Source organism: Populus nigra, chromosome 16 (assembly GCF_951802175.1).
Source record: "Populus nigra chromosome 16, ddPopNigr1.1, whole genome shotgun sequence".
Classification (NCBI taxonomy): Eukaryota; Viridiplantae; Streptophyta; class Magnoliopsida; order Malpighiales; family Salicaceae; genus Populus; species Populus nigra.
The window spans coordinates 10,706,941-10,777,711 of NC_084867.1; the positions used below are offsets into that span (position 1 = coordinate 10,706,941).

Here is a 70,771-nt window from a genome sequence, read left to right on the forward strand (position 1 = left end):
ATGTTTGGTAGTGTCATGAAAAATAGATTGGAAAACACTTTATAGTGTTTGGTTATGTTATGAAAAATAGGTTTGAAAATAACGTATTAATGTTTTATTTTTTTTCAAGTTTATTAAAATAATAAAGAACAAATCTTACAATTAAAAAGTTGAATGAGAATGAAATTGAAAAAAATATAATTTAGTAAAATATCTCAAATAAAATAAATTATAATCAAAATAATAGAAATCAAATCTAACAAATAAAAAAAATTGAAAGATGATAAAATTAAAATAATAATAATTACAATTTCATAAATTATTTTAAATAAAATAAGTAACAATTAAAAGAATGAGAATCAAATTTGATAGATAAAAAAATTCAATTAAAAAAATGATAAGAGAAAAGTAAATAATAGTCATAAAAATAAGGACCAAAGTTAATACAAAAATCAAATCAAATCAAAATTTAAGGGATGAAATTGGAAAAAAAAAGATTCAAACAGAATATATAGCAATTAAAAGTTTGAGGATCAAATTTGACATAATCAACAAATAATATGATATTTCTAAATTTTGCACAACTTCTGAAAAGTGTTTTCCGGCCAAAATAAATGAAAAACACTTTTATGGAAATCAAGCCAAATTTTTCTTTGAGAAGAAAGTATTTTTCGTTGACCAACTTTTCTAATGGCAAACAAATACAGGAAAGTTTAGAAAGTGGTTTCTTGAAAATCAATTTTCAAAGAACAAACACACAAAAAAAACGAGATGTTTCTTCATTTAGAAAGTGTTTATTTCAAAAAATAATATTTTATAAATAAAAAATAATCTTTTATAAAACATTTTACATTGAAAAAAATTTTGTGATGTTAGATGAATAGTAATGTAAAAAATAAAGTGATAATAAAATAATGATGATGTGTATATTTTAGTTGTGGTTAGGATAGTGTTTATAATGGGAGTGGTAGTGGAGAAGGTGGTAGTGTTGACAAAGATAGCAATAATAAGATAATTATTAAAATAATTAGATAGTATTATGAGTGAATTAATGAGTAAAATATTTTATAAAATCCCACTAGCTAGAATTATTTTTCAACTAATAGACTAAATTTAAAATTCAATTATGAAATATTTTATATCGAATAATTTTTATATAAATCTTCTTATAAAAACCAAATGAGTAAAATATCGATTAATTTTCATATAAATATTCTTAAAAAACAATATGTAGAATATTTCAGGTAAAACAAATACCTTCTCAATTAAAATAAAATAAAATTTATAGTTAAAAGCAAGGATTTATTATTATTATTATTGTCCACGGGGTCTAGTATAGCATCAAGTGTTTCTAGCGGTTGTCCAGGAGATTAATTGCTGGCATTCTACTCACCTACCATCAAGATCTATTAGCTTAACAGTTTAACACCTCTGAGTACAGGAGTGAGCAAATAAACAAAAAAATTAAAAAAATTAAAAACAAATAATTAAAAAACCGAACTGTAAAAAAAATTGTTTAAAATTTAAAAAAAAAATCAGTTTGGTTTGATAAGTTTAAAATTAAAAAAATCGAGCCAAACTAAAAAACCAAGCCAAATCAGTTTGAATCAGTTTTTGTCTAAAAAAAATCAAAATCGACCGGTTTAAACAGATTTTGATGTTCTTTTAAAAAATAATTTAATTATTTTTTTTAATTAAAACTAAACCAAACTAAAAGTGATTACCCTACTTGAATATATGCCTTGCCTTTTTTTTGACTGACATCCTTTTTATTTTTTTATTCCGGATTTCAACTTGCAAACCAAAGGGTGTTTTAATTGAAACCCCTTCTATTATATTTCATCCTATTTAACCATTGAATATCACACACAAGTCACGTATTTTGATTTAGAAATGCCAAAAAGTTATGAGATTGTCAAGGGTTATTTTTTTTTATGATAATTGTATCATAACATGAATGATGTTTTTATTGTAATATTAGTGGAAGTTATTTAATTTTTAATTTAAAAAATACACTATTACAAACTATGCTAACCCTGGCTAATATATCAAACCTCTTTAATTGACCTGGGCTAACCGCAGCTAACATATTAAACTTGCGACTCGAGTCATGAATCCAACTAAGATTAATGACATCATTTTTCTAAAATAATTTTTATTTAATTATATGACAATAAAAAAATACACTGTCAAGAAATCAACTAGATAAAATTAAGAAAAATAATGGTTGTAATGTTTTTTTGTTAATATTATAAAAAAGACCATTATACTATTGTTATAAAACATAGTAAAAATTGAATGATATTTAATGAAATGATATCTAAAATATAATTTAAGAACTTGGTCAATTAATATATTTATAACATTTTAAATTAATTAAGTTTGAAAAAATAAATTTGAATTAAAAAAAAACAAAAATAGGTTAGGCCAGCCCACACACCTAGTCTTAGAAAAAAAGCCCAAGGGCGCTTGGACTTGGAAGCTGCGGTTAGACTTAGTTTTGTTTTTTTTGTTTTTTTTTTCTCAAGTGTCGTCCACTTCTTTATTTCTTTTATTTTTTTAAATTGGACGACAAGTCATTTACTTGATATGCTATCTAAAATTCAACAATCATTGCACTGATTGAAAAATCGAGAAGAAGTGTTTGCCCTAAAAATCAAAATTTTTATCTATTTTTATCTAAAAACATCATAAAAATTTGCACAAACCGTGTAATAACCTTAAAATACCAAAAAATTTTAAACAAAAGTCAACAGAATGTAAGAAATCAAAATCAAACACGATCTACTTTTCTTGTCATTTTAGAGGAAAAATCACCTCCATTCAATTCCTATCGAGAAGAAAAACTCACTGACACAAATATTTTTTTTTTGGTTAAATTGTGGCTTAATGACAATCTCATTGTTTTTCAATGAGTTTCTTTCTTTCTTTCTTTTTCTTTTTTCATAGCACAAAGACTAATAATTAAATAAAATAAGTTTTTAAATCAAAATAAAAATTATAAAAACTTCAAAATTAACTATGTATTTTCTTTATACTTTACATCGTGGTCTTCTCTCACTTTAAAAATTATATTTTTATTATAATTTAAAATTTTATCTCGTGAAATTAGGCCATAAAAGGATTGGATCAAAAACAAAATCAAAGGATAAAATTAAAAAAATAAAAATAAAAATAATTTAATTGCTTCATTATTTTTTTTTAGTTTAACGTGGGTGTCCGGGCCAGCTTGCGCGCACCTCGACTAATCCCACGGGCCCTGAAGTTAACGACCATGTAAGCCTCTAGTGGCCATCATATGAGCAACCACAGGGCTCGAACCTGAGACCACAGAAGGAGCAAACTTCTTGGTCCCAAACTCTTACCACTGGGCCACCACCTAGATGGTTCTTCATTATTTATTTATATGGGAAGGGGGGGGGGGGTCGTTTTAGTTTATGTACTAACTTGCACTGACAAGCCTAATCCACTAGATTGAAACAAACCGACATGTCCTAACTCCTAATAGTAAAAAGGATTAAGGACGGAAATTAAATATTAGAGAACACAATTGGACTCCAATGTATTTCAACCAAAACCCGTTACCAAAATTATACTAGTTTAAAAAACAAAAACCACACCTACGGTAAATAAGTTTCTGTTTATTTTTATCTTTCAAGAATATTTTTAAAAAAATTAATTTTTTTTTCTGTTTTTATATATTTTCAATTAATATTTTTTTGTATTTTAAAATTATTTTAATATTAAAAATAATTTTTAAAAAATTAAAAAAATATTTTTTCAAATAAAAAACTTTTTAAAAAATAACTACAATAAATACCCTCAGGGAAAAGGAAGTGGCATTCACACTCTCTCTCTCTCTCCATTACGAACACCAGAATAAAACCCCACTCACATGCCATCTCCACTCTCCTCCCTTTCTCTCACCTTACCCCTCTCCTCTGCCCTCCGTTGGCATTTTCACCTCCCTCTTCCACTCCCTGTAATAAATTATTCCTAACAAAAACAGGCCAAAACCCCAAAATACCAAAAAAGGACAAAAACATATATAAAAAAGAAAGAAAGTAAAAAAACCCATCCCAAAACACAAAAACACCATTAAAACATAGATGAAGCACAGACTGGGAATCTAACCACCACCTCCTCTCCTTCTCTCTCCTTCTCTCTCTCTTTCTCTTCCAAGTCCATACCACAATGGACTTCATTTGAGAGAAGAAGAAAGACCCACAGAAAAAGTTTCGTCTTTTTGTATTTAATGGCAGCTCCAAGTGGGTTAAGTTTAGACCCACCACAACCTCCAACAACTACAGAAGTATGTCAATGGCTAAAGAACTTACCTTTAGCACCTGAATACCGTCCAACACTATCTGAATTCCAAGATCCAATTGCTTACATTTTCAAAATTGAAAAAGAAGCTTCCCAATATGGAATCTGCAAAATTATCCCTCCTGTCTTACCCTCTGCTAAAAAAACCACTCTTTCTAATCTCAACCGCTCTCTCTGCGCCCGTAACGGTGGTTCCTCCGCCCCCACATTCACCACACGACAGCAGCAGATCGGATTTTGCCCCAGGAAACCCCGCCCTGTTCAAAAACCCGTGTGGCAGAGCGGGGAGACCTACACATTTCAAGAATTTGAAACCAAGGCTAGAACCTTTGAGAAGAATTACTTGAAGAAGTTCTCTAAGAAGGGAGCTCTTTCTCCATTAGAAATTGAAACCCTTTATTGGAAAGCTACTTTAGATAAGCCTTTTTCTGTAGAATATGCGAATGATATGCCTGGTTCTGCGTTTTCTCCGAGGAAAAAGGAGGGACAAGGAGGGGTTGCTGGGGAGGGAATGAGTGTGGGGGATACTGAGTGGAATATGAGGGGAGTTTCAAGGGCAAAAGGGTCCTTGTTGAGGTTTATGAAGGAGGAAATACCTGGGGTTACTTCGCCTATGGTTTATGTTGGGATGATGTTTAGTTGGTTTGCTTGGCATGTTGAGGATCATGATTTGCATAGCTTAAATTATATGCATATGGGTGCTGGGAAGACTTGGTATGGTGTGCCTAGAGAGGCTGCTGTTGCATTTGAGGAAGTTGTTAGGGTTCATGGGTATGGCGGAGAGATTAATCCTCTTGGTGAGTTAGTTTTGTTTTTTTTTTTTCTCTCTAGGCATTCAATGTTGGAGCTACTAGTAATTAGATTCCACTGTTTTTGGGATATTTATATCCTTCTTTAATTGCATTGGTAGTTTTGTGTGTTGTTTTTTACATGTCCGTGTGAATTTTGTAGAATCTAGTTAAATGGACGAATATTGGAGGTGTGTGGTAAGGATTAGATGTCATGCTTGTTTATTTGAACAATATGTTTTGACAATTGTTAGTACTGGGAATGTTCTGAGCAACTGATGTAAGTTATAAAGATAGATCATGGAGCTATACACTTTGCAAGAAAGGCAGTGGTGGATTTGTCTGGGATGGTTTTAATTTGTGCATTCTGACTTGCTTTGAGAGCTCTGAGGTTTGATAGTGTCTTTTAGTGATGGTTTTGCTTGTTACTGTACAAGTCCTTGATTGAATCTATAAAGTTTTTATGCTTTACTTAAAGTTTAAGCCGCTGTGATAGATACTGAGTGGGTTGTCTTGCTTTTGCTTTTTCATAGACATTGTGTGATCTAACTAGTTATGAGAAAGTTGTAGTGCATTTCATGTGCCTTTATCTTGGAGTGTTTTTTTTTCAAGTGTTTTTATTTTAGGGTTTAATGACCATTCAGTTAAATTTCTTGGTGATTTCTGTGTTTATTCCTATCAGTTTCTGTATCTATTAGTAATTCTTAGTAGCTATTTTGAGCCACTTGAAATGAATTGGAGGCACAAGCATGAAGGATAAGTGTAGACTAATTCCAAGCAAATATTATGCGATATCTTCATCTGCAAAATGTTTAATTCTGGTTGGAGAGATGATCATGCATGAAATTCTGACATTCTCCATGTAACTGATATGTGATATTTTTTTTCATGTTGATAGTACACAGTGAATGTAGGTCTCCTCTCCCTCCTTCACTGATTCCTGCTTAGTTGCCTTAGAACTTTCCTTAGCTTTCTACCCGTATTATATGCAACTATGTGAGCAACCTCTAGCTCTTCCATCTCCTTATTGTGTCACCTCAATTAATCCTCTCGAGATGAAGAAACAAGCATGTTTTTTCTTCCTTATGAGAATAGGTGCTTTTGTGACTTACATGCACTGCTTTCATTTGTCACTTTGAAGATGTGGGATTCATGTTTGATGGAAAGACACTTTATGTGGGATCCAGTTAATTGATGAGAATATTTCTTTTTATCTTCTTGATTTTCTTGCTCTTAAAAAAATTGTTATGCTGTTTTATTGACTGAATCTGTGCCAAGTAAAAGCAACTTCGTTTAGATTTTAGAATCAATAGATGGCAGTTGTCTTTATTTTTGAGGATTCATTCTAATCAACTGAGTACTGAACTCCACTTTCACCCTTGATCTATCAGTTACATTTGCTGTTCTTGGTGAGAAGACGACAGTAATGTCACCTGAAGTATTTATCAGTGCAGGTGTACCATGCTGCAGGTACCCTCTTAATCCCTGCTCTGTTCTGCTCCTAAGCATTCTCCTTTAGCTTTCCAATAACTCCTTAAATTTCATTATACGGGTCACTCATTTACATATGAACTTTAGAATTTTATGATGCTATTTCCTTGACTTAATTAAATGTGATTGATTAATTAGCAGTTCAGTATGATTGAGAACTGAGTTGAAGTGCAGGGAAAGACGGTCAATCCTTCAAAAGTGATCTCTTAAGGACCAGAATTTCATCTTAACCTTTCCCGTCACCGCCTAAAGAGCAAACCATAATACTTGCATTGAGCCTTTAATGTTTTGCATGTGGCATGACTTTTATCTCTGTATTTCTAATGCTTCCAGTTGCTCCAAATCAGGTTAGTCCAAAATGCTGGGGAATTTGTGGTCACCTTCCCAAGAGCCTATCATTCAGGGTTCAGTCATGGTAAATTGCCTTCATATCTCACTTTAGCATCCTTCTTTGGGACAGTGATTATGCTGTTGTTACTTTTGTTGATGCAAGTACATGCTTCATCCTTTATATTTGACTTCCAGGATTCAATTGTGGGGAGGCAGCCAATATTGCAACGCCTGAATGGTTGATGGTTGCTAAAGATGCTGCTATTCGAAGAGCTTCAATCAATTACCCTCCTATGGTGTCTCATTTCCAGTTACTTTATGATCTTGCACTCGAATTTTGTACAAGGTATCCTGATTGAACATTTGCAACTTTCCTCTTGGTTGTTGAACTGCCAGTACAATTCTTTCAATACCTTGCCTGTGGGCTGTTTCAAAAATTTGATTATTTCAAATTCAAGATAGTTTTTATTAACTTTGTGCTGTTGTACCCATAGCATAGCAAGAGTTTCAATTCATTATTCTATATCTACTAATCTGGAAACTTAGTAGAGTTTGAGATCTTCAGCATCACACTGCTGGGAAGAATTTCATTGGAAATCTATCATATTGTCACCTCATTATTTGGTAATTCGTTATTTAAGTTGATCCAAGCCTATTCTGTATTTTATTCCTAGGTGAGTGTCTCTAGCATGTGAACTGATCTGTTGACATTCAATTTTAGGATGCTACCCTTTATTCCACATGCAATATTCGTTATGATAATAGAATCCTCATAGCCTTTATTTTCTCCCTTCCAGAATACCCGTGAACATCAGTGCTAAACCACGGAGTTCAAGACTGAAAGATAAGCAAAAGGGTGAAGGAGAAATGCTGGTTAAAGAGCAATTTGTGAAAAATATGATACAGAATAATGACCTGCTTCATATTCTTGGAAAAGGATCTTCAGTGGTGCTTCTTCCACGAGGTTCTTCAGACATTTCTGTTTGTTCAAAATTACGAGTTGGATCCCAGTTAAGAGACAACCCCACCCTTGGATTATGCAGCCAGAAGGATGTTATGAAATCCTCAAAAAGCTCAGGTTCTGGTGACATCTTGCAGGACAAGAACCAGGAAATCAATCAAGTGAAAGGCATCTTTTCAGTGAAAGCAAAGTTTGCTTCTTTGTGTGAAAGGAATAGATTTTCCACATTAAATGGAAATGAATGCTCACAGAGTATGAACACAGGCACTGAAAGAGGTCGTTCCATTCATGGTGATAAGTTGTCAGACCAGAGACTGTTTTCATGCGTCACATGTGGGATATTGAGCTTTGATTGCCTTGCCATCATTCAACCAAAGGAAGCAGCTTCTAGATACCTCATGTCAGCTGATTGCAGCTTCTTTAATGATTGGGCCGTTGGTTCTGGAGTAACTAGGGATGTTTTTGCTGTTGCTGGTGGGATTGCAAACATTTCTGAGCAGAATTCCTCAAGTATGTTTGATGGAAAAACTCTACGTCTTTTGTTACTTGCCTCTATATTACACAATAACATAGTAGTCAAAGTCAAGTGGTTCTTAGTTATGATCCAACCATGTGTTTAATTGGACACTGATGTGTTGTCTGGAATTTGGATTGCCTGATACAAACCCTTAACATCAGTATACCAATGTTGAAGCCTCTGGCTAAGACCTGACCTCAGGAGTAGGGAGGATTTGGGCAGGTTGATCTTAATTAAATGATACCTTAATCCCCTCACAAATCATTGATGATGCTTTAAAGATTAAGTTTTATTATTTTTCATTTTATGTGGGCATATATCAGTTGGTAGTCAGAATTGCTGTTCTTGATGCAGTGGTATTTGCTGATATTCATGAACATTAGGAAAGGGATTACTGGGAAAGAGCATACTTGTTCTTTGGAGGAAAATAAATATGAAAGTACTTGGGGCCAATCCATTACAGAACAGTTGCAGTGTGTTAATATGATAAAAAATAAATAAATTATGCTTTTGTGGAATTCATCGGAATAAAAGTGGTCATGTTTACAAGTTATCTGGATCAACAGTGATTTTATTTGTTCAAAACTTTCCCTGATTTGTCTCTTTCTGATTTGAAATGGACTAGGAAAAATCTTTGGATTTGTCATACAATGATGAGTGGATTAAAGTAAAAAATCTGCTGCATGCCATAATAATGTTCTCAGGAAATGTTGGTGTGCTGAACCTGTTTTAGATCAAGCTGCACATTCTGCTGTCTAAATTCTTTGTATATCAACACACTTATCCAACCAGCTACACATTATATTTAACCTGCATATTGTATTTGTCTTTGTTTGCGTTTTCTTTGTGGTTTCATGCTTTCCTTCTTATAGCTGCTAGTTTTCAACATGGATATCTTTGCTCTAAAACAGGGTGGGTGGAAAAGAATACCGCGGCTGGTTTTTATGACGTCCCTGTTCAATCTCCTAATTACCAAATTCAGATGGCAGATCAAGGTGTTGAAGTGGCTTCCAGCTCTGCAAAACAGTTAGAGGCTTCTGCTCTTGGCCTGTTAGCTTTGAATTATGGAAATTCTTCTGACTCTGAGGAAGATCAGGTTGAAGCAGATCTATCTCACCATGATGAAATTAACATGACAAACTGTCCATTAGAAAACAAATATCAGTGTCAGAGTTCTGCCTTCCCTTCTTACAAGCAGAAGGACTATGATGCTGCAACCGGTGGTCTCCCTCAATCTCCATCAAGACTTGATGAGCGGGATGATGTTCCTCTCAAAGCTAATGATATGAATCCAGAACATGGAGATAGACGAGATGATTTCAAGGATAAAACTGATGAGTGTTCTTTTGGCTTCCCAACCGGTAACCTTGCTTCAATTGAATCAAACAGTTTGGATGGTAGATACAGAGATCCGATGTCAATGTCACACGTGTCTTTAAATTGTTCCCCAATTGTCCATGATATTGAAAAAACAAAGTTCAACAGGCCTATTGCACCAATAGAGAATCCAGACATGCCATTTACCCAAAGATCTGACAAAGATTCTTCATGCATGCATGTGTTCTGTCTTGAGCATGCTGTAGAAATAGAACAGCAACTTCGTCAAATTGGTGGAGTACATATATTGCTTCTCTGTCATCCAGGTGTGTTTTTCTTTTTTTACTTCTTTATATGGTTGAGGCCATAGAAGTTTTTCGTAATAGAATAAGCACTACCTTCTCTCCTTTCCGGTTTCCTTCTTTTCTAGTGTTTGTTTGTTTTTCAAAATCAAGTTTCATGTAGAACTTTTCTTTTTGGGTGGTGCATGGCAAAACATGAATGTAGAGATCATGAGATAATTGAGTGTGTCATACCAGCACACTTGCTGTAGGTTGGTTTGTGATTTTCAAGTAGCTAGACTGACCCTAGAACGGGGAATATGCACCTTTTTTGTTTTGCTTTTCTGTTTCAAGTGACCATACATTGTACCTGTTCATGATGGTTTAGACTTTAGAGTGTCATACCATTTTGTTTTGCTGCATGGTTCATGTAGTTCTCGTAGATTGGTCTTGATTAATACTAAGTGAACTCTAATCTCCATAATAAGCAAATTTTTTTGCAAAGAGCACCAAGGGGTGCAATCCATACACAACAAACAAGAAGCTTATTTACAAGACAAGGAATCTGCAAAAGCTTTAGTTGTGGAAAAAATAAACAAAATATTTTGTCCTATATGAAAACCATAAGTGAAGAGCCTTTATCCAGCTTCAAAAAAACAGCACTCCACACTTGCCAAAAAAGTTCACAAGTCAAGAATTTTCCTTTCATCTATGCGCTTTAAACCCCTTGGAGCCTTACCCTCCTTTTCAATTGTCCTGGTTTCTAAGGACAAGATTCCCATTTCTGAAGAGAATTTGATCATGTGGATTGTGTTTTTAAGAGAAAGAATCTGTGTAACATGGATGAAAAAGAGTTGCTGCTCCATGCTATTCCTTTGTCCCTATCAGTGCCACAGCAAGAAAATTGCACTATGCTCCATTATATTACACACATTTACTCTCTACAGGCCTTCAGTTTTTCTGTGAAAGTGCCACTTAAGCTGGAGAAAGTGTAGTCAATGTGTGATGATAAATCAATATGGCAACACTATCCATCATAGTTTTTTCAGAAAAGTTTATTATGCTCAAGTCATCTCTCCAAATTATATCCACTATTATAGCAAGAAGTTGCTTATTATTTATCTGTTTACTTGAATTCATGGATTTTCATTAAACTTTTACAGAGTATCCCAGGATTGAAGGGGAGGCAAAGTTAGTGTCAGAAGAACTGGGGATTGATCATCTATGGAATGACATCACTTTCAGGGATGCTGCCAAAGAGGACGAGGAGAGGATCCAGTCAGCTTTGGATAGTGAGGAAGCCATACCAGGGAGTGGGGACTGGGCTGTAAAGTTGGGGATCAATCTCTTTTTCAGTGCCAACCTCAGCCGATCTCCTTTTTATAGTAAGCAGATGCCATACAATTCTGTTATATACAATGCGTTTGGTCTTGCTTCTTCAGTTAGCTCGACCCCAAAATTCAAGGTGTATGGAAGGAGGTCTGGCAAGCCAAAAAAAGTTGTGGCTGGGAAATGGTGTGGAAAAGTTTGGATGTCAAATCAAGTTCATCCCTTTCTAGTGATAAGTGATCGTGTGGATCAAGATCATGAACAAGAACAAGATAGAAGCTTCCATGCTTCGGCAACACCAGATGAAAAGCTTGAGAAAAAACCACAAACCAGCAACAAAACTGAAACCACTAGAAAATCTGGGAGGAAGAGGAAAATAACAGCAGGGAGTCGATCGATTAAGAAAGTAAAGTTTCTGGAAGCAGAAGAACCGGATTCAGAAGACTCGATGGGGGATAATTGTCATAGGCAGCGTGTGAGGTGCGGGCGCAAATGGGCCAAATCTGTTGAGAGTGATGATGCAGTTTCAGATGATCCATTAGCAGAGCATGTTCGTCAGCAGTATAGGAGAATGCGTAGAAGCAAGCAAGCCAAATCTATCAAGAGGGAAAATACTGTTTCTTATGCGTCAGTGGAGAACAAGTTTCAAAAGCAGCTTAAGAGAGCTCACAGGAGTGACCGAGCCAAATTTTTTGAGAGACAATCTGCAGCTTCTGATAACTCACTGGATGATAATAGTGATCAGTGGCATGAGAGAGCTCCAAGAAGCACACGAGCAAAATATACTGAGAGTGAAGATGCATTTTCAGATGATTCACCAGAGGAGAGTTCTCCTTGGCTACATGGGAGGGTTCCTAAGAGCAAACAATTGAAATATATTGACAAGGAAGGTGCGATTTCAGATGATTCATTGGAGAGTGGCTCTCATCAGCACAACAGGAGGGTATCTAGAGGCAAGCGAGCCCAACTTATTAAAAGGAACGATGTGGTTTCTGATGATTCATTGGATGAAAGTGCATATCAGCGGCTCCCGAGATTTTCTAGAAGCAAGCTAGCCAAATTAATTGAGAGGGAAAATGCAGTTTCAGATGATTCATTGGACGACAATATCCACCAGCATCATGGAAGGGTTCTTAAAAGCAAGCAAGCCAAATTTGTTGAAGGGGAAGATGCAATTTCAGATGATTCTCATGAGGACAATACTGACTGGCAGTGCAAAAGAATTCCTAGAAGCAAAATGGCCAAATTTGTTGAGAGTGAAGATGCAGCTTCAGATGATCTGCAGGAGGATGATACCCATGAGCATCGCAGAAGAATTCCAAAAAGCAAAAAGACGAACTTTATTGAGAGGGAAGTTGTAATTTCTGATGATCTGTGGGAGAATAATACTCATCGGCACCCTAGGAAGGCTCCTAGAAGCAAGCAAGCCAGATTTATTGAGAGGGAAGATCTTGTTTCAGATGACTTGCTGGAGGATAATTCTGATCAGCAGCAGAAGAGGATTCTTCGAAGCAAGCAGAAGAAATCTGCAACACTTTGCCAAATGAAACAAGGGACTCGGAAACCAAAGCACATTGCCCCCAAGATGATAAAAAAAGAAACCCTGAAATTAATAAAACAAGAGAGGCAAATAAAGCAAGAGACTCCTCAGCAACGTATTGGTAAAAGTGAGCTGAATGCTAGGCAGTTTGATTCACATTCTGAAGAGGGGGTAGAAGGTGGACCTAGCACGCGCCTTAGGAAAAGACCCTCAAAGCCTCCAAAACAGTTGGAAACAAAGCTGAAAGAAAAGCAACAAAACAGTAGGAAAAAACTGAAGGATGCTTCAGCAGTGAAGGCTCCAGTTGGCAGAAAGAATGTTAAAATAAAAGATGAGGAAGCAGAATATCAGTGTGACATTGACGGGTGCACAATGAGTTTTGGATCAAAACAAGAGCTTGCAATGCACAAAAGAAACATTTGTCCAGTCAAGGGGTGTGGAAAGAAGTTCTTCTCACACAAATATTTAGTGCAGCATCGCCGAGTCCACATAGATGACCGCCCTCTCAAGTGCCCTTGGAAGGGATGCAAGATGACGTTCAAGTGGGCATGGGCCCGGACAGAACATATCAGGGTTCACACAGGTGCGCGTCCATATGTGTGTGCTGAGGAAGGCTGTGGACAAACATTCAGATTTGTGTCAGATTTCAGTCGTCACAAGCGTAAGACTGGTCATTCGGCAAAGAAAAGCAGGGGGTAATATAAAGAACAAATGTAATTTAACATTGCTAATGAAATTGTTCATTTGACAGGGTAGGGCTAGGTTTAAAAGATAGAGATTAGAGTTTCCCTGTAATTGTCATTGAGAGTAACAATTAATTCTCTTCACCAGGGGTTTAAGTGGCCTTCCATTTACTGCAACCTGAGCAGTTGCTTGGATATTGAAACAGATTAATCTCCAATCATTGCCAAATGCCAATTCTTGTTTCTATTTAAGAGTTCGGGGTTGTTGCTGTTCTGATTAGCTGGGGCGCAGTCACTAGAACAAGGTTAAGGTTAGTATGTGAATCAACTAGCTGAAAAGAATTTCCAAGCCATAATGTTTGTGATATTGTTTCCTATCATCTCACTGCTCTTATCAGCTTTTCCCTATTTTAAGCGGGCAGATGCTGAAATTCTCTAGTGTGCAGCGCCTTGCTCAATGGCTGCATAAAGAAGACTCTTTGTGGAGCTACGTTTCCTTTGAAGTTCTGGGAATGTTTGGATCGATTTTTTGTTCTTTTTTGTTTGCAAGGTTTCTCATTCGTTGTGCTATAACTTCACAGCTGCATAATTATGATGAAAGTTTCTTGGACTGGACTCAGTTGAAAATTTAGGGCTCGAAATTCTGAACTCCCAACCCTCCAAATTCCCCTCACTGGCGGTGATAAAAAGCCTTAGAAAGCAACTAGCTTGCACGCAGAGAACTTGATACACCAAGCTAAGAATCAGCTTTGCTAAGGACCAAAATGCAGTAGAACCATGTGAACAAAATTGCAGCAGTAAAATAAAACAAATTTACACAATGGTTTCGTTTAGAAGTAAAGTTTGCCTTGTACAGCTGGGCCAGTTATGGCAGGGCTCTCTTAGGCCATGTGCTTGAACTCTAATTTCTATGGGCTGAACTTATCTTTTCTATGATGAATTCAATCCCCAAAAAACTTCAAATTTGATCCCAAAAGACCCATATTTTTAAAGTTCAGGCAAGCAGTAATAATGATAAAAAAATATATATAGTAAACCTTGAGAAATATAGCTCAAGTAATAAAGTTCTAAATTTGTTTTCTAAAAATTACCAGTTTAAATATCATAAATTTTAAGGTCACTGAAAGCTTTCATGCTCATTAACTTCAGGACCCATGAAATCAGTAAAGGTATGCACTTGCACCATATAGGTGGGTTCCCATTATGGTAGATCCATTTTTTTTTCTAAAAAAACATATATAAATGATGATAATGTTTTTTAAAATGTAAAACAAAATAAATTAAATGAAAATGTGATAATATTGTAAAGAGAAAAAAAATCAGTAGTGTTTATTTCAAAAAAAAAAATTCACTTATTGCTTTTAAATTGAGTTTTTTTAATAATTAAGTTTCAAAATTTTATTCAACTTGTTATTGATGAGTTTACCTTGATATCACAACCATGTCATATATTTTACTTGCTAATCTAGATGAATTTGGTTCAGATTTTTTTGATCTTTTTTGAATTATATATTTTTTTAATTTCATAGAAATTGAGTTTCATTTTTTTTTCATTTGACTTCTATGAAGTTATCACGTTTTTATTTTATTAATTTTTATTTATTAGATAAGATTCATTAACTTTTTTTTTAAATTAATTTTTTATTTTAATTTCATCATTCAACATTTAATTGATAGAGAATTAATTTTCATATTTTTTTCACTTTCTTTTCTATGAGTTATCACAATCTTAATTTAGGTTTTTTTTACTTGGTTTGATTGAGTTTTTTTTTTTCTGTTTTGTAAAAAAATTTATTTTGTTTAGCTTCACCCTTCTACGTTATATTGTTGATAGTTGAGTTTTATAATTTTATTTAATTTGATTTTGACGAGGTTACTCTAGTGTTACGATCAAGTTGTATATTTGACGTGCTAACCTGTATGGACTCGGTTCAAGTTTTTTTACTTTGTTTTCATATTTATTTTTATTTTTTGTTGTTATATTTTTTTATATTATTAAATTAACCGAGTTTTTTAAATTAAATTGATTCAATAATTTGAGTTTCAATTTGTTGTTTTTTTTTTTTTTATAGAAATGCTTGCATCATTTAGCATTTCTTTTTTAAATTGCGTGGGTTACAACATATCACAATTCATCTATCTAAATATCTAAATCTTTAATCTAGGATATAAATATAATAATTCAGGACCTTTGAACAACAAATTAATTTTAACATCACATACAAATCGTAGGACAGTTTCAATTAATTTTAATTCGTAGAAATACATAGGTGGCAGTAGCGCATTAAAAGCAACATCACTTTTTCCTTCTGCCTTTTTGTCCACTCCTACTCGATTTTCCTCTTCACCAAATTAGGGTTTCAAAAAATTGAAATGTGGAGGCAAAATGGAACAACAAATTGAATTACCAATCCAAATTCAAACCGAAATCCCTCAATTAGGGCTTCAACCTTCTTCTTCACTTCCTCCTTCTCCTCCAGGTACCTCTCCTTCGTCCGAACCTGATCAAACGGCCCAGGATGACGATAACTATCTTCATCAAGAGCTACAGAACCAGCTCGACTTGAGAGAGGAGTTTATAGAGTTGAATGATTTTCATGAAGAAGAGGAGGAGGAGGAGGAATTTAAGAGTAAAGAGAGAGATAAAAAGAGTGAAATTTTTTATGAGAATGACAACGAGAGCAGTGAGAAGGAAGGTGATGATTTAGAGAAGAAGAATGAAAGAAGTGATGAAAATGCTAATAACAATAGAAGGTATCATCAGTATCCGGTGAGACCTGAAGCAGAGGATTGTGCCTTTTATATGAAGACTGGGACTTGCAAATTTGGAGTTAATTGCAAGTTCAATCATCCTGTTAGAAGGAAAAATCAGGTACAACATCTTATAGTTTTTTTTTCCTTGTGTTAATAAATGGGTTTGTGATTTTATGTGTTTAAATTTTGTGGGTTTTGTGTTGTTGGTGTAAATGTAGTGTTTCTAGAGACGTCTGTGGTTATGCTGAGTTTGGTGTGTACTTGAGTGTGGAATTTTGTTGTCATTTGCATCTGTATTTTTATTCATATTGTGGGTTTAGTGTTGTTGGTCTAAAAGGAGCATCTTTGGCTGAAGGGGAGGTCTTTGCTTATGTTTTGTGTGTTTATGGTGTTGATGTTGGTGGGTGCGAGTGTTTTGATTGGTTGGTTTTCTTGTTGTTGTGAATAAGGGATTTGATGAATTTGGGGATAAAGAGGACTTTTGGTGTTTGTTGAAAATGGTAAATGTGGGTGGTTGTGGTATTTTTGTAAATTGTATTAATTTGTGTACATGAAAAATGATTATTGAAAGTCATTCTGTGATTTGATTTTCTTGTCATGTGAAAGTTTGTGGCTTAATGAATCTAGAAACTTTTTTTTTTTTTTCCTGTTGCTTAAGTTAGCTTTTGGAAAGTTGTGGGTTTTTTACTGTTTTAATATCTTATGGTTGGATTTATGTGATTGAATATTGTTAACTAATTATCATTTTTTATCTATTGAAATTTGGTTTGGTACAAGGCTGTCAAGGAGAACATGAAGGAAAGGGAAGAAGCAATAGAGAAGCCTGGCCAGACTGAATGCAAGGTTATTATTGTTCTGTATTGCTAACAATTTGAGGTTATGTTTACTCTTTTTTTTTTTGTTCTGTTCTTTTTGCATGCCATGTTTGCCATGGGTAAGCAATTCTGTGACTCTTCTAAAAGCATCTCCAAGGGGAGATGCTATTTAGAAGAGCCAAATTGGTAATATGGTTTTTTGCTCACATACACTCCAATGGTAAAAAGCAATTTAGAAGAGCCAATTGTATTTTAATATATTTGATACACAACTATTTTAATAACCCGATATGATCTGATTGATTTGGAGGGTCTAAAAATAACCCGAACAATTCTCAATCAACCCAATATTACAATATTAAATGATAAAATTGAAAAAAAATTAATTAAAAAAAAAGAAAAAGAAAAAAAAAACAATCCGAGTCAACATGGGTGAAATCGTCGAACCCATGACATGGGTCATGAGACCAAGATAATCTCATTGAAAGCAAACCGAAAAAACATAGATTTAAAAAAAAATCAAAGGAAAAAAACTACTGAAAAAAAACACTATTGCAATGAATGTGTTTTGGCATCTTTGCAAGATGTGTAGGAATAGCATTTTTGTAAGAGAAATGCTAAAATAGCATTTTGTTTAGCTTTCCCCTTGGAGCATGAAAAACAAGCAAAGAAAAGCAAAAATATTGCTTTTTTATTTTTGGCTATCTATTTAGCACCTGGGTTGGAGTTGCTCTAATGCAGCCTAGGACCCCCTAGGCTCTAGTAACTTTTTTTTTCCAACTATTATGTTTGGTCCAACTATTATGTTGGCAAGATGTGCTAAATCACAGTCTTGGGTTTGCATATAGTCTTATTATAATTTCCTTTAATTTTACAATGGCTTAATTTCTAGACATTTGGAATAGGATGATGTTTCTTGCTTCTTTCTGGATTGCAGATTTGTAGGATTTTACCAGTGAAGATTGCCTATATTTTTGGATTGAATATTTTCTTCCTGTTTTTTTTTCTATTCCTGCAGGGTCATATATCTTATTGTTTTACTTGCTCATCTACATTTTTCTCTTTCGAATGATTTTTGTTATAGAAAATATCTATATGTTGTTTGCTTGCACTCATTACAAAGTAGGTTTCTGTTAATTCTGGTCAAATGTAAGACACTCATTTGATAGTTGGTTAGTCAAGTTGTTTTCAGGTGCACGTTATTTTTTTTATTTTTTTATTTTCATGTATGAGTAAGTTGGTTTTAGTTGATGTTGCAATATTTCTTTGTTGAGTTCTATGCGATATGTTTGGCTAAAGAATGACATTTTGTTTCTGTATTATAATTATTTCTTGAGCTTGCTGCAGTACTACCTGAGGACAGGAGGCTGCAAGTATGGAAAAGCTTGTAGGTTCAACCACACGAGAGAAAAAACTTTTTCAGTGCCCCCGCTGAAGACACCAATGCCATCAATTTTAGAGCTGAACTTTCTGGGCCTGCCAATCCGTCCGGTATCTCTTTGATGCATACTTTAGATCTATTAATACATGTTTGCCAACCATTGCTTAGGTTCGTTATAGTTAAGTGGCTTTGCTGGAAAATTTTGACAGTCATTATCAATCACAGGGAGAGAAACAGTGTGAGTTTTACATGCGTAATGGCTCCTGCAAGTATGGAGCTACCTGCAAGTATAATCATCCAGATCCTATGGCTGTGGGAGGAAGTGACCTGACTTCGGCATTTGTTAATGGGGGAACTGCTTCTCTACCAGCTCCATCACCATCAAGTGTAGGCTCTTGGTCTTCACCGAGGGCATTAAACGATCCTACACCCTTTGTGCCATATGTGTTTTCACCAACTCGACTTCCTTCTCAAAGTTCAGAGTGGAATGGATATCAGGTATTTACATTAGTGCTTTGTTGTCTATCTTTTATCCCTTTTAACCAGGTAACTTAGGAATACTTTGTAAGTTTACTAATTCCTTGGTGGGTGCAATCTGAAACTGGCAATGGTCCCTTTTTTTTTTTTTGCTCATGGTGCCTTTTGAATTACTTTTCTCTTATTATCTTTTAAGATATTATTTTAGATGGTTTTCCAAGTGTTTTTACTTTTAGATGGTCCACAAAATACATGTTTTTCTTTAATTTAATCCCTGCAATTGACCTTTAGACCTGAAGGGGCTGACACTGAGTGGTGAACGTAAGTAATAGAAGATGCAACTGTACAAGAATCCCAAAATGAAGAATTATGTGAAAGGTCTACTCATCTTTAACTCAAAGTATTCTCTACATGACCTAATCCAGCTGTTATTTTAATATACTCTGCCATGGGTCATTTGATTTAGAAAATACAATGATCATGGCGATTATGTCATATGCATGTGCACTTGCTGTTTATTGCATTTATCATGACATATGTATGAATTACTTTTGCTCACACCTGTCCTTGAAATGCTCTGCACAGCCTACCTATGGAGTGTATTTGTTAGATTCAGTCACATCCATTATTTTCTGGTGGTCAACTATGTTTAGAGTTGGTAGAGCACTGGGAACATTGTAACAGAGTTACTGCCGAATAATTATCTCTTGTTCTTATATTGTAAGTTGAAAACTTCTTGCACATCCCTTGCCTCACAAATTTCAGATCAGCGAGGATTAATTTTTCCATTTTCTTTTAACCTTTTTCTTTTCATCCTAGTATATTTATGGTTGAATTGATGATTATCATGCATGCTTGTCTTGACATGTCTTAATGGAGTTTATGTTTTTCTTAGGGGTGGAGGTGTACTTATTAAATTAAGTTAAAATGTGGTTTGAACAACTGATTATTGAAGTTTATGTACTTTTAATGGGTTATCAAAGACAAGATTTGACGCACTTTTCTGACTTGTCCAGGGTACTCTATACCCTCCTGAAAGAAGTCTGCATCCACCTCCATCTTATGCCATGAGCAACCCAGCAACTGAAAGTAATGTATATGCACCTCAGCAACAGCAAACAGTAGTTGATGAATTCCCAGAACGACCTGGCCAACAACTGTGCAGTTACTTCATGAAATTCGGGGACTGTAAGTTCAAATCTAACTGCAAATATCACCATCCAAAGAATCGGATTCCAAAGTCACCCTCATTAACTCTTAGTGACAAGGGCCTGCCACTGAGACCTGTAAGTTGATTCCTATTTCTAGACTAAACCTTACTTATGAAGGTTTTATAAACTTAAGAAGTGAATTTTATATTTTGTTGTCCTTCCCATTTCTTGTCTTCGCTTGCTGGTGTTTTTCTGTTCTTTCCATTTACTACTTTAAATATCACTAGGAAATTTTCTTTTGGCTGGTAAGAGATTTAGCTTTTTAAAGTTCTGAGTTATCATCGACTCAATATGGTTTTTGGTTAAATAAGTAGAGCTGATGCATGAGGATAATTCCAAGCAAGTCAAATCATTCCTGAATAAGCCTCCAAGAAAAACATTACACATGCTTCCAAACCAGTCCACTAAACTATATAGTCTGACATTAGCAAATGCCATTGAAATTTGAAATTACTAGTTTGCTATAAGAACTGATGAGATTTTAAACTTTGGCATGTCTCTCTTACAGCTCTATTTTTGTGTATCAAATCCAGGATCAAATCATCTGCTCTTACTACAGCCGCTATGGTATCTGTAAGTTTGGGCCTGCCTGTAAATTTGATCATTCAATACAACCGCCTTCATCAGGATCTGCTGATGATCAGCACACTGCCTTTGGCAACTCTGTGACCCAGGAAAAGGCTAGAATGGCTGAAAGCGGAAATGGAAGTGATATTTCGGTTGAGCAGCCTGTGTAAAAATTTTTCATCAAGCTTTGTAGTGTTCTAGGATCAACAAAACCCAAGACTTTTAAACTTTCTCATCAAAACATGGATGTGTTATTTTAACTTTTGTTTTTTTTTTTTTTTGTACTTTACTCTTTGGGATGCCACAACCTTTTCATACAGTGGCATTATACATTTATCTTTTTTGCGTCACTACAAGCAAAAGTGAAACCAGGATATGTAAATCATCTCTTTTTCACGCCTATAACCATCTTTATTCATTCCAACACTCGGAATTATAATTGTCCTGACGTTTCTGGGTTCGCCTGGTGGCTTGTTCTGTAGCTTCTCGTTTGTTTACTTTGGGTTAGAGTTGCTTTGCTGATAAAATCAAAGACTTTGAAAAATCAATTAGAGAAGTGCTCAAATTTATGAAAAAGGAAAAGAATTCTTCGGTAAACTAAATATTGTTTAATTTTAATTTTTATAATTACATTTTCCAAGTTTCTTCTTTACATTAAAACAACCGACCAAGGAGCAATTAGTAAACCAACTTCTCCTAGTATATACGGACTCCAAAATTCGAAAACTAAAGCACTAAAGAGTCGAGAACCAATGTTTCCTCGGTATGTGGTTTGGACCGTTTGGTATTGAATTCCAATTCCAAGCAACAGGGGCCAGTCATTGGTATCAACAGCAACAGCGACAAGGGAGTCAAAGGATAATTTATTCTTTAGCTCAGGTAATTGCTCCCAAAATAAACTCTCTGGGTTCCAGAGAGTTTTCTTTCGGAGAAGGTGGAAGGATTTATGGAAATATATAAGCATTTGAGCTTTGATGGTTCAAAGATGATAGATGACGTTGCACGGAAAACTAAGTTGTATTGAGAGTGTGATTATTATTGTTTTTTAAATTGATTATTATTTAAAAATATATTAAAATAATATATTTTTTATTTTTTAAAAATTATTTTTGACATTAACATATGAAAATGATTTGAAAACACCAAAATAATATTAATTTGAAATAAAAAAAATAATTTTTTTTTAAATTTTTTTCAAAAACACTTTTAAAATAATAAAAAAAAACAGTATCCAAATTTTAGATGGTGGTTCGAACATAATTGAATTTAAAATTTGATTTTCTTTGCTGAACTGTTCAGAGTTTCAAATTGAGAGATGGCTTGAGATGATTTTGCAAAGGAATTTGAAAGGTTTGAGTTGGATTTGAAACGACATTTAACTGGAAACTGTATTTGTTCTGATTTCTATACATTTCCATTTTCGGGAAAAGTAGAAATTCCAATTTCAAGTCGCTACCTGCTCTGTGTCTGAGTAGGCGGGGAAGTTGTTGAACACTTTTTGTTGGAATTCCCACTTGAAAGTTTGTATGTAGTAGCCTCAGATTTTCTAACAAACCAAAGTGTTGTTGGTCCATTATCACTCAGACTGAAGCACTTGAAGATCTCTCTTAGCTTCGAATTCTCAAGTTTCGAGATTTCAGCTAGCAACCTTGTGTCATTTACATAAATGTTCCTGTGCTTACTGAGGTTGACTTCGGCAGTGATCATCACGATTCTCTAACTTATGCTTCTTCTCAGCTTTCAAGCTATTTTCCCCACTCAGAGGTTTTCACACTGCGTGTCTACCTCTTTTATGTAATTTGTATTTACAATGTTTGTTTTCATTCTTTTGTCTCTATATATTCAACTACGGTTTTCTTTCAGGAAAAAGAGAGACTCCATGAAGTTCCTGAGCGAATAATGCTCAAGCGACCAGTGCTTACTGTTGATCAAGAAGACCATACTAGTCTTCTAAAATTCACATTGTTGATTATAGCAGCTCCTCATTTGCACGAATTTGTGTTGGAGGTGAGATCTCTTCTTAAATTGTGACAAGAAATTAATACAAGGATTAGTCTCCTTGTGCAGTTGTTTCATGGAAATCTGGAGTTCAATCAATCTTTTACTTCATAATCTTTTAAAGTTGTGTTGTATATTTTATACAAATGTTGTTATTAATTAGTTATATGCATCACAGAGTTATTTTCTTATTGTCTTTCAGTTAACATGAGTCAAATCTGGAGTAAAAAGGAGAACTCGAAAAGGTGCTAAGAGTCCCCACTAGTATCTCATGAAAGTAGAAATTAATGGATATGTTGGCCATGCATAAGTTACTGAACTCGCAGAATGTTTACTTGAGAATGCCATTATGCTCGAGAAAATCACGATTTATCCTTGGTATCCAGTACCGTTTTTGGGAACTCCAATAAATAGAACACAGTGAAAGAAAACAGAAAGAAATTGCAAGGGGTAGAGCCAAGATGCTTGAAAAGAAACTACCTCCACGAGCTAAATTGATTATTCTTTGAATTTGAAACGTGTTTTGCACAATTTTATCACCTCTCTCTTATTGGAACGACTTCACCTGCACAAGAGAAAAAACAGTAGCAAGCACACCACGCCTGCTAAGTGCATCCGCAACTTGATTGTGTCACCCTGGCTTGTGCTTCCATGCAAAATTATACTCGACCAAGAACTCTTGCCACTGCACAACTTCTTCTATGTTTGAGAGAAAGTGTTGACCATATTTTCTGTTTTCACAATAAACCTTGGCCTTAATAGGTACACCCGCCACACATCGAGGCAGTGAACCACTGCCGTCATTTCTTTCTCGTGTGTTGAATACCGCTGTTCTGTCTCATTGAGTTTTTGACTCTCAAATGCAACTAGATGTCCCTCTCATGAATGATATTGTTGTTAGAACGAACTATCAAAGTGATGATGGTGAGTAACTTGAAATTGAAGTCCAGTTGTTTACCTTACTATTTTGTGAGATATCAGTATATTGTCATAGGTAAAACATTGATCTCAAGGTGGATTTAATGATTACAGAACCTGCCTTGAGAGCCATCCTGATTGCTGGATAATGATTATATCACCGGTTTATGAATTTATTCAACTTTCTTGCATGTCTGACTTCTACTTAGTGCTCTATGATATGGGGCTTCATCAAATGAATTTACATTCTACACCCAAATGCAAAGAAAATATGTTGAGAGATTCTAATCTACCCTTTCTGATAATGAATGTTTCTGCAACATGCTTGCATTCCAAGACCTTCGAGGAGTTCCAAACTCTAAATACAAGTTAAATGTGGTTATTAGTCGTTGTTTTTTCTAAGAATATTTAGAGATTAATGGAAGAAGGTGAAAAAAATGAAAGGAAGAACAAAGAGGGAAAAATAAGAGAAAGGTCGTGAGACGAAGTGACAAGATAGTATACGTTTGTTTTTTAGCATCAGCCTACACTGTATGTATATATAAGAAAAACAATATAAAATTACTTTATTATTACTTGACTCCACACTATTATTAATGATAGTTTCTAACAACACTTCCCTTATGAATATCTCTCGTATCTATTTTAGTAAACACATCAACTAATTGTTCTTCCATTTTTATATATAGGATACAAATAGTTTTTTTTATTCAACTTTGCTTTTTAATAAAGCATTTATAACCTTGATATGTTTGGTTGATCATGTTGATCAAGATTATAAGTAATATTGGTAGCTATTTTGTTATCATATAATAACAATGTGGAACCACTAATAGTTATTTTCAATTCTCGCATAAAATTTTTAAGCCATAAAAATTTACACAAGATTATAAACATATATTTTTATATTTTTAGATCATTTTAATATACTGATATCAAATATAATTTTTTAAAAATAATAAAAATATTATTTTAATGTGTTTGAAACTGAAAAATATTTTGAAAAGCCACTATTACCAAACTTTCAAAAGACACTATTCTAACAAGAAATTATTAGTATAAAGTATAAAATCACATATGTATCCTTGATTTCACACTCTAATTAATGATAGCAACTAACAACGTTATTATACGGATCACAGTCTGGAGTGAATAAGTTTTTTTTTTAAAAAATATAAACACATTAATAAGAAACACCAAATTTGGAAACCAAATTGGAGAGTAGATATCCAACAAGCAACCAAAAACAGAAGTCGAAAAACAAAAGATGAAAGGCAAACATCGGATAAAATGGCACCATTTCCGCTACTTTTTAAGTCATGGCCTTCTCCCATTTCAAATTTTCTTCTCTTCACGTGTAAAGTTCTTCTGCATTTTCCATTTTACAACTTTGAAAAACATTCTGACAACAACGCATGCCATTGAAATACTAGTTCTCCTATTTTTCCCGTAAGAACTGATGAGATTTTGAACATCGGCATTTCTCTTTCAATATGGCTTAATCTTAGTCTTTTAAATCCTGGATTAACTCATCAGCTCTTGCTTGCCAAAAAGCTGTGGGTGGTTAATGCACATGTCTCTGCATGAGAGAGTGAGATCATTATTCGCTGTAGGGGATGGCTACTACTAGAATTTAGATTTACAAAACTATTGAAAGTTTAGTCATGAATGCAATCAGCTGCTGTTTGGTGGAGCTATACAGTTGCATATGAGTGAAGCCTGTTCTGTTGTATTGATGGATATAGGGCAATTGATGAATGCAGTGTCAGGCTATAAACAATCATCAATATGGATTCAATGTTACGCACAGATTTGGGTCATGGCCTCCCATTTGACTCAGCTTAGGCAGTGCAAAAGGCCAGATTAGCGGGACAAAACTTAAGCAAGAGATTTGGAAAGAGTGACAGCTTTTCATTTTTTCCAACAGAGCGAGGAGCTGATGAGTTCACGGAACAAGAGAAGCATTTGCATGCATTCAGTAATAAAAGGAGAGTGGACATTGTGTTAGAATCAATGGAAGAGTTGACGAAGGAAGCCATGTTGATCCTTAACACAGCTATAGAATAAACACTCAATGGGAAACCCCAAGCTGAAAATCTCAAATCCTTGAACATTTTTGTTTGTCCGAAAGAATCGGGCTAATTTCCATGGTATCAAACGATAATTTCTCCATACATGAAAAGGAAAAGCAAAACTTATTGAAAACAAGTCTGCCCCTGGATATATCAAATTAAGTAAATAATTGCAAGCAGAAAATAATAGTAATAATAATAATAATAATAAATGTAAACTGTCTTATTGATTAGCACAATGTTCATGCTCAGAGCCAGTAAGTGAAACACTGATAACATCTTACGTAAAAACAAAAATCCTCAACTTGTTTTTGGCACTCTTGTACCATTATTTGAGAAGTATCAGAAACATAAAATGAGAAGAAAGAATCCAAGGCAATAAATAAGAGTAAAGGGTATAGGAGGGGGAAAAAACAAAGAAAAGTATGGTCAGAAACCATTCAGTGCTCCATCAGAAGGCCCAGGCATTCGTCAGAGAATCCCCGCCCCGGAAATGATAGCTTTCACCAGTCATTTTATCAAGGCCCTTATAGCAATATAAGTTCAACTACAGCACAGCCACCTCCTCTGCATGAAAAAATAATTGAGCTATAAGAAATCTTGAATCGGCAAATACACAAATGAAAGGGAAAAAGGACTTGGATATTTCTCGTTTCAAACATGTACCTTTGGGGGATGCTTATAATTCTCATTTTTGTCATTTTTGTTGTACCCAGGTTCAGTTCTTCGTGGCGACACGACTTTTTCTGGACTATTTTTGGTCTTCTTCTCGTCTCTAGCCTTGTTAAATATGACTGTGAATCCTTCAGCAGAGGCAGGGTTATTTACATCCCACTCACCAAACTTGGGCAGAGGCCGACCTTGCTAAGAGAGAAAAATCATCGATTGTAATAGATTAGCCAACCTTCTCAGGACATTTTCCTACTTAAACTTTAAATGCTTTACAAGTCACTCAACTCATTTTGGACATTGAATCATTACCAAGAAGCTACATTATGAAAAAAAAATAATTTCAGTTTCATTTTAGAGATGATACTAATGATGGATCATATATCTTAATACATGGCGAAAGGCAGCAAACTATAGAAAAACGAACATAAAATTGTCAGAAGCAAGTAGATTTCGAGGGAATTACTGGCTACAGAGATCGTTCGAGTCTTATCCAATTGCTAGATATCTATTGATTACAGCCTCGAATGTAACGACTAATGGAAGGCAAACTGTGCACACGACAGAATCCAATTAGTGGACAAACCCCATTCTCTCATCCATGCCTACTTTCAGAAAACAACCAATCAGCAAGAAATTTCAACAATGTCACAATGTCCATAGTGCCATATTTTAGGGTAAGGTAGAGCCAACAAAATTTCCCCAGCCCAAACAAAACTGTGGTGTAACAAAAAAACCAAGCATTCGACACATGAAGGAACAAGATCCCAGAAAATTGAAATTATAATACATAAGATTCATAAAAATTCTCAAAAACAAAAGCCATTCAATTCAAGATATCTAAATGATATCCAGATGATGAAATAAAATCCCATCCTCCTCAAAACATCATAAAGACCATCATGATCATCTAGTTCTCACATATTAAAGCGGCTTAAACAAAACACAGACAACATATAAAAACCCCACTACTTAGAATCGAAACAACAAACAAAAATGAGGGATTAAAGAAACAGGAATCTGAATTAAAAGAGACAAATCAAAGCAGGAAAACTACAAAGAAAAGAGTTAAAGGGAAAATTAAGGAATCTTACAGAAGCCATAAGAAAGAACAGAACAGAAGAGTGGTTAATAGAGGGAAAACTTCGTTGTGATGGTTGGAGTTTTAATGAGGAAAAGGGAGCAAGGAAGAACGATATTTTAGGCAAAAGAAAGAGAGGAAAAGGAGAGAAAATGGAGAATGAGCAGACGTTATGCTTGTTTGTTATTACTACATTTATTTTTCTTTTATGTCTTTGCTAAATGCTAACTGTTAGTTAGGTAGTTAGTTAGGCAACTGTGTTTGAGGCACCCACGTTGTTTACGCGCTTGTTTTTTTCTCTCTAACATATCCCCGGGATAATGGGAAAATGGTTTGGAATTTTTCAATTTAGTGAATATTTGTTACTTTATAACTTAAAAAAAATACTTATAGTTATAGTTTTAAAAAATATATTTAGTTAAAATTATCATTAGATGGATTTTTACATATAAAACAAATAAAAAATACATTTTTATGAATGAAAAACAATTTATTTTGTGAGATTCGGTGCAAAAAAAAAATAAAAATTATTTAGATAATCAAGTAAATTACCAAATATTCTTTTAATCTTTTGAGATGTCCAAAGCATGGCTGTCCCATTATTGCAATTAATAGGTTAGATCCTGTTGTTGGACTCAGGGATGGCAATAAAAGGAACGTAGAAAATGAGGTTTAACTGCTTCGAATTTCGTTGTTGAATTCTTAAAAACAAAAAAACTATTTATGTTTAATTAGTTTCATTTATAAATTATTTTTTTTTTTGTATTATTAATGTGAATGCCCGAGTCAATTTGCGAGCATCTCTACTTATCCTACAAGCTCTGAAATTAACGACTATGTAAGCCTCTAGTGACCATCATATTAGTAACTATATGTCTCAAACAAAAAAAAAAAGAAACTCTTTAATCCCAAACTCTTATCATTGAGCACTTATACTAGATTCTTGTAAATGTATTCTTCAAGGAAATACATACATATATAGATACAGGCTTACACGATGTGTGAATTATGATTTTGTTTCTGATAGTGTTGATTTGTCATTATACTTAAATATTGTAAGTTGCCAAGTCGCACTTGCATGCATTTATATGAATTTAATTGGTGATGGAATCCCATCTTATACGAAGACGTGGATTGGTGTATGAAACATTACCAAGTTGCTAGACGACATATTTAATAATTAGTCATATATCATATATTATATACAGGAAAATAAAATTAAAAGATTTCTAGGATAAAAAACGTTTCGCGATTATACTCGTCATTAAAACGTTTTGATTGGTCCATGTGTAAAAAATAATAATAACTAGCAAATTTAAACCTTCATTGCTCAATTATAATTACAATCCTTTCTCAATAAGGACATATCGGGAAAAAAATGGATTTCTAAGTTATCGGAGATCCCCTTTAGTTTTGAAAACAAAATCATTTTCATGTAAAGGGAGAAATAACGAAGATCTTAGGATATTTCTTTGGTTTATAACAAAGATTTGCTGTGATAATAGCAGAGTCTTGCGCTAATAAGACAAAATAATGAAAATAATTTTAGGATAATGATATTAAAAATATTATGCTGTAAACTATTTCTAATATTCAGCTTTGGTTAAGTATCATTCTTTTTTTTTTAAAAAAAAAAAATAAATTTAATTTAGTATTGAACCAATGGCAAGAATAACAAATATAGTTTTGTGATCAATTGTTAGTTTATCCAAAAAGATTTATGGATTGTATTATTAAAGTATTTGTTAAATGATTGATCGGATTTATTAAAAATTAAAATGTTAAACACAGCGAAAATGTTCATTGAAAACCTTTTATTAAGTCAAATTTTAAAACCTAATTATATTATAGTTTGAAGGGTTGTCTTCTTTTATAATGATTAAGAGAGGAGAGCAATCAATTTGAAAGGAGAACTTTTAAAACCTATTATAACAAAATAATAATGAAACTAAGGACATATCCAAAACTTGAATAATGTTTCCAATGTTTTTAGAAGAATTAATTATATCATCTGTTCGAGATATAAAGTCTATTTTCAAGTGAGAATAATAATTCTCAGATGTAATCATGAATTGAAGTGGGTCGATCATAGGAGCATTACCATCAAAATATTTGGAATAATCACGTGAAGAGCTTAACAACTAACCATTCAAGTTCATGAAAATAAGAAAAAAGGTTTTTAAGACGTTTGTGAGAACAATGAATCATGTGCTTGAAAATTTAGAAGAACTTGAGGTTATAATACCTATAGTCGAGGGTATGCTCGTTTTTATCAATTTTATCAGAGTGGAGAAGTTAGCTTTTTTCATTGCTAGAAGATGCACAGCACAATAAGTTTTTTGATTGCCAGAAATGGGCAACATCCCAAAGAGAGACGTAGGAAAAAAGGGGAAGGGAAGCCGAGCTCAGCTGAAAATAACATGCATGCATGGACGGTTCTCTTGCACGACGAGATTGTACAAGGCAACTACTTTTTCTGTTTTCTCAGGTGGCTAACTGGTTTGAGTGACAGACAGTTACGATTCACACCAGTAAGAGGGCCGACGATGAAATTAGAGCTGCAGCGGCGGAAGAGTTGGAAATGCAGGAAGCAATGTAATTGGACTAACCGATAACCACAGACTCACTATGCTGATCTCGAAAGTCTCCTGGAAAAATTACAGACAATTCAACACAAAACTACACCTGCAGCGATCAGATGTGGAGGAATATCAGTGGAAAAAGATGTGCCCTCTTGTACAGAATACAGATACATCTTTCACAAACATCATGTACAGTCAATTTAAATCCTAATAATTTATGAGGAGAGCGATATCATACAAAAGATTACTCATCTACGATCTATCCACGTTAGCTTTGTTTCCAGCAAGGATAAGTGAGATCTCCAGCCCACGGCTGAATGCTTGGTTGAAGAGCAGGCGAGACTGGAAGGTAGAAACGAATGGAAACCATGATAAAAATGCAATTGGAACAAAAATTAACGCGCCCATCCCAGCATCATACATCCTGGCAAACTCACGCACTGAATCCCACAAGCCTAAACTCCAAACTATCCTTTTCCAAGCGATAGCAATCTGTTTCAGCAGAATCAAAACAGGATTTGCAGTCAGTGAAAATAAGAATGGTAAGGACATTAATGATAATATGCAGGTCAGGACTTGATAAAAGCAGCAGTTTAGGGTTTAGACCATCAAAGTGCATGTACTCTACCAAACCTCTCCAAAGCACGTGTAATAAAAAAGCAGCAGAAGAAAGCTGCTAAATGAAACAACACATCCTTCTTGCCTCCCCAGCAAGCTCTTTTTTCTTTCCACTCTGCTCTTTTTTTTTTTTTAGCTTTTCTGAGAGGATGTGCCTAATAAAATGCCTGGTGTTATCACATACTTATCATGGAGTTACTTTCACAAGTAACCACTATTACTGCTTGGACTTAAAGCCAAAACACAGGCACATATCCTAGAAATTTGTTTACAGCTCGCTCTCAAACAGGAAAGCCAGTTTTTTCCTAATTCCTACTACAGAATAAGACCCTTCATGTCGGATTTATGCAGCAATATTCATCACATGAATTTTCATTTCAAACATTGCTGTTGATGTGGTTCTATGCAGAAAATAGAACACAAGCCTTTTCAACTTACAGATAGGATAGTCCATCCAGTGGCAATAAATGCAAGAAAGCTCGCAAAAAGATCAGGAATTGACAAATCAGTGAAGGCAACAGTAAGGCAAAGAGCTGCAACAAGTCCTAAGGACGCGATTCCTTGCATGAATCGCATCAATAGCTGGAAACTGGTAGATCTTTTTGGGCTATAGGTGAAGACCTTCATGGTTATAAGACAAAGAACACATACGAACATGAGTATAACACATACTCAAATATAGCTACATAAATAAAGGAATAATAGATGAACATAAAAGGATACAGACCTTAAATATCATGACAAAGCAAACCAATACGACCCAAGAGAAGCCATAAATCTAGACAACAAAACCAACTGTCAAGATCAAGAAGCAACAAGGCATACTACTAATGAAATAATACTTTCAGCCTTTAATCTATTACAGTTCAAATTGCGTTATTCAAACTATAATATCATCTTCAACAAACATCCTCAGCAATAAATTGGCAGGGAGAAAAAAAAGGCCATGCAAGGAAAAAATGTTTCTTCCTGATCAAAACAAAGGGCTATTAATCGTCGTTTCTAAAGAACATACAAGAGAAACAAGATCACAAACTCATATCAGAACAAAAGATAAGAACTATACCGCAAAAGATCTATCATTTCCTGTGAGATGGAGCTTGTATACGATGCCATATTGAAAAATGAGGAATCTCAAGCTTAATATTGTTTCCAATATACGACCTCTCAAAGTTTGGATATGCGCCTGGAGAAGAAAGAAACTGACTTAAAAGGTAATAAATATTATAAAATGAAAGGTACAAAGCACCAAAATGAACACATTTAAATACATAGAACAATGTATAGAAACTTTAACACCACCTGTTCTTCTTCCCACCATGATTCCCAGCTATTATCTCCCTTCACCCCTACACCACCTTTATATAAAAGCCAGCTAGTCCAATCTTCAAAATCATCAACAGTCCTGTTTGCCAACATCGTGGTAATTAGCAGACAGCTTAGTTCTTACAAAAACATAATAGCTCATGACATGAAGGCAAATAAATAAGAACATGAGGCTTACTTTTGCCACTCAAAACCAGAGGGATTAAATATGTAAGGAGCAAATAGCCATGAGATGACAAGAAACCAACTGCTAAGTGTCAACAAAACAAATGACACAGCACCTCCATCTGTGTACCCATATGCTATGTAAACTATGAGAAGCAGGGCAACTTCGAGCCTGAAAGAAAAGGATGAATGTTTTGTAACAAAAAGAGACAACTTTTAACAGACAAAATCAACCTAATTCTTCCCAACCCCACCTTGACTCAGGATGGCAGGTGCCATTAGAAAACGAAAATAACAAGAAATCATTCATGTAAATATACTCACGCTTTAACAAAATGACTTCTTGAGTAGAGCCTGTAATTTTCAGCAAACTTGATGTGACGTACCACAAAACCTCTACCAGTTGCTCTGTACTGTTAGCGAAATTTAAGATGCATAAAAATCAATTTCCAAGTATGTAGGTAGAGGTGTGTGTGTGAAAAGAGAGAAAGAGACATACTTTTGCACCTCCATGGAGGATAGTGCGTCCAAAATAATGAGTTCTGGTGCCCAATGAAAACGTGAAGAAGACTGAACACAACTGAAGTTGCATTGTAATAAAGCTGAAAACAGCCTGGAACACCAAACAAAAATAAAATTACCAACAGGAACTATTGCATTGGAGTAACAATATTAAATTAAATCACGTCTCCAGAATAAATCCTAGTGCATAAAATACAAACTACGATAAAGGAAAATGACGTGTAGAGCCTCAGTTAAATATTCCCAACCACTACAAACACAGAAAGAAATCCGGTTAACTAGGGTAAGTGACCTGGCAATTTTGCAGTACAAAAGAAGAGAAATGCCAAGACAAATTAATAAACACACTGTACTGAAGGAAATTAAATGGACTAACCTTAAGCAATCCAAGTTCAAGTATAAAACCCATTATCATGGGGATTGCAGTAAAAACTCCAATCTGGACCAAGAACTGTGCATTAAGAGCAGCATCCAGAGCTGTATTTCCCATCTTTTTTGCACTAACTGATATAGCATTATCAAGTCCAGAGAAAGCCTGAAAGAGTTGACGCAATCAAAAAATGTCCTTGTCTAAATGAGAGAATAGGCTTATTAAAGTCGTGCACAAAAGACCAAGTACATATGAAAAGCAATTCGACAGGCAATATTAGAAGAGGCCCAGATCCAGTAGTTGACTTGGAAACATCATAGAGTATGCCCACAGGACGAGAAGAATCACAAAGATCCTTGAAACAAAGTGAGAAGTTTATAATCCCATTTCACAATGAAAAGCCTAGTATCCGAAAGAGATATATTGGTGCAAAACTCTTCAAAATCTAACAACACTTGTAAATGCAATGTAACCAAACTCTTAAAAATCTAACAGGATGCAGCCAACCTTTTAAAAAACTAATACGATGCAATCGACCCGATTTTGAAGTTTTTCAGAATGAATACTTACAAATCGACTTCTTTTTCCCGGAATAGAATCAAAATCCAAGTCCATTTTCTTGGGGTTAGGTGGGGGTGGTTATAACATGGGACCCTTTCCTAAAGAGATATATTGATGCAAAACTATTAAAAATCTAACAAGATGCAGCCAACCTTTTAAAAAACTAATACGATGCAATCTGCCTGATATTGAAGTTTTTCAGAATGAATAACTTACAAATCGACTTCTTTTTCCCGGAATAGAATCAAAATCCAAGTCCATTTTCTTGGGGTTAGGTGGGGGTGGTTATAACATGGGACCCTTTCCAATTATGAGCATAGCCACAAGATGTTTCCAGTATTTTAAGAACGCTATATTCAGAAAGTATAAAAACGAACTTCCATGTTCAGGCTTCAAGTTTCTTCTTTTCATTTGTAGTACAGCTTACAAGCATTCTTCTAATGATGCCCAAAATTCTTAAAAGAAACATCAATCATTGTGGACAGCAAAATTGAATATTCCACTATTCATCTTATAACAGATTGACAGTTAAATGTCCAACAGATAAGTAGAACAAAACTTGAAATCATAATCACCAAGCTCGCAACTGGTCATACAAGGCCATTTGAAACAACCAAAAAGTTTCAGAGCTTGCAGATACAATAGATCCCTTTTTGAACAAATTATAATTTCTAACCACTCTATTGAAGTAGTTGAGGTTTAAATTAAGATTAAATAAAATAAATTTGCAGAGACTAAAAGTTGGTCAAACCAAGACAGCAAAAACAAAGTTCGGTAGATTACCAGGTAAGCCCTTCCATACAAGAATACATATACTGTGAGGACTGTCATCTGAATCAAAGATACATTCCTTGTCAGATAAACCAAAAGATTAGCTACCTGATTCAAAATTGTTTTAAGTGATAAAACCAATAATAGAAACAGACATACCATAGTGCACACATAGTACCCGACAGTTGTAAAGTAGAAAGAAAGCATTCTGAAGAAATCAAATAGTTGCCCAAGCCTGTACACATCCCTGCTTAGAACTTGCTCGCCATTTCCTCCTGCCACTTTCCCTTCAAAAAGGGCAATCTGGTTTAACCCAACGTCTCTTCCCTTTCCAACCTACATGGAGAGGGATATCAAATAACATTGAAGATTTATTTTCTTCCCAATATAAACTAAAATGAAATAGACAAGAGCATCGAACCTGAATATATTCATGGTGAGTAATATTTCCTTGCCTCAATGTGGTGTTAAACCCTGCAGCAATTCTCGTTTTAGTTACATGAAAATCAGTTGACATGAAATCATTTGAGCTTGTTACAACTCAGTCAGCCAGCATGATCACCCATCCAATATTTGACAAAAATGCTGCATTATAATAAGCTTGTTGTATCACAAAATATCAACTTAAAAGCCTTCTGCCCCAACAAACAAAACATTCAAGAGACATATCTCAGATATCAACAAACCGCAAGATTGACTAAATCATTAAAATATGTTGCACCTTCTAATCAAAACCAACACTTTTCCTTTGATTGGTTGACCAAACATTCATATCCGACATAGGTAACAACAACAGCAAAGAAGCCTCAATTCCAAACCAGTTGGGGTCAGCTAAAGGGTGGGGTAAGACTGGAGATTGAGCATTGATCATGCAATGTGCTCCACATTGCTAAGCAACCACTAGTTCACTACAAATATAATGCAGGCCATAAATGTCCAAAATGCATGTAAATTTGCATTTGGGCAGGGCATCAGACAATGAGTATTAGTTTAATAATGAGAGATTCCAGCTCTATTAGGATACTAGAGGGTAGAATCAGTGATTTACTAAAACTACAAGATTGAAAGGTACTAGTCTATCCTCCAAAACACACATGATCTAACCCGGAATCATGGGATTTAACAGGCTAGACCAGAAGTTTAACAAGGGAAACACCACCTGTCCAAATAGAAATTCAGATTTAGTTAAAGTCAAATGCAACTCCCTATTTGCTTAACCATTTTTTAAGATTGTCAAAAGAATTACTTCAAGAGCAAGAGACTGATCATATCTTTGCCCAGACAACACTCAATAATCAATAGCTTCTGAAAAAAATCCATTTATTTTGCATAAATGATGAATGATTTCCACTATTTCATCAATAATATACCTGCAAATATATCTTCACTAATATTGATCACACGTGATGCCTTACTGATGCCACCTCGAGTTATATGAAATACACGGTCAAATACATCTGGATGGCCATAGTGCATGCGGACCCTGCAAGATGTTTTTTCAACCAAAAATCAAAATCATAAAAAGTTTGCAGGCAATCCTTTAAGAGTAAAACATTTATTATATAAATCTTCCTTTAGTGCACATGCAAAACATAAAGATGATACAAAGGCACACATCTGCATACAAACCATCTGTGCATCAACACAAGCTACAAAATAAATGAAAATATATTTACAATCATAAAAAATACACTTAAAAAGACAAAGGAACACTACTTTTTCTAATCTAAAAGCCCTCAAGGACATATAGACTTGGCTTGGTATATGTTCACTTATTTGAAAAAAACAAATCAATTCCTAAATTCAATGCCTTCACGTAGGAGATTTGTTACAAATGAAGGACAAAACTACACATAACTGTTTACTCTGAAGTATATTAGGATATGGCTAATGAAAACAGACAAAATGACTACACATCGTATGTTATTGCACCAAGTTTTGCATAGCTACAGGAACTAATAGTTTAACATGTTACTCATCTGCATTGTAATTCATGCTACACAAAAATTAGGATGCAAAGTGAATAAAAATCAAATTATAACATACCGCACACCTAGTCTATGGAAACCAAGCAGCTAATTAAGAAATGGTTTTAATGATAGATTATTGTCTTGAATTGGTCACAAAGAATGGTCTTAGTAGAAGAATCCATTGTGGACAACATTTTCTTTTAATCTCACTCACGCACTGTATAGGGCTGAAACAAGTTAGAGACTGCTCACTTGAGTGGATATGCTAACACACGTTGGCCCAATGTTACAAAGCTTGTTTCTTGATTGGACATGAACCAGGCTAACGATGAAACACTGCATAAATACACCCAAAAACAATGATTAAGAAGACTGTCAGAGCAAAGATAAAAAAAAAATCAGGTAGCCATTATTTCGAGGAAAAGTAGACCAACCTTCCAGTGAAAACATTTTCCCTTACACCAAGGATGGTGGGAGGTCGAATGCCATGATTTGCTCGAAATTCCTCAAGAAGATTTCTCATTTTCATTGCCTCTTCAAGGTAGTTGTCCTACAAAAGGGCATATCAACCAGGTTTAGTTATTTTAATTCTTCCCAAAACACTGTATGCAAAGACACACCTATGGTTCCAAAACTTCTTACGAAAGAAAATAAAAAATTAGAAGCATAGACATGATAAACAATTCATACTAAAGGAAGTATACTTGTACAGCACCATTTACAAACTCATGCTTGCAAGAACCAAGCATCTGCTAATACACTGTAAAATCCAGTACTTCTCACTAAAATTCAAACTACAGCAACCAACAAACTTTAAGAAACTCCTTGAGCCATTTATTCTTATATTTCAGAACTTACTATAACAAATATGAAATACAAATTTAATATCATACACTTGCTAATCACAGCAGAGGGCCAAATATCATTTTTGAGCAAACATCATGACAAGACAAAAGGTCAAATACATTATTTCAGTAACAACATCAACAATTAGAAAGTATAAGAAGAAAGATTTTCATGATCAATTTGGTTTGAGTGCCTGCTGAAACAGTTGGAATAGAATCTACAAAGTTAGAGGTTTACAACATATGCAAAAAATATTTCACAGTAATTTTAAATGAAAAAGATCAGTGTTTCATCATCTTTGATAGCAAAGACACTTTCAGGTTACCATATCAACCACAGCTTCCTTACATATACGGGCATATTGATTAACCCTAATATCAGAAATATAATAGTATAAATTATAAAGAAAGTTCCTGCATCAATATGCTGTTCCTCATCAACCTTACACCATTCCGATTGCAATGCGAGAATATTCCAGAAACTTAACATTAACAAATGCTGGTGGAGTTGTGACAAAAATGCCTTGTCATCTAGAAGCACATTCTATCTATACATTGAAAGACACCAGAAACAGCACCAACAAGTACTTCATATGGTTTCTAGAGAATACAGTTCATCAAATGTAAAGCACGTCTCTTGGTGGCCAAATAAAAAGCCATTGCAGAAAGCATCCCTCAATAATGGCATCTAATCACTATCATTAAGAGATTGAAAAATCTGTTTGGCTTCAACCCCAGTGCACTGCTCAGGTGTTCTGTGTGGCCAGAGATATTATCCAATGATTAGCCCCATGTACTATGAGCATCCAAACACAATGTGAAACTCGGCAAATTGCTCAGAAACTCAAGATTCAAGTAAAATATAAAACCAATTCTCCAGCCAACATCAATCATAAAAGCCAACAAAAGCTTCAAACATAGGGGTGCATTGTTAGTTCCAAAACGCAGCAAAACACCAGAAATTAACCTAAGAATGAAGCAACACAAATAATACAAACACATGCACAAATTATTGCAGTGGAGCACACATACATGAATATGTATGCATATGTAACCTGGTTCATGTCAATAGTCTGAATGGCTTCTCCACGAGTGAAAATTATAGCATGGTTCTGGTTTTCAGGCTTCCCTTCTCCAAGCTTTGGATTTCCAGGAAGTTTGATTGAATATATTTCCTACATATAAAGATAAAAGGCACACAAATACCACATTTATAGCAATGCCCAAGCAAAGAAACTATATATGCAACCATTTCTTTTCCAAAGCAATGAGATAAATGCAAAGAGAAAATGCTTTGAAAAGTCAATGTCATAGCCAATGCCAGTGCGATAACAATGATTGGGTCAAAATGTAAATTGCAAAAAGTGGGCACAACTGAATAAGTAGAGCAAAACATTGCACCATACAGGTTTATATGATCTAAATAGGTAGAAAAACAAAAGCCATGACTATAGAGCCATAGGTCTCACATGTGAAAGCAGCTGAAACAAAACCACAAAGTTGTTCGATCCTTCCACAGGATCTTAATCAAGTTCTCACTAATATCCATGGCTATATATAAAAACACAAACTTTTTAAGATATTTTTTATTGACTACTACAACAAACATTTTTAGAAAATGTTTGACTATTATATCCTTATAACTCTATTATATTTTTTAATCTTAATCATAATCAAAAGCAATTCCTACATCCAATGCATTTTCCCCATGCATTCACTTGACAAGTTCTTAATCTCTTGGACAAGTAATGGCAATCACGCACACAAATTATTTTTAATTTAATACACATGCTTAATAAAATTAAGGATCCTTTTATTGTTGATTCAATTGATGTTCTTCATATAACCATGACTGGCAAATTATGCAAATATAATCTGTTATTGAAATAATTATCTCAAAAAGTCATCAAACACTTACAAAATTCAATATTTTTAAATTTAAAAATAACTTCTCCACATCCTATAACATTTTCATATTCAATATAGATGCTAACTTGATGGATTTTTTTTAGATAAAAGAAAATTAATTAATTAGCTAAATAAGAGTTACAAAGCATGACGAAAAACTTGAATATAAAGCAAACTCAAAATCTAATTTAATCACTTAATTAATTAACAAATGATTTTTTTAATAATTTAAATAATACACGTGGATGCACATGCCAAAATTACTAGTTTCTTTTAGCAAAATGATCCTGGAAGACTACAGAAAACTTTGCACCAATGACAAACATTGCAAAAGAAACTGCCTACCTGATCTTTTCCATGTATATCAGCTTTCACAAGCTTCGAATAAAATTCATGGGAAACCTGTCCGTCAGCACTATCACTCTCCTCCACGTGTATGAAAGCAACTCGAAGTGCCTCATTCCTGACTCAGAAAAATAGCATACATAACCATGTGCACAGAAACTTGCAACATGAATTACTTAATCATTTAGCCGATTACATCAGAGTACAATCTGATATAGATCCACTATTAACATATGCGCTCATACAGCAGGAAGAGAGAATGCAATTAACATCAGAGTAGCCAGCTGGCAGAGGAGGAATCTTGCCCGGATCAAGATCGTGCACCAAGTAAGGATGCCACCTCACTCTCCAAGTAACCTCTTAGTATGGGTGGCAAGAGAGTAGAAGTCCATACAAATATGGAATAGTGAATATCACATTTACAAAATAGATTAAAAACTCAGAAATCTTCTTTCTTTCCATCAGAAGTAAATAAGATTTTATGCAGCACTGGTCACTACCCATTTCAGGATTAAAATTTATTCAGATGCCAAACATGCAAACAAACAGGCACCTAGCACCCATCCCTTGCATCTAGGTGACATGAAATACTTTGGCTTTGTAGTTAAATATGTCCTTAAAGAAATACGATATTAACAAAGATAACCATTTAACATCTATATAGCAAAGAGTGGTCAACAGGATAAAAATAGAACATTCAATTCTATTGAAATTAAAAAGAATATATACCGCTGCAGTAAAAGAGAAATATCAGCTGCCTCTACAGCCTTTCGCTGCTTCTGTTGCCCATAAATCTGGCAGGAGACCACATAAGTGAACTTCAAATCTGCTTGTGCCCGTGCTTTCTGTGATAACTCAAAACCTTGTGATCTTGAAAAGTTTGTCTGAGAATAATCATCCACTGCAAATACAAGATGACCTTAGTGAGTTTATTTCTTAACTCTTAGATTGAATGGATCAATAAGAGTTGTTCAAAATTAAGCACCTCCCTGTGACCTCCTTTCTAGATAACTCTGCAGCATCAGAGCTCTCCTGTAATACATCATACCACGTACTGCATCCCAAGGAAAATGGAATAATAAGAAAAAACAAATGCTCAAAAACACTAAGAAAATGGCAAAGTGATAATATGAAATTATACAAATTTCAAAATGCAATTAATAATAAGAATCATGTGGCTATCATATTAAATAGAATTCTAACCAGTCCGAGCTAGAGTCTGTCCACGATAAGATGCCCAGAACCTAAGCTCCAAGGAATCACCAGAATTTTCTTGAAGATCTGCATCCCCAGTAGACTCTGCTCTACCAATCCGCTCCAAGAAATTCTCCCATTCATCTGGAGGAAAAAAAAGATTCTCAGCTATGAACAAAGGAGATTATCAGATGCCAATCATATAATATGATAAAGAAAACTGACTGTCAAAAAAGGAAAGATAAATGAATATACTAAAGGGCTAGCATTTTCATTAATACTAATTTTCGCAACTCCGGCCCTGTTTAAAAATTCCTCAAGACAGAGAGGGAGTTGAGAGATATTTTACAGGGTAGAACAACAAAAAAAAGATATACCTGGAAAGATCTTTTGAAGATAGAAAAGAACGGATATTCCATCCTCATTTTCCACTCGCAACTCAGAGGAACTATAAAGCACAGTCTCACTGTAGTATGGCGTGAAGACACTGTTCGCAAAGGAATCAAAACCATAAGCATGAAGGAGACAAATAGGGCTATGATTGTTTCTTGTACAATATGCTTGCATAAAATATTCTCCTGTTAGGTTCACTTCGAAAAAACTATGTCATTGAAAATATTTTACAGTCAAAAGAAAAAAAAAAATAAGCTTGAAACAAGGAAAAACAATTTACGGTTCTCAAGGATATGAAAATATTTTACAAGGATATGAAAATATTTTACGAAACAATCACTGTCATTAAATCATGGGTCTCACCACTAATTAATTCTTGTCTTTATCTTTCTAACACTTATTTTTCATATAAACCAAACACCAAACAATTATTTTCCAGTAGATTTTATTAACATGGCCAAACAATGGAGCATAATATATTTTCAAGAAAATATTTTCCAAAACCAAGTTATTTTACATGAAACAAATGGACATGTCAATTTACAGTAAGGCACAAAGTATACTATTTGACATACTATAGATCATATTTACCTAAATGGTATCATTTCAGAAACTGGCTTTGCCGAAGGCATATCCATGAATAGTGAATTTGAGAAAAACTCTAATCTTCTTCTTGCTTCAAGATTCTTAGGAATGTTGGCTGCAGAATCCTTTACGGTGAGAAGAAGTTGCAACCTTTTCACCTGCTCCTTCTGTGACAAGGAAGATAAAAAAAAAAATACCCATGTAAATGCAACCAGCACAATAAACCAAGAACAAAACCAGATTTTTTACTCACAGGTGCTTACAATTTCAGGATCCTTTGGCCACTCTATCCTGGAGAACAGGCGTCGTTCATTTCTTGCTCTAGCTAAAATGTTCCATGTATCAAGTTGCTCTCTGTAGCAATTAATCAAAACTAAATTGTGAATTATCATGTTTCAAATACAATAATAAAGCAACAGTGAGGCTCAAAACCCCCGCCCAAAATAAATAAATAAATAAATACCTTAGATCCGATGACAGCAGATCATGTGTAACAGCCTCATACACGGCATATACAGCCTTTGCAGCACCATTGGCAAGTACAGGAGTCTCATTTTGTATCTGAGACACAAGTGAATTATTCTTTTGAACAGGAACACGAAAAGGCAAATAAAAAGTAACATATATTACTTTCTAAAATACTATTTATTTCTGTTATTTGTGTCTGCTTCCTGCCAATCTACTTCCTAAACTACGGATGATCTAGCAGGTTGACACTTATGGACCCAAGCCAGGGTGATTTATCCATGACCATGGTGAAGCTCAAGGTAGAAGGTTTGTGCAAGTGTAAACATAATAATTGTGGCATCTAATATTCAATGCATAGAAAATCATTAGTCTTTGAGTTTCAAACTTAATCCAGAATCCAGATACAAATGAATTCAGATTTTTCACAACCAGCTCAGGCCTTTTCGTTGGTCAAAAGCTGGGCCTGGTTCGTTCATTACTGTCATGCAGCCAAACCAGAACCAATGTCAAAAGTCCATTAAACGAACTTGTGGCAAGCTAAGTACAGTTTCACATGGCTCAGCTCTGGGAACATAAGCCCATTATATGCGACCCATCAATATCATGCTGTTAGCATTTACTAGTTTCTGTGGTCAGAAATATGCCAATTGTTTACGAGTGACATGGTCTCATTTCATGTAGAGACTTAGTTAAAATGGTTTCACTTGAATCCCCATTGGTTTGAATCAAGGAGGAAAATGGCACACAAGAAAGTCAGCATTGACTAGCAGGTAGTCACAAGAGGACAAGCTTTTCCCTGTCTTGAATGTTCCAGATGACTATCTATATAGACAACAAAGTCAATGTTGATGATGTTAAAAGCACAGTTTTAACACTCAGCCTTCTATGGGAAAAGCAGCTGAGCTGCCCTCAGGAGCTGCTGGTGAGACCAACAAGCCCGAATTGAGCTGGAATTGTTTTGGCTCGCCAGGTGATAATATTCTCATAAATTGTAATGAGCAAAGATTAAACAAGTAGATAGTCTGTTTGACTTGGTTCTTTAGACAGCCAAATATTCTAACCACGTATGCCAAATATCTAAAATAAGCAACACAAAAAATTCAAATCAAATACCATAATCACTGATGCTCTTGTCTGAACCACAAAAGAAACAAAAATAAAAAACAGATGGCATGACCAAAGCAGAGAGAAATCTATATAAACTTTAACAAAGAATAACGCCAGCTTTTGAACTAGCATAATTGAAATACAGTACCTTAAGGTAAAGCAGTCTCAATTATATTATATGATCAAAAAAAGATTATACTACCTTAAAGTAAAGATAGCATTCATATTAAACTACAAATGCATATAAATAACAGTATTGTGTTTTTAAGCTACCCTATTTTCAAATTAAATTTCCAATTTAAAGCAATTAAAAGCAATAATATTATATTAGATGTCAAAGAACCATCTCAACCTAATAACTTAAGCTAGGGGTGTTCAACAAAACTGAAAAACCGATTAAATCAAGAAAACTGGAAAAAAAAAAACCGAAAAAATCAAACCGTGAAAAAAAACAGATTAAACAGATTAAAATTTTGAAAAAACTGACCGGTTCGGTTCGGTTTTTTAAGCCTGGAACCGAAAAGACCGAACCGAACCCGAACCGAAAAGACGAATAAAAAACCGAGCCAAACCGAAAAAACCGATCCAAACCGGAAAAAAGCCAAGTCAAACCGAGCCAAACCGGTTTGAACCGGTTTTTGCTCTAAAAAACCGAACTGAACCGAAACCGGTCGGTTTGAACCGGTTTCGGTTCAGTTTCGTTTTTTAAAAAAAAAAATTCGATTTGGTTAATTTTTTTTTATTAAAACCGAACTGAAAATGAACACCCCTAGCTTAAGCTATTAGATGAGGTCCCAAGATATGATTTATATTATTCTCTAATACACCCCCTCAAGTGAAAGCCCTTTGAGCTTGAAACTTGCACAGGTCAACATTACCTTGTGCTTAATTTTTATCAAATAAATAAGGATGATGAGATTCAAATTCGTGACAATTTGGTCATCAAGGCTCTGATACCATATCAAAGAATCATCTCAACCTAATAGCTTAAGTTGTTAGATGAAGTCCCAAGATATGATTTATATTATTCTCTAACATTAGAGACAATCCGTCTAGCGTCACCCCCATAACTTGTCCGAACTAATGTAGTCAACCCCGATAAAATAACATTATATCAGTAAGAATATGAGAATAACATATGTCAACAAGTCCACCATGTAAAGTAGTTGCATCTCAAATCGAAATGTACAATTTAAAATAGCGTAAATCCAACAGAAATTGTATTTATTATTGTCTATAATATATTGCTCCAGCTTTTTTAACTAGGAGACAGCTTTGATAGATTTTAACTATTTAACTTCAATGGAAAAAAAAAAGAATGAAAAAAATATAATTCTAATGAATCAACAATGCTTTATTGGTAAGGAAGATCACGAAATGGTATACAATGTCCACAAGCTATAAATTTTTAAAAGCTAGCATAGGAAGCCATGAGTTTCTTCCGCATAATGGCAGGTTTGACTGTGACGAAGTTGGATGATTACAGGCAGTACAGCTTTTGTATAGGATAAAATAGGATTTGAGGGACAAGACCATTTCTCCCCTCTTTGATGGATGTATGGGTTAAGTCTAGTCTGTACATTATTCTTTAGATAAGAAACCAAAATGCTTATGCTGTCTATTTGAAGCTATATTCAAAAACCAACAATATTAATTCTGAATAGAAACAGCAAGTATAATCTAAAAACACATACCAGAAGTCCAAACAGTGCAATAAATCTTGACAACACATGAGGAAGCTTCTCAAGACGTAAAGTAATGACAAGTGATCCCTCCGATATACTGTTGTTGATCTCACGAAAGATCCTTTCAACCCTATCAGATACAGGAAGCATAAAACAAAATAAAAAAACAAATGAACAGCTGCACACCCCAAAAACAAGGAATACAAAAGCCGCATTCATAGAAAAGCCATTCATACCAGAGTCTTCCTTCACCGTCAACCAGGGAATGCAAGATTTTTTCAACACTGTAGTAGCATTCCTGAACTGCATATGCCATGTATTCATCCTTAGAAATTCTATTCCAAAGATCCGCTTGTGTATCTTTGCAGTCCAAAGCCAAATCCACTGCCAATAAAATCTGGAAAAGCATACCATTATAAGCCCTAGCTTGGTATGATACTGGAATTCATTTGTAAAAGGTAAAAGTATTCTGCAGGATGTTAAAAGGTAATAAGATAAGATGCACCTTGCTGCTAAGAAGAAACAGTGGCCATTGAACTAATCTTAGACTTCCTGTGTTGCTCGGAATAGAAAGCAAGTCCATCTCCCTGGAAGCAAAACAACCATGAAGCAAATTGTGATTGCAGAACAGCAAACACAAATAAATTTATGGAATGATAACAAGGATGTCCCCATGATCGACCTATTGCTGATATAATCTTCCTCGCGTAAGCTTTTGATTATCTCATTCCAGAAAGGAGCAAACAGTGCAGCATATGCTTTGTTCATATCCTGAGCTTCCTATACAAACCATACAAATTCATACAACAAACATTTAGATCATGCAGAAGCAAACACAAACTACATAGGGTATTATGCCTCCAAGCACAGGAGGTTAACTCCCCACATGAAAGTTAGTTCTATGAAGACACAAGCTTCCTTTTTAATTTCAATATGAACATTTCACCCATTAGCCTCAACTGTTTATGAGTTAGAAAAATTGTGTTTCAAAGAAGTGCACCCATTACCTAATGTTGTCATATGCAAACAGAAAATAAAAAGGGCACGCCAAAGGGATGCCACCCACTTTCAAAGAACTATATAAATGATAAAAAAAAATTAACATTCCCTATAGCTCCTATATTTCCCGACAATTCCCTCTGCAGAAGAATGCAACATTCTAAACCAATTATCTGATACGGATGCTCTATTTGCAAATCCCCCCTCCCTAAATGCTCTATGGTTGCAGTCTTTCCAGGTCAATCAAAAAATAACAGAGAATAAGTGGTAACATAAGAATACTTCCAGAAACAATGGCTTAGAAGGGGAAAATGAAAAAAATCACTCACTTGAGATGCATGTCTGTTGAGCACCATCCTGCAGCACACATCAACCAAAACATTACTGAAGAGAGTAGAGAAAATAGTAGAATGTAGACCAAAAGCCATGAGGGATTTTTTTTCTTTTATCAACAAGTACAGGGGTCATTGAAAAATGAAGCTTTTAGTATTCTGTAATCACAAGATAGCAAGACAGAAAATACTCTAAAAGATATCAAGTTCTACAATGAACTGTCAAAACTGCATGCTTCAATCCATGGTGCTTAACAAATTTAGGCAGTGCTCGCAAAACCTATTTGTCATCCATGCTAGAAAAGCAGTGAGCTACAAAGTTTATGAATAGACATGTTTTGTACACAAACCAACTCAGCAGCTGCCTCACCTCAGTATTCCAAATAACATACATTCTGACACCAGAAGTTATTATGATTGCACTTATCCAGTATTTGATGGAGTATCAACACTTAATCAGGTAACGAGTACTCAAATTTAAAACCGAGTTTGACAATGACTTCAACCCCATCATCCCTAGTACTGTGCATTCCCATTTGTAAACAGATGGTTAAACACTTACCCTTGTGCTTGTGGAGAGACAAGATTCTTGACAAAAGCCGCTGGGAAGCTCTCAAAACGTTTATGAACCATTTCGATACTGCGTATCTGCCATAGGTCCAAATTGAGCAATGGGCGCAATAAGAATAATGATGGCAGGAGAACTTGAAATAAAAAAAAATGGAAGCACGTGGCTTGCATGAAAAGGTTCAAAATAAAACTACTATATTAATTCAAATATGCATTTCATGATACTTTGTATACCTCGCCTAAACGAGCTCGTGCACCCATCACGCCCCCAACAATTGCTGATAAGATAGTGTACCATATGTGAATGTCCATGATATAGATCTATGAAGAGAATAAAAAGATTAGGAAAATGAAGATTTGCAAGTCATAAATTAGAGCACAAATAGTATTCTTAAATTGACAAGACACAAGTGTTCTACTTTCAATATGATACAAAGGATAAAGTTTCAGAACTGAGAAAAGGCCAAAAACAGCATCTTTGATAAGGAGAATGGAATTTATTATCAACCAAAAAATCTTCACTTCAAGGAACTTCCAATGAATTTGATTTTTCAGAACCAGGTTCAACAAATTATAAAAGAACCTGCTTCTATTGCATTCAGTAAGCCATCCCATTCCAAATTTCTTTTTACGCATGGAGATAAACAAATAGAAACTACTCACCGCCACAACAGGAGCCCATAGGCTAGCTATGGTCAAGACATTGTTATTATCTGCAATAATCATGAGAATCAGTGATTTATACCAAACACAGTTTGAGTCAATAGCCATCCAGTAAAGAAACGTGAATAACAGGTTTAGTTTTATTAGAAAATAAAGTGCACAGAAGAGCAAAGTAAATATTAACAGATTTTTAAATTATAGCAAGAATTCACGTAACAATGTGTTTCTTGGTTGCCACTAAGAAAACAGCATCCCAGAATGACAGTATGCTTCAATACCCTAACAAAAGACCCCTCACAGGGAAACAAATGGAGATTGCTATGGCAAACTCTGCTGCTTTAATGTTTATAAAGGCCGTTCACCAAAATTAAAATGGTAGCTTCTGTGGTTTTTCATCAGTTGAATTTTTCTGACCTAGAAGTTCATCGCATGCTACCAGAAAGTTATAAAAATGGTTAGCATTGATTTATGTAGTCCTACTAAACACCATGGTAGAAGACGGAATTCATGAAAGTGCGGATGATAGGAAACTCACTCTTTGAGATCAAATCATGCCATGAGTACGGTAAAGATGGAAGTGCCCTGATGGTATTGGTTGGTTTGACAAGGGGTCTAATCTGCTCAGGATTAAAAATTACATGAAAATGATATTCTGATGTGTAAAGTCTCTCCTGTTTAAGAGCAAATCCCCAAATAGTAATCATATGCATAATTAACAGATGCGAGATCAAGACATGATAGCTTGCCTGGAGAAAGTAAGCAAATGTAAATTTGCATGCAAAGATCACCAACCAATAGAGGACATATCTGCAGTTGTGGGGGAAAAAACAAACAAACATTAAGTGAAGCAAGATGAAGAATCAAATAGCATATGACATATCAACTAATTCTTTTGAATCACGGTCACTAATGTAAACCTTTGAAAGTTAACTGGGGGCTTATATCACTACCTATGAAAAAAGACAGTTATAGAGATGAAACATAATTATATAAATATTGTAGGACATGAACTTATTGAACCAAGTCTCCATAAACATAGAATCTGACAAGCATATATGAACTGAAAAATTAAGCATTTCATATTTTGAACTCCACTCATATGAAATCTAACTAGCACATCCCAGACCATCCATGCACCACAAACATGCATATTGAGAAAATAGACGCATATCTCTAAATGCAAATAAGCTCAAAAAATTGATTAAGGCAACACAAAATTATTTTAAATGTAGAATCCAGACAAAAACAAATGAAGTTTATCTCTGAAAATGAACATTTTCACAAGCAAAAACAAAAACAGAAATTGATAGGAAATAAGAGAATACATAACATGAAAGCATTACATCTATAATGAAATGTAGGAAGAGGAGTGCAATGCCATATTATTTGTTACTAAAAACTATTTAGTATCATGAAAACAAACCTGCAGTAATCACTCATCTTCTCAAAAAGACCACGACCAACATAGTATCTTTCCTGAACCAATTTTATTTCACAAGAATAGGTCATCTGATACATTACCAAACATTTTATAGCAAATGTTAGCGAAAAAGATTGAATGGAGCTTACCTGATAAATCCACTTGAAAAATTGGAAGAATGATTGATCAGACATATCAGACAGAGCATGACAAGCTGGAAACTTTAGCAACAGAGCAAGGAAGAGGCGCAAAGCTGCATAAACACCCAGAACAAGTATATATATACGGAAATGGAACGAATCCGAGTTCTGTCGATTTTTTTCCTCCAGAACCTTCCTGCAATAAACAGATACTTTATATAAATCATGAACACAAGGATAATGCATGTGAAAACATGCCTTAGTAAACGTGATCAACTACTCACACATATAAGTATGTTACGAACACCGAGCTCAAGCCACACCAGAAAAACCTAATAACCAGTCTTGAGATAGCCATGCCTCTCGCTGAGGAGTAGGCACCAAACATAAGCAGCACATCTAAACAACCTGCATATGCAGCAAGTGACCAACAAACAAAGTAGAAAAAAAATGAGTACTGGAAAGATTTATTCGGGTATTTCATCTAATATGCTAATTCCAAAACCTTTAGAGAAAGCATACTCTCTATGAAGTTCATGATGGCAAATGAGGGCCCAACGCTGAGCATTTCTTTAAAGGTATCTAAACTCAAATCTCCATGATTGAAGGCTATAATTGCCAAAACCTGTGCTCAACATGGAAAAGAGCACAAATTTAGTTTTTTTAAAATAAAATAAAAACATTGTAGATCCAAGAAAAAAATAAGATACTGAAATTTAAAGGAACATTAGACCTGGAACATCAGAGCTAAAAAGATCCAGAGCCGATGGAAACTTCGATATATGTGAAGAAATGTGCGATGCTCAACAAACGTGCTTTTACCAGTCTGTCGATTTGTGAAATGAAAAATGAAAAAAAAAATGTAAAAAGAGTTGAAAAATTAGATACAAGCATTTTCCACGAGCTTGAAGTGAAATAACACGCATTCCCCACAATGCAAAATTCCCAAAACAGTAAAACTGCATTAACAATTCAATAGATATAAAATGTAGCAATTTGTTATTTGCAAATTGCTTAAAACAATAAACATAAATGTAAGATATGAATAGAAGACTCCAGTGTAGAAATGACAACAGCTGCAAATATTAGCTAATCCAGAAACTTGACTTCGCTCGCATGCCTAAACTGGTGCTTGACAATGATTCTAGAGAAGATACTGGGTAACCTATATTCCAGGTGTAACACAAATTACAAAACCCTTAGCATGCATGAATCAAAACAGGTCAGGACAGATGTTCACCAAAAACACTCCAATGCCTCCATCAGGTGGTCAAAACATCCCCAGCTACTGCGAGAACTAATCACAAAGCTTGAGATAATATGCTAAGCAGGTCATAGCTCCCAATGCATAGCAAATCTAGACAAAACATCACTGAAAGCACTACAGAGCAAAGGAAAAAAAAATACATAAACTGTTCAGCAGAACATACATGCGCAACTTGTTTGAAACATGGGAATAGTGAGTGGCAACAAAAACCATCATGCAACAATCGTTGATTAGAAATATGGAGAAAAATGCCCAATTCCTAATAGAAAAGAAATCTAAGGAGAAACGGAGGGAGAAAAAAACTCACGAGCTTCATGGTAAAATCAAGGTTCAAGAACTGAATTGTGACCTTTGCTCCAAAAATTATAACAAATAATTTTCAGATTTAGCACCAAAACTATGATAGACTTGGCAATTTCTACTAACAAACATGGTCATCAAGATAGAAAATGGAGGTGGAATACTTCACAACGGGTGAAAAGGGAAACAGCAAAAGAAAAAACATGGGAGACTATTTCCAAACAAGCAAGGGAATCCTACCACTAGGAATGCAGAACTATTGAAATTCACAGGTTCATAGAGAAGGTATAAGACCTAAACAGAACCCACTAACATTACAAATTCCTAACATAACTCCAACTTGATCATGAATTGATGCATAGAAAATTCAACTCCTATAAACTCATACTCCTCTACAATCATTCAACATCAAAGTCATCTCTACGTGAAGAACATCAATCCCATCAAAAAATCATTAAAAAATAAGTTTTAATCTACCTTCCATGTATGTACAAAAAAAATTTCACAACCACGCTCCAAGGACACTAAAATTATAGCTGAATTATTATGAGGTTATCATATCAAACAACACAAGTTCAAATGAAACTTAAGTTCAATGTCAATATCATCCTTTAAATATTTAGGCATGTCAAGAAAAAATTGCATCTATGTGGTTTCAGTTTCAACATCCGATAATAAATGGGATACAAAATTTGGGTAACTCATGGGAAAATATCATCCTAACAACCTACCCTTTTTGACCTTTTAGGCGTCAACAAGAATGAGGAATCTTTTTTCATCGGCCACCTCAACTCAAAGCAAGCAGGGGACCTGCATATAAATTGCAAATGAGAATGAAAGATGATTCAAAGTCCTTACTGAACAAGCAATCATAAAAATCCTAAACAGCAAACCAAAAATATTCATTGAAGTCGTCATAATTCCTCCAAGCTGAATGCACAGCTTTTCCATTATTATTCCTCTCAGCTTCCTGCAAATACAAACTATCTTAAATGTATCAGAAGGTTCAGAATAAATAGTAACATCACAAGAAAATTTGTTTAATAACTCACATGATGTCCTTAAAAATTATTTGAAGTACCCAAACAGATTCAACCCACAGAGGTGGAAGGTATCAAAATTGCAATGACATTTTTAAAGAGAGCTAAAGAAGACAAGAATCACAATTCATTTAAGTACATTGAACTCCACACACACAGACAAAATGGGGAAACAAAATCATGCAGGAGAAGTTAAAAGGAAAAAAACTTAAATCACATGCAATGGCCACTTGACCCACTCCACCACCTCTTCCCGTCCATAAACTGTACATCAAACATGAAAGAGCAACCCTTCATGCTATTTACCCAGTTTTTCCATCTAATAATCTTTCAAGAAACAGGGAGCAGCCACCACAATCCAAACTTAATCACATGCAACGGCCACTTGACCCACTCCAACCACCTAATAATCCTTCATGAAACAGGAAGCAACCAACACAGTCCAAACAAAGTGAAAATAAGGGACCAAATCTCCCTGGTGACTGCAGATGATTGATCAACTTACTGCTCTTTTCCATGCATATAGCAAATCAAAATAACCGCACCTCTTAGTCAATATATCAATGGTGAGTATTACTTAGCAAGGATCTATAAAAAAAGCCCACCTTCTACGTTCATCAAACTGATGTAACATCACCTTCAACACAAAATGTTTTCAAGCAGCCTGTAGCCAAAAATTTAATACAATCATTCTGACACTAATTCAATAAATCTTCTCCATTTCAACCCATATTGAATCACTGAGTTGGCCAATTTCATAGCATAGCTAGTATCAGTGACAGAAGTGGTATCGTCTGCAGCCAACTTACCTGAGATTCCATTCACATTAACCCTTCTCTACTCCCTACCCCAAGTGCACCTTTATTTGCTAGGCTCAGACTCATAGATAAGGCTACCTAGCTGACATCCACTTTACGAAAGGAATCACTTGAAGAGCGGTTCATCTACCTTACATCGGATTGAATTCTTAAGATGCAATCAATACTTGCCTCATGATTGCTGTCCAATGTTGTATTTTGAAGGTCAATCAGTCTCGCCATTCAAGATTCAACCACACAAAAAAAACCTCTCTGATCTGGAGAAGGAATGCTAGTGCGCAAGCTCTTCTCTTCTTTTGAGAAGAGAGGTTTTTACCTATATCGCTAGCCAGCAGGCTGGTAATACCACTTAAAGGCGGATAGACTGTCCACCCGGTGCCGCTAGCCACTTCTAGAATGATGGTAACAAAATAAATAGCCCTGAGACCCAAACTCCAGAAATAAATACAAAAACAATTTTGGACTACTGCAAGCAAAAATTTGCTAAGCAATCATCAACATAAGCACATTTAATTTCACTTCTGCTATAATATGTGATAATCAAAACTTTCCCAAATGAAGTTGATAATCAGTTCCACTGACCGCTGCTATTGTCTGGTATATAGGACAAATGATTTGTTCAAGGAAAGACACAGAACCACTTTCTGTTATACAGCTGGCGGCATGATTAGCTTCACCATGATCCAATATTGCATCCAACTCTTTGGCCATCTGAAATGCATGATTATATATGTTATCATAAGTTACAAAAAACACATATCATAGGAAAAACAAATTTTCAAAAACATGACACGGGAAAACCATTTGTTGTGTGATCTACTCGAGAATGAGCAATGTTATTCTCATAGCTTACATCACATAACTTTCACAATCTTCCAAAGGTATTGTTTGCTATTCTCAAAGCCTAAATCAAGAAACTATAGACAGAGAATCAGCTTTTAGGGAAGTGAGTATTTCCTAGGGTAGCGCCATGGCCTTATTTCCATTAAGCCACAATGTGCTAGAATATATCCTCTCTCAAAATATAGAATCTTGGAATCCCGAATTGATGACTCCTACAAGCTACAAGGGAAAACCTATTTCTCACCATGAATAGCAAGATGCCTTATTCACATATCCCAAGCCATAAGGCAAATGTTTTGGTACAGTAAACAATAATTATATCGACTATGATAAGAAGGAACAAGTTATCATTGTAGAGGGGTGGTAGGATAAAGTTCGAACAAAGCAAGTAGCAGACCCAGTGATGAACTCAAAGAGAATTGAACAACAAGGTAATGAGGCTTACATGATGAAATATGTAGCAAATGCACTCTGGGAGAAAACGAACATTTGCAGCTTCACCCCATATAAGATAATATAGTGATACCAGAAAAAGCTTCCTGTCTCTATTAATCGCTTCAATACTGTAGCAAACAAATAAAACTCAGACCATTGGCATAAAAAATAACTATTTCAGGATAACAGGAGGCACCAGACCTATTCCAAGCAAGGCGTTTTCGCAAGTATTTGCACCATTTGATGTAGTTATCCAACACCTTCAAGAAAACCTCATTGATAGCTTTCTCGTCAATTTTCTGTACATGGAAAAAAGGGAGAAAGTAACCACATTGAGAAAAATCTCACCAACCACGTCCCCTTGTCCGGATTAGAAACTATAAACAATCTGAAACAGCCCTCCAATAACATATCAATAATGTAACACAGCATATACTAAATCCAAACTGCAATGTGAGGAATAGTCACAAAAATTTCTGCAGAATTATTGTGACATTACGTATTCGATTTAGTTCATGCTTCAAGTGATTTTAGTACATTCTTAAAAGGTAACATAATTGGTAAAGCATCAATAGAAATAAATACAGACATTGAGAAAACTATCATCAAAGTGCAAAAGGTTAGGCATTTTGTAAAGTTTATATATGTTCATATGGTTTTGTTTTATGCAGAAATCAGACTGTTAAAAGTTGAAGCCCATAAATGACAGGTAAGCAAATATAGCTATTCAGATGTTCCAATCTTACTAGAACTTGTCAAACCAATTCAAAAGTCCTTTGGTACCCATCAACTCAAGCTCATCCAATGAAATAAAAACATAAAAACTATCTGTTCGCATATAAAATAATAAAATAAGAAAATGAATTTAAAAAAAAAAGTATCCAACTAGTTTTTTCTTTCATAACTCAATGGGGAAGGGAGATTTGAGCTCATAGCATCTTCTTTTCAGGAGAGGCTGCAATTATAATATTCCTAGGCCACTATATTCAATCAACTTTATAACAACAAATTGAAAAGCAAAGCAACTAAAATAATGTCTGCCAAAATAACAAATATTAATATAAATCTATATGCAAAATGATGATTATTACAACCACAGTGACTTGGAAAGGAGAATGATAAAATGATAAATAAGTGTCAGCACTCAAAACACTCACTGGATCTGCTTGGATGGGTATGCCAAGTCGAGACTGTGCATTTGCTATTGCAAGAACAACATTTTCACGCTGATTCCTTACATTATCATTCTGCAAAAGAGGGAGCAGGGAGGAGGTTATTGACCAGAGGAAAAAAAGGAAAGTATCATTTGGACATTGATTATAAATACACATTATAAAAGAGACAGTTCACTACTTGCATTTCCACAAACAGCCAAGATTTTCACACAACTGCAGTTTCTTCTTTTACGCACATGCTTAATTAAACTAGATGAACATCTAGGCTAGTTAAAAGGATTGTTTAATCCATAAATTCTTTTTCCGGGAAAAAAAAAAGAATTTTCTAAATAAAGATAAGGAAAGGAAAACAATTGTGGAGGATGAGACAGACTCTCAACTACCACAAAGGTAAAATGAAAGCAATGTCTAATTTGTCTGAGTAGCAGCAAAAACCGTCCCTTTAACATTCAAAATGCAGAACATAGTAGTGAACCATGGAAACAACTCCATCCCAAAGTAACTACTTGCATAGATGCTAATGGTTTTTTGAAATTCTTAACATCGCTTTTCAAAACAGCAAATCACCAAAACAAAAAAGATCATATTCCACAAATTCTAAACCACCAAACAGTGCAAGAAGATCAAAGAAATTATAAATTGAGAAAAAAAAGCCTTTCGCACATCAAGATTCTTGGATAAGAGAAATGATTATTGTTCATGAAGATGAATAGACTTTTTTTCTTATTAGATAACAATTGAATGTCTAAATACATAGAAGGGGAAAATGAAGAATAAATTAGAAGATTAAAACATAAAAGCAAAACCACATACAAGAAATCACAAAAAGCAATACCATAACAAAACAATACACCAGTCCCACTGAATATATCCGCAGAAGACACTCATAAAAGACATTCTCCTGAAGCAAAAGACCATGAAAAAGACGGGCACTGCAGTATTCCAAAGCAATTCTCTCAAGAGGGAGTGATTTGTGAACACATGAAGCTTTTTTTCAATCAAATAGTCCACACAACAGCAAAAAAAAGGCATCTCCATAAAATTCTATTAGACAAAGTTTGATTTCTGAAAATTGTCAAAGTTTTGCCACGTGCAAACACCAAAAAACAGTAACAATTGTATACTTTGACATTTTTATTCCAGTCTCTCCCAAAACCCACTAAAAGATTATATCAGCTTCTCCCCATAATGGAACTCTCACCACTAATACAATGAAATCTATTCCACATTCCAAGACAATGAAAAATGCAAGATTAATATATCAACATGAGAAAATAGCTTGGAGTTTTGATTGATAAAACAATAAACTAATGAATGATCACACAAAATGAATCATACAGACTACAGTTGATAGCAAATTACCATATCAAAATGAAGCTCCAGACAGAGTTTCTTAGAAATCCAGCTAAATAAAGGAACCAATATTTTAATAATTTAGTAAAGAAATATATTACATTAACTTTATTGTTCACATTTTTTTAACATTCCCTAGGAGCTATTCAAAATTTCTAACAAAATTTTTATTATGGCAGGTACATAAAGGTGAAAAAGAGGAAGATGACACCAAACAAAGAAAACATGACAAAATAAACACAAAATAGTATATACTTGTTAAATAAAATGAATTCAACTGTTAAATTCCTATTGACAAGCAGAATTTTAATATTACAAATTTGCAATTCTTACAGTCAGTGAAGCACTACAATCTAGTTGAAAACTTTAATGAGAGGATTAAAAAGAAACATCTATACAAACCTGAAAACCAAAGACATATTCAAGAAGATCAAACATATCTAAATCACGTTCTCCAGAAATCACAAAACCAGCAGGAAGTCTGGGGTAATGCTCAGCATATCTAATGGCAGACATTGCGCCTCGAACCTGGAAAATTACCCCCGATAAAAAAATATAAGATTTTTCTGGGAAATTTGAATTGATTGTACTTAATACATCTCTTATTTCTTGAAGTAAAATTTTTAGATTATTGAATGGGAGTGCATAGAAGCTGGAGGTTTGTGAACTTGGTTAAACATCACCATCAAAGAATGTGGCATATCTCATTAAAAGATCAAATGTGGCATATCTCATTAAAAGATCAAATGTGGCATATCTCATTAAAAGATCAACTTACTTCAGGGAAAACTCCAATCGCATTACTTAATGAAGGTGCTTCCAATGGGACAATATTATACGATGTGAGCTCCCCAACCGTTTTAATTCTTTGTAGCTGAAAAAATACAAGATCAAAAGGCATGTCAATCAATACCTTTATATTTCAAATTTACAAAATATCAAACTGTCCTTTTTGAGCATCTGTGTTTGGTGAGAAACAATAATCCCTCATCATCAATTTTTTTCCTTTTTATTTGTATAAAAGATTGGCTGCTATATAAAGAGAAGAGAAGGACTTCTCTTTGGAGCAAAGATCGTTCCTTTATTCATCAAATAATCATCCCCTATTCTATGGACGTAATAAAATCCAAGCTCATGGAACCAGTACATTCTACCAGACTAAAGGTTGGATTTAGCAAACTCAAGCATCTGCAAGTCCTAGATCTGCATGAATATGAAAGGTAGAAACTGACTCTACAAGACAGCATGTGCAAGCATGTTTAAAATGCACCGTAACTTCAGGGTCCATACAGAAAAGCAGGTAGGAGACAGGTACCTCCTCCATGATATGTCTGCCAGCCCCATGAGGATCTGCATCTTTACTGAGTGCTTCCATGACATCTACTAAGGCCCTCAAGGTAGCAAATACCTTTTTCATCTCTAGAGAACTTAGCTCAAACCTAAATTACAGGACAATTTTACAGATTTTGATCAGTGATGCAAATGCATATCCAAATTCACTAATAAAAAGAAGAAAGTGAGCTTTATAGCAGTTTATCGTGCTGAATTAACTTGTACAGCAGCAGTAACTTACAAAAATGTCTAACCAGACATTGTAACCATAATTCATTCTTAATAAAAGCAATTACTGATTGGCCTCAAAAGTTACATAGCAAAGGCATACAACAACAATTCAAAAAATTACACAATATCCAAGTGAACTTCTAATATCCGCCCAAAGAAACAATTATATGCAAGGTTGCAGGTAAAAAACTAAATGGAAAATGACAAATTCAAACCGATAACTACACTGTGAACGATAAATAATGAAAGATGCCACAATGCATCCTTATAAGTGGAGCAAATATATCCTAGACTTTAGCATGCCAAAAGGTTTGATACTCCAGAAAGAATCAATTCAATTGTAATTTATATTAGGGAAGAAACGCATAGTCATACTCTCCCAGATTAACAGTAGAAAAATTTCCAGATTCCCGGAACTTTTGTTCCTCTCTTTGGATGTCATCCACTCTATGAAGTCTCTTGTAGCGCTGGTAAAACTCCCACAGGTGTTCAATGTCCCGATTGCGATCTATACGGGCACCGTCCCTTTTGGCAAGTTTTTGCTGCAACAAATGGTGAACTCCTCAAAACTCAAAATGAATTTAAAAAAAAACAATAGAGTAAGTAAGCTTATCAAAAGTGTTACTCACTGCATTCAAGATGACAGAAACAATAACATTCTACCCCGATCTGTAAGCACCAATCACAAGACAAAGATTAGACATACCTTAATAACAGACATCAAACCGGTCTTGAATTGGAGAACACCACGACCATCACTGCTTGGGTCCAAATTTTGTGCCATGCTATATGCTTGCTCACACACTGAAATAAAAAGGTAAAACTTGTATAAATATTTTCAAGGTTCAAAAAAAAAGTTGACAAGGAAAACACACATGCATGGGGAAGGATTAGAATCTTGGGAGCCTTGGCATATGCTCCTGAAACAAATATGAATATCCAGAAGCTCAAGTTGGCTTTCAGAAAGTGCTAATATGCAACAGGAGATATGTTCCAGTTCAGGAGCCAGCATGGGTCAAATAGCAGATATAACATTGCACCTTATTACATGTTCCAAGATTGGCAGAAATCCAAGAGATTCAATCAAAGTTGAATTTGATTACAGATTCATAATAAAATTTGAAGAGAAACGGAGAAAAATTAAGGATCGAACTGCCCTCACATTGATATATTCTACATTGAACACTTAAAAAAAGCCTCAAAATGTAAAATGAGTTGGATATTAATGAAGTTGTATCTACTATCTATGTATAAGCATTTGATTTTCACTGAAGGAAAATAAATTTCTTCCAATTCATCACATATCCAAACTGCCTAGCTTTACTTCCATTCAAAGAGCAGTCTACCCAAATCAAATTCAGATCAAATGAATCCTGCCCAACCTGACCCCATCTATAATAACAGTTGCAGCAGTATCTTTTTTTACTACATTTGAAAAAAGTCTCTTAATACCCCCACAAAGCTTTCCACCAGAATCACAGTACACGGACATTTCTCCAGCTTGCAAACAGATCATCCAAAAAAACCACACTCTTCTGGTTTCCAGCACTGTATAATCTCATGATAAACAAGATCATAAACATCGTATAATCCCATATTCCAAATTCAAGACATATACTGGAATTTATCCTTCACATGTGTAATTTAAAGACCAAAGGCAACGTAGAAATGACATGTGTCTTGTTAAATTCCTACTTGAAATAATAATGATGATGATGACGATGATGATCTCCTAAAATAAAACAGTTACTATCAGCGTTAAATATTAAAAATTCACTAATTTTACAATCCCAACGTCACTTGACTATAAAAATACAACTCAACAACTCCAATTTAACACTGCATAATCCTCCATGATTAACTCCAAGATTAATAACCTAAAAAATTCAAATTGATCAAAATGGAAAATCTCTTTTCTTAAAAAAAAAAAAAAACTTACAAATTCTGGCAACGTTAGGGTCCTCATCTTGAATCTCATCGGCAGCCTGCAAAATCGCGTCAATATTGGTCGTACGGCCAAGCGAAACTGGCACAGCTCCGGCGATGCCACTGGACATTCTCTCATGACCTTGACGCTTCAACGTCGCCCTCACTAACCTCTCCCAGTTATTGCTAACCCGAGACATGGTTTACAATAATGAAGGATCAAATCAATCCAGAAATAGAAAATTTAAAACCCTAGATTAGGAAGAATTGTAACTCGGGCTTTGACTCGGCCCGAGTTGGAGAATTTAAAAACTCGGTTGACGCTTTATTCTTAGATCTGTGATTCTCATTCGAGTTCAAAAGTTGCGTTTCTGCTGGTTGATATTTTTTAAAAAACGAAAGATGTTTTAAAGAAAGAAAAGAAAACACAGCCAAAACGCGGAGCTAGTGGGGAAAAGGCAAAAGGTCAAGGAAGATGGGGAGACAGTGTTGAATTACTGGTTTGTCCCTGAGAGATGGTATTGTGCAGTCTAGTGTATTGGGGTTAGGGTGGTGGTTCATTTTAGACGGTTGGATTTGAGTCTGATTTTTTAATTTTTCTTAAGTTTATTGATGGTTTTGTTTGTGAGGGATTTGAATGGAGAGGTGAGTTTGTTTGAGATTTTCGGTTGTTATGCGTGGTGTAGAGGATCTTGGTCTCTCACGTGTGAGATTTTTTTTTGTGAGGCTGGGGGTAAATTGTATTTGTAGAGAAATAGACAGGAAGGGGTAGACCAATTCTAACCGGAAGAATTTGAAAAAAATTGGGGAGGAAATTGAGAGAGAGAGAGAGAGAGAGAGAGTTGAATCTGAGATCTCTTTAGTTCATTTCTTAACGATGAAGGGAGTCTTTTATCTTTTATTATACCGTAACAAATTTAAATTAGGTTTTGTAGCTGTTGTTTTTTACACTGTTTTATAAGTATAAAAATAAGTTTGGTTGTCAAAATTAAATTCATGAAATATATCAAAAATTATTAAAATATCTGAATATAACTGAAGAAATGCATAATAAATGTCAGAAAAATATATATTATTCGTAGCTAGATATATATGAGTGAGATTTGAACAAGTTTTTTCCATTTAAAAAATGTTTAGGATTGCAAAAGTTTTTATTTTTTTATACTTTTTAAAAGTATGTTTACTTTGAAAAGGTATTAAATTGATTTTTTTAATGTTTTATGATGATTTTAATGTAATGGTATTAAAAATTAAAAAAAAAAATTTATTTTTCAAGCAAAAAACATAATAAAACACAATATTAAATACACAATAAAATCTTAAATGTATTGAAACTCGTGGGAGAAGAAAAAAATCTATATTATAATTTTGTTTATATATAAAATATATTAAAAGGAGGTGTTATTTCTTAAAAAAATACAAAGATAAACACGAGCCTTTAAAGATTATAAACATCAAATTTTTTTATTTAATGTGTGTCTGGGATTGTAGTTTTGGGTATTTATCAAAATAATTTTTCACTTATAAATATATTAAAATAAAAAAATACAGATTTTTTTATTTGTTAACATTTGCATATCAAAATCATAAAAAAACATTAAAGAATTTTATTTTTATATTTTAAAAAAATAAAAAATACTCAAAAAGCATAAGTAAAACATTCTCAAACACCTTTCTAGATATTGTCTCTAGTGAATTCCATGGATGAGGGTAGGAATATTGCATTTTAGAGCACTACATCAACAGTTTGAAAGGATTATGTGCAACGTTCTTAAATTCGTAAGTTAACCCATAAAATTTTATCATTTTACAAGTTAACATGTATTTAGCATGTTAAATTAGATTAAAAATTTAAAATTAATAAAATTAGACTTAACTCGTATAAAATCAGTAAACTCGGTTCAATTTTATGAACTTACTAATTTGTGATATAAACCAAGTCAGGTTCAAATTTGAATTTAAAATACTTGCTGACTAATTTTGCAAGATTGAACATATTTTTCAAACCGTATATTAGATAAAGCTGAATTTTTACATGAATATATTAGATATATGAAAATATATTGTGGTAAATTTACAGGTTAAATGGAGTTAGGGAACATAATATTTCAAATGGTCAAAGTTATTAAATTAATATTGTCAAATATATCAAACAAAACCTTCGTGTACCGTTTGGGACATATCTAAAGCTACCGGTGAAATTTTGCTTCGATTAAAATTGGGATAGAAACTAGACATTTAAAAATTTCCAACTATATATCTTAGACCCAATAATTCATCCAAATGAAAGAGAATGACATGTTTGAAATTATGACTCAAATCTGCCAATAATATGCAAAAATTGGAAATTAATTCGGGCTACGTAAAGGAATTTTAACATGAAAAATTTTATTATCATTTTTAATTTGAATTTTTTCTAGCACATTAGACATTGTTTAGGGATTTATTTCATTATTGAATTTACATTAGTTAATTACTAATTTAAACTCATTATCTTACAACCCGAAAGGGGGTCTGTCAAGGCTTATTGTGATAGAAATAACCAGGTTGTCATTAGATTTATGTGTACTTCCTACCTTTGAGTGATTTCTCTATATTGAGAAATTTTGTTTTGACTTTTTATTTTTTCATGTTTAATTTATTATTTCATACTATCTATCTTTCTTATTTTATTTAGATTACTCATTTATTATAATATTGTTAACTTATTTTATTAAATTTTAATATAATTTAATTTCTTAACTAGAATTATCAATATATAATTAATTAAAAAAAATATTTATAATTTTAAGATCTGAATTTATATTATATTTTCTGTCATATCAAAAAAAAAAATTTTTAACAAATTTAATTATGTGTTAACAAGACAATTTCTTAGGGATCGCATTACACACTACTAGATGGCATTTGTTACGCCGCGGTGGGATTAAAAATATTATAATTTAGATAACTTCTTAGTTCTTACATAAAGAAAGGATAATCAGCCACTCTTAACATATTTTTTAGAAATAAAAAAAATTATAATTCAGATAACTTTTTAAATAGAGAAAGGATAATCACACTCTTAACATATTTTCTAGAAATAAAAACAATTTACAATTCAGATAATAAAATCAATTAGATTTAATAAATTTATTTTATTAAACAACAATAAATAAACCAAAATAAATAAATAAACACATCACATAGCTGCAAAAAAACACATACCTATATTTTTAAAAGAGTTCCATAATATTATTTCATAACAAAATAAAAATAAAAAAAAATTTAATAAAATAATATATAAAATAAATTTTTAATATAACTAGGAATACAAAATAAATACCACAAGAAAAATTGTTTGAGTTAACTTGTCAAATATACAACTTGAGTCATAAAAATAAGATAACGTCATAAAAAGTAAATAAAAAAAATTACAAAACTTGGTTCTCGAGTAAGTCAATCCTAAATGATGAAATTGAAAAAAATAATTGAAAAATAAAACAAAAGATTCATGATAACCTGTCAAATCCACGACCCGGGTCATGGAACTGAGATAACCTAATGGAAAGAGAATTTAAAAGGATTACAAAGCTCAATTATCAACTAACACAATCTAAAATAATGAAATTAAAAAAAAAATTAATTAACAAAAAAAACCCAGAAAAAATCGATCCAAATGAACATTGGTTAATTAGTCAAACCTACAACCCGGATTATGAAATTAAAATAACTTAATGAAAATCAACTAAAAAAATTATAGAATTTAATTCTCAATCAATTTAATATTATAAAAATAAATTAAAAAAAACTAAAAATAAAAATCAAAAACTAAAAATCAAATTTAACTTTAGAATAAATTAAGAGCTCACTTTCCGATTTCAAAGAAAGTCCAGCTTGGAAACCGAGAATAGGATGTAGATATTATTTTACCCGACCTAAAACCCGATTTGAAATCTATCATTACCAATACGACAAAGACGAGCATTATCATTTGATAGGTCATCACTCATCAACGTCGTCGACCTCATCCAAGCCATTCAAAAAGGAAGTAAAGCGCACTGAGGGTCTTGACCTGGTAGTGGAAGGAGCTTGTCTCTTTTCACTGTTCATTAGTTCAAGTTTTTATATATATGTTTGTTATTTTTGTGGTGCCTTACATGCCTACTAGATTTGCAAGGTGTTCAATGGACCGTGAGATTAGTCGTGATGCGTGCAAGCTGGCCTGGACACCAAAAAGAAAAGAAAAGAGGTAAAGCAAATAGACAAGAAATTAACAAAAAGCAATTGGATCGTTATTACCTTTATTAACTTTAAGGCACTATTATGTGATACTCATAAAAATTTAATTTTTTTTTATATATTTTAAATTATTTTAATATATTTATTTTAAAAATAATTTTTTAAAAATATAAAAAATATTATTTTAAAGTATTTTAATATAAAAAATATTTTTAAAACTAATTATAACCATCTTCTCGAATAGAAATTTTTAATTATTGGGCGTCTCTTTATTTTTTTGTCTTTAATTCTAGTTTCCAAATATGAGAATATTATAAGTGATAATAAATTTATTATTAATAATTACTCTTAAAAAATCGAAAATTACTCTCAACATAATTTATAATGCTTTACATGATATAAAAAATAAACAAAAAAATATTGAATTATTTACAAATTTCACGTTACTTTAAAATAATAAAATTGTTACTAAAAACACTCTTCTTCTTTTTTTCCTGCTAAACACAAAACATAAAACCCTAGCGACTAGCTTGAATTCTGTCATATCATATGTGCCCAACAAGCTAGCACAACTATTTTTTCTCCTTGTATCCTCTTAATAATCTTAGATATGGTGTAATTACTCTCCAGGATAAATTTTCTAATCGACAGTGGTTTTGAGGGCAGTTCCAGGAGAAACGTTCATATCATTGCATGAGAGGAAGTGATCCACGAAGCCAAGAGCAGTTATAACATGGGATAAATCTCCAGGTTCCTTAGAGCCAACATAATTTAACCTCGCGAAATCTCGATCACGTGTAAGCAATCAAATCAGTTTTCCCTCGAGCATTGATTAAACCCTTTTAGTTAGTCAAATGAGCCACCAACAGAGCATTCATCAAGATTTTACTGGATATAATCATGAAAAACAGACCTGCACCATCATCTTCACCAGCTGAGCCATCAAAAACAAAATCTTCTGCGAAATCCTTGAGCCGCTGAAAATATGTGGGACTGGGTTGCCTCGTTTGCAGGCCTGCTACTCCATTTGCTTCAATCAATTTCTGTACCAGTTAGCACATAGTGAGTAGGAAAGGAAGAAAAGAGAGGTTTTATTAATTTGTTGTGATTATTTTTCTGGACTTTCTAGTGTTCTCTTTTGGCTTACTGTACTCTGGAAGCGGCATTGTTATGAGAATATTACTCCATCTATTTTAGTGGAACTTGGTAATCTCGAGGCAAGAATTCATGCTGATGGTGCTGATAGCGTTGTGTGGTTAATATAAGAACGATGGTTGATTAGGCTATTGTTGATCTTTATCATGCAAATCAAGAGTTTGATAAAAAGCCTAAAAGGGTTTTAGTGATTGTGTTTTGGCATCAAATTTAGCCCCCAATCCCTAATTACTCTAAATTAATAAAATTCATATTTATCTTGACAAACCAAGCATCAACCAAGTACGAAAAGTTTTTTGTGATATTGCTAGATCTCTGTGTCTAGATAACTAAAATAAATTATTAAGTCAATTATCAAAATATCAAATCTTAAATAATGAAATTAAAAGAAAATGTTTATTAACTAAAAAAAATAACTTGATTTTTTCCCTTGTCGGTGCAATCAAGTCCATAATGAGAGAGAATTAAAGAGGTTCAAGTCCATAATGAGAGAGAATTAAAGAGGTTCAAGTCCATAATGAGAGAGAATTAAAGAGGTTTAATATTTTCCAAAGTTTAAAATTGAATTCTCAAATCTTTAATTACTCTAAAACAATAAAATAAAATTTTATTTTATAAAATTGAGTATCAATCTAATAAAAAAATATTTCATCAACTCACTGATAATTCCATTTATATGTAGATAAAACAACCCTTCAGGTCCAAACCCACGTTATAAGTGTCAAACAATTAAATTAAAAATGAAATTGAATGACCGAAACGTGACAAAAAAAACAAATAAAAGAAGAAATCCAATGCAGTGTTTACTGAAGGAGTGCAGTAACTCCAAGATAGCTTTAGGTTTTTGTTAATGTGAATTCAGCCTGCACAGCGAATGATTAAGTCACTTAATCATGAAATAACATACGGTTTTAAAGATTATCCTATCATGGCCGAACAAGATTTCGTACGGTTCATTCTAACGGACAGTGGTTTCAATTTTATCTTGAGTGTGTATAAATAAGGCACATGCACGCGGATTCTCAGGGTCATCTCGGGGACAGTAGCATGATGGGTATCGGCCCTATCGGGCCTGGTGGCCTCCCCGCTCGCCACGTCTCCTTACACCAGGCGATGCTATTTTAAAAGTGTGTGTTAGTATTTGAGGTGGAGGTTGAGGTTGGATGTGGGACCCATTAAAAAGCTATAAAAAATAAGAAAAATTAGTTTTTGTGGTTGAGTTTTGTGTATAAATAGGTTGTACCCTACCACAATGTCAACCATAAAAGCTAAACCAAACACACTCTTGGTGACTTTTTTTTAAAAGTACAATACATTTAAAGCACAAACCACACCTCTAAAAGTTATAAAAACATATTTTTTACTCAAAAAAGCACAAGCTATCTCTCCTCCAAATACTCAAGAGATTGTTGAGGGTGTGCTTGCTGTTAGGATTTTTTTTTATTAAACTAAGAAAATTAAAAAAGTTAAAAAATTAAATTGTAAAAAAACTGATTAAACTAATTAAAATTTTAAAAAAATTAGCTGGTTTGGTTTCGATTTTATAACCAAAAAATTAAAAAAACCGAACCGAATCTAAACCGAAAAACAGGAAAAAACCCGAGCCAAATCGAAAAAACCGAGTAAAACTAGAAAAAACCGAGTTAAAACCGAGCCAAACTGGAAAAACCAAGCCAAATCGGTATGACATGGTTTCGGTTTTTTTAAAAAAAAATTTCAGTTTAATTATTTTTTTAATAAAAATCAAATTAAATAAAAAATAATCACCCCTATTCGCAGTTATTTTAATCTCCTTTTTTGTATATATTTTAATCAATGGCAGTATAATAAATTATTGGTACCCTCCTCCTTTTCAAAAACAAGCATGTGCTTGTTTTTGTTTTATTTATTTATGACTAGACGAGTACTTGCAGAACCTTTTTTTTTTTTTTTAATGATTGTAATGTGCATGACCGATTCTTTTCTCCCCTTTCATTTTCCATGGATTTAAAATAAATCTAAAATTCATAAACTTGCATAAGAGTGTATTGTTGGTATTTGATTTTGTGTTTTAAAAGTATTTTTTAACATTTTTAATTTTTTATTAATTTTTTATAATTCTAAATGATTTTAATATGCTAATTTTTAAAAATAAATTTAAAAAATAAAAATATATTAAATAAAAAAAATTGCTACTACAATACTAATAATTGCTGTAATAATTCATTGCGGGCCGAAAATTGATTATGGGTAATCAAGGTCGGGCTCACTAGACGCGTGCTTGAGGTCGAACCAATTATTCGGCGATCCAATCGGTCCGCCATTTTAAACCTGGCGAGCGCAAACAGCAGAGCTCCCAGACGTCAATCTCAATCTCCAGAAGACGAGCTACGAATCGAATCAAACACTTAGGAAGCTTCTCCCTTTTCCACTGAACGGTACCATCACTTCTTTATTTTCAATTTCTCTAAGATTTCTGTTTTAGATCTTAGGGTTTTCACTTCTAGGTTGCCCGTTAATCTTTACCAATTGTATTTGATTAGGTTGGATAGCCGATGGAATACTCGGAACCTGTGACAGCAGAGATGGAGACAGCACAAGTTAATGCTGTCTCCGCCGCCGCCGGTCCTAGGAAACCTAGGATTCTACTAGCGGCAAGTGGGAGTGTAGCTGCTATTAAATTTGGGAATCTTTGTCATTGTTTTTCTGAATGGGCTGAAGTGAAAGCGGTTGCTACTAGGGCTTCTTTGCATTTCATTGATAGAGCTGCATTGCCTAAGGATGTTGTGCTCTACACTGACGAGGATGAATGGTCGAGTTGGAATAAGATAGGAGATACTGTGCTTCATATTGAGTTAAGACGGTGGGCTGATATCATGGTTATTGCTCCTTTATCTGCTAATACGCTTGGCAAGGTAAGCTTCTTCTTTTTCTGTCATTTGGCTACTATCTGTATGGAAATCTTCCTTTTTTATGTGGTCCATGTCTGGTATAACAAATACTGAACATAAATTTCCCTTGCTAAACCATATATGTGATTGAATTGTATATTTACCTGTAGACATTTTAAAAACCCAAAAGGAGAGAGATAGAAACCACCATTTGGTGGAGGAATAATATTGCCTCTTTTGTGTCCCCACAGTGTATATCTAGCCAATAGGATGCATGGACAGATTAGAATGGTTAATGTTTTGTACCGAATAAAGGATCACGGTAGTGTTATTTTGTTAAGTTCCTCTAACATTAGACATTGAGGATAAATAAGAATTAAGGACTGGCCTTATTTTGGGTTTATTTCTATTGTTTTATCTAAACATATGCTCATGTATGTTGAGTAATTCATTACAGAGTGAGGGATCTTTGAGAATGGCTTATCTTGGTCTCCTGTAATTGTATTTCCTACATTATTAATTAACTTAATCTCTCTCTCTTTCCAAGAATCATTGAAAAACGTGCTAATGTTTTCTTCAACATTTATGCGTCAATGCAGATTGCTGGGGGGTTGTGTGACAATCTGCTGACCTGCATTGTCCGAGCATGGGATTACAGCAAGCCACTTTTTGTTGCGCCGGCTATGAACACTTTCATGTGGAGCAACCCTTTCACAGAACGGCATCTCATGTCAATTGATGAGCTTGGAATTTCCTTGATCCCACCTGTTTCAAAGAGGCTGGCATGTGGAGATTATGGGAATGGTGCAATGGCTGAACCTTCTCTAATCTACTCAACTGTAAGACTATTCTTGGAGTCAAGGAGTCAAGCCGGTGATAGAAGAGTTGGTTAATTACTATGCGTCATTTCATCTCTAGTGAGTCCATTGTTGTCTTTATGCATCTAATTGGTTTCAAGCATTTTTTATGCCTATAAATAGTTGTTAAGAGCTCAAGTGATTTTTCACTGATTAGAGTGCGCACTAATTCCAGATGATGTTTGAGAGCTTATGTGAATGGTCACTGATTGGAGTACTAATTCCATTTTCCAAATGATTTGTATGCTGCTGAAAAGCTTTCTAGCTTGTTAGATCCACCGGTTATGTCAACTTAGTACTATTTCTTTTTGATGCATGTCTTGCATCATCATTGAGAGATGTAGGCCAGAGCCCTTGTTTGTTTGGTGAAAGTGGGAGGGGGCAGAGAGATGCGGTCTCCATATTTTAGTTGGAAATTGATCATACCAGATGATTAATGCCCCCAGGCGAGTCCAGATGGATCATGATAGGGAAAGGTTTCTCTCCAATTTAAACAAGGTTCCAGTTGCCCAATAACAGGGAAGGGAAACAAAAACGGGAGCAATACACACGCAGTTGAGTGATGAGTCCTTCCGCATTATAAACCGTGAGGTAATTTTTATCAATGCGAGATTGTATTGTTACGGAGTCCCTTCCAACCATTTATAGATTTCCAATACAGAGTCATTGAGTTCCAAACCCACAGATTTCCAATACAGAGTCATTGATTTCCAAACCCACAGGGTCATTGATTTCCAAACGGGTTTGGTTAAAATTATATATATATATATATATATATATATATATATATATATATATATATATTATTAAAAATAACTTTTTTAAAATAAAAAATATTATTTTAATATATTTTTAAATAAAAAATACTTACATTAAACACCGCTCTCATACTTCAAATGATGCTTGGACAACCCAACAGAAAAAGGTGATTCTTAAAAGACACCTGTCAACTTGCTTGCTACATAATCAGTCAAAGATGGCGACGCGACAACTGCCGACGAAGTACGGACAATGGTGCCGCAATTGGTTCCACAAGCCTTGCCAAGTTAAAAACACAAAAATTCAGGCCTACATCTTCGTAAATGACCCTTCATTGGCAGTGGTATTAGGCCGTGGCCACAGCAATGTACTGGTCGGGTAAAAGGAACTAGACACAAAACACGCCCCTTCAAGGGAGTTTTGGGAGGGGACAACAAAGAAACTACATGACAGTAGGATTTTTCTCATCCACAGGGCTAAATGGCTTCGGCTGAAATGCTTGTACAAGACTTGGTTTTTCTTTCTCAATTGAAATTTATTTATTAAAATAATAATTAAGTTTTAAACCATTATTATTAAATTATTTTTATTATATAAAATCTATCGAAACTAATATCAATTATTTTGATGGTTAAAATTGATAAACAAAAATAATGACTTTCTTTCTTGATACTGGAATTTAACGATGTTCTCTCACTCCCCTCTCACAAACTAAAAACTTAAAATAATAAAAAATAAATTTTGCACAAAAATTGAATTTGAAAAAATAAGAACAAAAAATGTATAATTTTAGAAATTAGAGGACCAGATTAAAATTTTCATGCTAGCTTCGAACACAACACTTATTTCTAGCATCTTTTTCACCTTGATCCTTCTTCTTTCAATTTTTACCCTAGTCAACAAATAGAAAGCAATTGAGTATCAATTTTGCAATTGAAGGACTCAATTGATGAAAAAAAAGTTTGGATACCAAAATGAAAAAACTAAAAAAATAACTACTCCAATTCATAATTCATAACGCATAATGCATTGTCCATGTGTGCACAGTGTTTTGCACTATGGACACCAGCTTTTGTTTTAGTTTTTTTTTTTTAATTTAATTTAATTTTTCACGAGGCCAATCTCATCATTTGCATTTTGGATTATACTTTTGGGGTTTGCTTAC

General features: G+C 34.0%; 4 protein-coding genes across 6 annotated transcripts; 3 read left to right on the forward strand and 1 right to left on the reverse strand.

Annotated features, from left to right (window-relative positions):
* The first annotated feature begins 3,906 nt into the window (after positions 1 to 3,906).
* LOC133675261 (lysine-specific demethylase REF6) lies at positions 3,907 to 13,794 on the forward strand. The gene is made up of 7 exons (XM_062096585.1): positions 3,907 to 5,102; positions 6,485 to 6,563; positions 6,932 to 6,999; positions 7,110 to 7,260; positions 7,712 to 8,385; positions 9,304 to 10,035; positions 11,154 to 13,794. The coding sequence occupies exons 1-7, from the start codon at positions 4,235 to 4,237 to the stop codon at positions 13,556 to 13,558; spliced, it is 4,977 nt and encodes a 1,658-aa protein (XP_061952569.1). The 5' UTR covers positions 3,907 to 4,234; the 3' UTR covers positions 13,559 to 13,794.
* A 2,022-nt stretch (positions 13,795 to 15,816) lies between these two features.
* Positions 15,817 to 21,180, forward strand: LOC133676037 (zinc finger CCCH domain-containing protein 13). Of its 3 annotated transcripts, XM_062097608.1 has the most exons (6): positions 15,817 to 16,414; positions 17,074 to 17,139; positions 18,459 to 18,602; positions 18,718 to 18,990; positions 19,986 to 20,255; positions 20,714 to 21,180. In XM_062097608.1, the coding sequence occupies exons 1-6, from the start codon at positions 15,929 to 15,931 to the stop codon at positions 20,915 to 20,917; spliced, it is 1,443 nt and encodes a 480-aa protein (XP_061953592.1). In that variant the 5' UTR covers positions 15,817 to 15,928; the 3' UTR covers positions 20,918 to 21,180. The 3 variants fall into 3 exon arrangements, with proteins under 3 accessions (XP_061953592.1, XP_061953594.1, XP_061953593.1); XM_062097610.1 differs by lacking the exons at positions 15,817 to 16,414; positions 17,074 to 17,139; positions 18,459 to 18,602; positions 18,718 to 18,990 and adding an exon at positions 19,261 to 19,347; XM_062097609.1 differs by lacking the exons at positions 15,817 to 16,414; positions 17,074 to 17,139; positions 18,459 to 18,602; positions 18,718 to 18,990 and adding an exon at positions 19,372 to 19,689.
* An 8,904-nt stretch (positions 21,181 to 30,084) lies between these two features.
* On the reverse strand, positions 30,085 to 60,173 carry LOC133675858 (callose synthase 10). Its single transcript, XM_062097379.1, has 51 exons — positions 59,758 to 60,173; positions 58,525 to 58,622; positions 58,194 to 58,360; positions 57,571 to 57,694; positions 57,034 to 57,129; positions 56,658 to 56,783; positions 54,885 to 54,974; positions 53,929 to 54,026; positions 53,738 to 53,855; positions 53,032 to 53,160; positions 51,485 to 51,561; positions 51,323 to 51,401; positions 49,758 to 49,850; positions 49,547 to 49,649; positions 49,309 to 49,432; positions 49,034 to 49,220; positions 48,888 to 48,940; positions 48,211 to 48,271; positions 48,000 to 48,081; positions 47,465 to 47,514; positions 47,036 to 47,122; positions 46,794 to 46,879; positions 46,229 to 46,256; positions 45,583 to 45,680; positions 45,406 to 45,487; positions 45,137 to 45,297; positions 44,910 to 45,030; positions 42,104 to 42,201; positions 41,904 to 41,994; positions 41,647 to 41,807; positions 41,040 to 41,149; positions 40,672 to 40,806; positions 40,454 to 40,522; positions 40,198 to 40,369; positions 39,469 to 39,586; positions 38,271 to 38,390; positions 36,805 to 36,920; positions 36,623 to 36,706; positions 35,771 to 35,883; positions 34,822 to 34,874; positions 34,560 to 34,736; positions 34,413 to 34,460; positions 33,075 to 33,233; positions 32,676 to 32,789; positions 32,501 to 32,589; positions 32,190 to 32,348; positions 31,988 to 32,090; positions 31,752 to 31,871; positions 31,413 to 31,463; positions 31,124 to 31,306; positions 30,085 to 30,559 (listed from the first exon to the last, which is right to left on the reverse strand). Exons 1-51 carry the CDS (start codon positions 59,942 to 59,944, stop codon positions 30,320 to 30,322), a joined length of 5,688 nt encoding a protein of 1,895 aa, XP_061953363.1. The 5' UTR covers positions 59,945 to 60,173; the 3' UTR covers positions 30,085 to 30,319.
* A 7,156-nt stretch (positions 60,174 to 67,329) lies between these two features.
* On the forward strand, positions 67,330 to 69,082 carry LOC133675444 (probable phosphopantothenoylcysteine decarboxylase). The gene is made up of 3 exons (XM_062096814.1): positions 67,330 to 67,537; positions 67,643 to 68,014; positions 68,590 to 69,082. Exons 2-3 carry the CDS (start codon positions 67,655 to 67,657, stop codon positions 68,881 to 68,883), a joined length of 654 nt encoding a protein of 217 aa, XP_061952798.1. The 5' UTR covers positions 67,330 to 67,537; positions 67,643 to 67,654; the 3' UTR covers positions 68,884 to 69,082.
* The last annotated feature ends 1,689 nt before the right edge of the window (positions 69,083 to 70,771 follow it).

Bases quoted from the DNA above. Each gene is read 5' to 3' on its own strand.
- LOC133675444 (XM_062096814.1), top strand. From the start codon at position 67,655: ATGGAATACTCGGAACCTGTGACAGCAGAGATGGAGACAGCACAAGTT. The intron at 68,015-68,589 runs GTAAGCTTCTTC...GCGTCAATGCAG, and splicing joins CTGCTAATACGCTTGGCAAG to ATTGCTGGGGGGTTGTGTGA.
- LOC133676037 (XM_062097608.1), top strand. From the start codon at position 15,929: ATGGAACAACAAATTGAATTACCAATCCAAATTCAAACCGAAATCCCT. The intron at 16,415-17,073 runs GTACAACATCTT...GTTTGGTACAAG, and splicing joins CTGTTAGAAGGAAAAATCAG to GCTGTCAAGGAGAACATGAA. The intron at 18,991-19,985 runs GTATTTACATTA...TGACTTGTCCAG, and splicing joins CAGAGTGGAATGGATATCAG to GGTACTCTATACCCTCCTGA.
- LOC133675261 (XM_062096585.1), top strand. From the start codon at position 4,235: ATGGCAGCTCCAAGTGGGTTAAGTTTAGACCCACCACAACCTCCAACA. The intron at 7,000-7,109 runs GTAAATTGCCTT...TTTGACTTCCAG, and splicing joins TCATTCAGGGTTCAGTCATG to GATTCAATTGTGGGGAGGCA. The intron at 10,036-11,153 runs GTGTGTTTTTCT...AAACTTTTACAG, and splicing joins ATTGCTTCTCTGTCATCCAG to AGTATCCCAGGATTGAAGGG.
- LOC133675858 (XM_062097379.1), bottom strand. From the start codon at position 59,944: ATGTCTCGGGTTAGCAATAACTGGGAGAGGTTAGTGAGGGCGACGTTG. The intron at 53,856-53,928 runs GTCTGGTGCCTC...TGTTTGCTACAG, and splicing joins AAACGCCTTGCTTGGAATAG to TATTGAAGCGATTAATAGAG. The intron at 45,031-45,136 runs GTATGAATGGCT...TGTATCTGATAG, and splicing joins GACGGTGAAGGAAGACTCTG to GGTTGAAAGGATCTTTCGTG.